Source organism: Malania oleifera, chromosome 2 (assembly GCF_029873635.1).
Source record: "Malania oleifera isolate guangnan ecotype guangnan chromosome 2, ASM2987363v1, whole genome shotgun sequence".
Lineage (NCBI taxonomy): Eukaryota > Viridiplantae > Streptophyta > Magnoliopsida > Santalales > Ximeniaceae > Malania > Malania oleifera.
Window position 1 is genome coordinate 13756569 of NC_080418.1, and position 72089 is coordinate 13828657.

General features: G+C 36.2%; 2 protein-coding genes across 3 annotated transcripts; one reads left to right on the forward strand and one right to left on the reverse strand.

Moving 5' to 3' along the window:
- Window positions 1-15232: 15232 nt before the first annotated feature.
- LOC131148500 (serine/threonine-protein kinase PCRK1) lies at window positions 15233-32260 on the forward strand. The gene is made up of 4 exons (XM_058098212.1): window positions 15233-15976; window positions 16893-17153; window positions 30907-31029; window positions 31414-32260. The coding sequence occupies exons 1-4, from the start codon at window positions 15572-15574 to the stop codon at window positions 31975-31977; spliced, it is 1353 nt and encodes a 450-aa protein (XP_057954195.1). The 5' UTR covers window positions 15233-15571; the 3' UTR covers window positions 31978-32260.
- Window positions 32261-32405: 145 nt separating this feature from the next.
- LOC131148501 (receptor-like cytoplasmic kinase 176) lies at window positions 32406-36797 on the reverse strand. 2 transcript variants are annotated; one of them, XM_058098215.1, is made up of 7 exons: window positions 36477-36797; window positions 36031-36149; window positions 34997-35310; window positions 34614-34749; window positions 34381-34523; window positions 34156-34279; window positions 32406-33339 (listed from the first exon to the last, which is right to left on the reverse strand). In XM_058098215.1, the coding sequence occupies exons 2-7, from the start codon at window positions 36080-36082 to the stop codon at window positions 32894-32896; spliced, it is 1215 nt and encodes a 404-aa protein (XP_057954198.1). In that variant the 5' UTR covers window positions 36083-36149; window positions 36477-36797; the 3' UTR covers window positions 32406-32893. The 2 variants fall into 2 exon arrangements, with proteins under 2 accessions (XP_057954198.1, XP_057954197.1); XM_058098214.1 differs by having other exon boundaries at window positions 36031-36169; window positions 36477-36790.
- Between the last annotated feature and the right edge of the window lie 35292 nt (window positions 36798-72089).

Genomic DNA, 72089 nt, shown 5'->3' on the forward strand with positions numbered 1-72089 from the left:
CACCTTTGTCCTCCATGACCTTTGAATTACATTACCGTCACCTCCCATACTCTATTGCGACAACCTCAGTGTGCTTTACATGATCGTTAATCTTGTTTTCCATGCTCGTAGCAAACATATTGAGCTGGATTATCATTTTTTGCGCGAATGTGTTGCACGTAGTATGCTCATCGCTCAATATGTCTCAACCACTCAACAGGTCGCCGATCTCTTTACAAAGCCAATGTCTAAGTCAGCTCTTCATTATTTTCGTACCAAACTTTGCCTCTAAACCCAACAAGGTTTGTAGAAGGGTATTAGCAACACACTCTCTTCAATCAATTCCATCCATGAAGACATCATTTCTACCCATGAAGACACTTCAGTGAATCATGAAAAAATTAATTCCACCCATGAAGACACTTCAGAAAATCCCTCACTAATTAAAAAAGAATTCAAACCGTTGTTGCACACTTATTGAAAATCTGATTCCAATCTTCAAGGAGCCCCAAGGTGCCAAATTTTTGAAATTCAAAATACCACAATTGTATCATTTATCCCCTTATAAATACTACCCATTGTATAGCCTAAGTGTTCTCGTTGCCACATTTTGAAATAAAATTATTTTTTTCTTCCAAATTCTTTGTGTTTCTAATTTTCTTTACTTATCACGTAGACTCATGATGATGTCTAACTCGTGCTGCATAGTGTCACACTTTTTAGAATAGTTATGCATTTTATATGAAAAATTACATTTTACGTTGTCTTAAGAATAACTATGTTTTTTATTTAGATTTGCATAGATAGTTATTTCATACACACGAATTTAGTTTTTAAAAGTATGTGGTTATGTTTTCCTATCTAGTTTTGGGTTTTTTAGAAACACTTTCGTGGTTATGGTTCTGCTTTCATGCACGAATGCGTAATTGCAAAATTATTAAATTATTAGAAATATGTTTTATTTTATGATTGATTATTAAATGTTCTACAAGTTAGTTCAATTATTATGTTACAAAATAAATTGTTAATTAAATAACACAAATTATTCTTAAAAATGACAAGCTACTTGTCATTTCCGCAAATTATCCAATGAAAACCACCACTTGATTGAGTTGAATGTGAATTACAATTAATTTGTTTGTCCAATTATTTGTTTAATTCACTAAAAATTATTTGATTCAATGTATTTTGTTAGGTTTAGTTATATTTTTGAAAATGCTAAAGGTATGTTTGGATTAAGGATTTTACTTGAGGAAAGGAAAGAAAAGAAAAATAAGGAGAAAACTCATTTTTCCTTATATTTTCCTCCTCTATTAAATACTATCAAAAATAAAAAAAATTATATTTTAATATGATTAAAAATTAAGAAAAATTAAATATAAATGATATATAAAATAAAAATTTTATTCATAAATTTAATATTTTTTTCTCATATTTTTTAATACCAAATATAAAAATGTGAATTTCTTTATGTATAAACTGCGATAATCACAATCTACATACAACTAAATTACTTAAAAAGAAATGCACACATTACTAGAAACTATTTTGTTTTCTTACATGCCCACTGTTGGGTTCACCCCATGGACTGCACACTTTTTTTTTTTTTTTTTTCTCTTTACATTTTCCTGGTTCATCAATTGAGTTTGGGATTTGGAAAGGCCCATTACAGTTGGGCTTTATTCATTGAATTCAAGATTTTAAATATTTTGAAATAAATGAATTAATATTCAGAGTGAAAATTGAACTAAAATGGAACCCATGCTCTAAATGTTGAGGTCAAAATTTTCAATTTTCCTTGTATGCCGTTTGAACTTAAAAAATATTAGGGATAAAAGGAAAAGAAAAATATAAAGAAATTTAATTTCTCATATTTAATTATCAAGGAAATTGAAAAAGAAAATAAAGAAAGTTTATCAAATCAATTAACAAAAGTTTGATTTTATACACCATTAATATTTAATTTTTATTAATTTTTAATCATTTTAAAATAAATTTTTATTTTTAATAGTATTTAATATAGAGAGAAAAATATAATGAAAAATAATTTTTTCTCTCATTTTCTTTCTTTTTCTTCTCTCACCAAAATTCTTGATCCAAACAGATGTCATCATATTATTGTATTGGTATCATGTTGTATTGGTGTTAATATATTTTAACTTTCCATATTAAAATGTTTAGAATTTCAAAACATAAATATACTTTCTAGTATTCTATGTGATAAGTAAATTTAATTCAACATCATAAAAATGTTTAATCGAGTTGAAACTTGTTTTGCATTAAATTGATGGACCATTTTTCCATTTGGAGTTTGTAATATTTTTAGTTAATAGTTTGATTTTGTCTTAGTTTGCTCAACAACTATGATTAATTGAATCAAACTAAACTATTGATAAACAATTTCTTTTTGGTTTGATTTTGTTCTGAAAAATTTCAATTAACATTTTGATCTTCACTTAACCCTTTCAATAATCATGAAAAACTCAACCGGACCCATATGTTAAAATTATGTAAAAACATATATATATATATATATATATATATATATATCTATATTTGAAAGTATACGAATTGGGTTTATATTACCTTTAGGCATCCTAATATTTAATTTTCATGTATGGATCAATATAAATAAATTGTGATATATATTTTTAAAATAAATATATTGTTATTTTTTGGCATAAAATATATACATTTTGTTATGAATGGATGAGGGTGGCTATCATTCATCCATATCATGTCCATCTTTTCGTGTCCCCCATGAACCTGCCTTGTATGTCTGCACTAATTAATGTCCATATCAACCTGTCTCATATGTATGCACTAATTAATATCCTTATGAACCTGTCCCATATGTCTGCACTAATTATATCCTCATGTGAACATGCCCCAAATGTTTGCACTAATAAAGTTAGCATTAGCTAGCTTATGATGGCCATAAAAGTCTCCTCCCACATTGCCATTGGAGTAGGAAAAAAAAAAGAAAAAGAAAAAGAAAAAGAAAAAGAATAGAGAAAGAAAGAAGTGGAACAAAAGAGGAGAGATATAAAAGAAAGGAGGATAAATATTTTGTACAATGCCAGTTCCACATTACTTTATAATTCTTCTTCAAAATAGTGAAGTTATGATCTCATCCGCTCGTGAAATATGTATATCCGAACTACGTAAAATTTTTGTAAGTTATTTAATTTTCTATTTATTTTCCTACATATTTTATAATACGTTATCAGTACGAGACTCTAACCAACTGAGTTATTTCTTTAATTTTTATTTATTTTATTCATTTATTGTAAGTTTTACCCCACAAGAATATAATATTCTCCAGAAGAGAATATGATTTTTTTTTTAAGTTTAAAAAGTACCAATCTCTAGAAGAGATGGTAAGATAGACCTCCTGGAAAGGTTATATATATATATATATATATTTAAATCTTCCAAAAAGGTAGTCATTTTGAAGAGACAATATATTAAAATCTCTCGTCTATATTGCTAGATGTCCCAGCCCCAAGAGTCTATAGTTTAGAGGGGGGTGAATAGACTCTTTTCGCGTAATGTGTATTTCTCTACAAAATAAAAACTCTTGGCAAAAAACAAAAAATTATATCACAATATAAGTAAATGTAAACCATGCACAAGACAAATAAAATAAAGAGAAGGGCAGAGAAAATCAACACCACTATTTTTATGTGGTTCGGCACCAAGCCTACGTCCACGCCTTAGGACCAACCCAAGGATTCCACAATCCACTAAGGAACTCCTTCACCAGCGCAAAAGTCTTACAATTCGGAAACAAATCCCTACCACGCTCACAAAGAGACTTCACTCGGGAACAAATTCTTCCCCACTCACAAAGATTCTCTTCGGTTCACAAACAACCTTCACCAAACGGTTCACAAAAAGCTTTTACAAGAAGATGATGAAAATACAGTATAATGCTCCTCAAATGAGAAAATATTAAATATGAAACAAATCTCACACTATCTCTCAACTAATGAATCAAACACAATTAAAGAGCAAAAGAAAATGAGCACTTGTGAATGAAGAATAACAATGCAAAGTGGTAGGTGCTTAGGTTTTGGTAAAAAAAGATGTTTTTTACTAAGAATAATCAAAAGCCTTCAAGACAATGTTAATATAAGTCTAATAGCTTGTATTTATAACCCAAGAGTCAAAGGAGTCGTTAACTAGCCGTTTGGGGGAAGAAAAGATATTTTATTTGGTAAACTAGCCGTTTTCAGCCCGTTAGCGTCATTTAGCCCGTTGGATTCGTCGACTAGTCCCCTACACTCATCGACTAATCACACACCGCAACTTGTCGATGAATCCCCTGTGTTCGTAGAAGAGTACCCTGAATTAGAAAAAGTCATCAACATGAAAGTTGCAGCATTTTGTCTTAGCTTTCTAGGAATACCAAGATCGTCCTCTTTGAATTTTTCTAGCAAAAGAATGCTCAAAATACCGAAAGGTATTCAAGAATCAAGGCTGCACAATGGTAGCGATGATTGCTTTGTTTTTCCTTCTCAAAAAGCGTTTTAATGACTCAAAATATTGTTGTACAAAAGTATATAAAATATATTAAGTCTAATAAAGATTAAAACTTGTTCAAATGAGTTTCCTTTTGAATATAAGATATCTTGATTAATAAAACACGTTTGAAAACTCATTTTGATATCTTATATGCTTAGTATGACATTTTATAAATATACTTGACTTTATTTGAACCTTTAAGACTTAAAACTTGTTTTAACACAATCGGGACTAAGTATAAAAATGTTCTTAAAACTAGGATGTTAAAAACTTGTCCCTTTGAAAATATATTTGAGTTTTAGGATTCATTTGAAAAACTATTGTTTTAGCTTAGTGCAATCCTATGAATATTGAGTTTGTGACTTTAGTGCAATCCTATATACTCACGTGTCCTAACATGTATGCATTTTCTCAACTCTTACTCAAAAATCATGCAAGAAACACACTCGCAAGAGTTACAAAACATACTACCTCACACAACCCTTATTACAAATAATTTTACAATTAAGCTTCCTTTGGTTGTGCTTGGGTCCTTCCGAGTACGTGTCCATTTGATCTTTCCTTCTTGACGTCTACTTGGTCCGATCTTTGCCTTCAATCCAATAATTCATGTACGAGTACTTATACTAAACATGGTTTGCAAAGATAGGAAAACACTAGGAACAACATATATGTTAATATCATCAAAACACATTAAGCAATGATGGTATAGCCACTAAGGCTAACATTCTCCTCATTTTTTATGATGTCTAACCTATTACTAATTTACTTAATTTTTGCATTTGTATTTATACTAATCATGACTTGATATGCAAAGATAAACTTACCTAAAACCACTAATAGGTTGTTATTATCAAAACAATGCAATTAAGCTCACATAGTCTCTAAGGCTAACATTCTCCCCTTTTTGATGATGACAAACCATTAGTGTTCTCCTATAGGGTGAAATTTAAAGCTCCTCCTTAATTTATGCATATTCTAGAATGATACTAAAATATGCTCTCCTTTACTTTATGCATATAAGGTGTAAAAATATTTAACTTATTTTTCATATCTATTAGATCTTTAAACATGCATACCATAAAACAAAAAGTTTATGTAAGATAAAACAAGTAAGCAATTGAAACTTTCATATTATCTTTGAATTACCACATGCATACCCCACATGCATTTTCCATGCATTTCACTTCTCCTTCACATATAACACTACAGAACATTCTCTTAACAAAGAGGACACCAAAATATCTTCTCCCCCTTTGATCATCATCAAAAAGAGAGAGGCACAATTCATTTTACCTAAAAATGATTTCTCCCCCTTAATCTAAGATTCCATGGTGGTGAGGTGAGTGTGTGCTAAACACATATACCAAAATTTTGGGTGCTAAACTGTTGACTTTGGTGCAATCCTATAAAAATCTAGCCAAGGTTATTTTCCACACCCTTATAAATACTCACATCTCGATTGAGAATTGGTTACACCCTTTCTAAACTCTAATTATTTAGTTTCTATAACAATAATTAAATTCAACGATTTTATTTCAAAATCAAAGATGTCTCCCAAAAAGAGAAAAGTTAGTTCCTCCTAAGAACATTTTCTCCATGTTTAGAGAGACATTAGATCTAGGTTTGTATTGGATTTAGATAACATGTAATAAAAAAATTATATTGAAATTTGTCCAAATTTCCTAAAATTCAAATATAAGGTCTGAAATCCATATTCCCAAACATTGCGTATTACCTCTCAAATCTTTTTTTTGTTAATTGCGGGTAATTAACTTGCATGAGACTGGATAAATAATTGTATGATAATGTAAATTAATAATTATATATTATCATGATGAGGGTGACATATTACATCAATAATTTTAATAGTTAATTACTCAATGGTGAAGAGGTGATTCAAACATTTCAAGACCATTGGGAGAGGCAACAAACTAAACCATTCTCTACAAAATTTCAAACATTGCTAGTTAATAAAATAAACAAGTCTTGCTTAGTTGTTCCATGAAGGTACTAGTTACTATTTTTCCAATTCAAATTATACTTTGATATTTAAGTAAAAATAAATAGATCAATTAACTTGTTGTCTAGATAAATTAATTAGTCAGTAAAAATCCCCAAAAGGGTCTCGAATACCTCCATAATAAGGGATGCGGATTCTACCTTCATTCATTATGCTCGGGGATATCTTGACTATAATATAATGTGCAGTTCAGTTCTGAGCCTTTGGGCAAGAAGAAGAGCTCCTTCTATCACCCAAATAATAATAATATAGTTACTTAATAGTGGTTATGAGATTTCAAGAATTCCAAGGAGTTTCTCTGAGGTTTGTAAAAAAGACACAAACCTTCCTTGTATTTTGCAAAATGACAAGTCTTTTGAGGGAAGATTCTTACCTTTTGTCATACTTTAGTGAAGGTCATCATTTTACTTTCTTTCTCACTTCTTTTATAATTAAATATGAAAAAGTAAATTTCTTAACATTTTTTAATTCCAAATGGAGACTTAATATTATCTACCTAAAATATTTATATTATGAGATCAAGTGTATATATGTTCGTTGAACCCAATCTTCAGCTATGACGAGGTTTGCTCTTCCTACAAAAACTGGCGGATTCGTCCGAGTAAACTGCTGAAAAGTGCAGCCCTGACTAACTGGTGGCTAATCCTGCTCTCTAGAGTCCCTCCGGTTCTCCTTCCTAACCTGTCGCACTATACTTCGTAGCACTGCCGAAGCATCGACATCATCCTCATTGGAAGTATCCACGTGATTATCCCCTCCAGCTACGATGTCATTTTTCCTAGAATCCATCCAGAAGATAGGATAAAAACCGATTTAGAAACTCCTCATTTATCATAATTGAAGCAAGTATGAAATGAAGAAACTACTAATATGTATAAATTCTCAGTTTAAAGATTCATTCTCCTAGTTCTGTCACAAAACCGATGAAATAACAGTCTCCAACATAACACTGACTCCACACACGAACTCGACCACCCTAACGTCCCAACCTAAATTTTTAAGCTTTAGTCTCTCAACCTATAAACGAAATCATCGATGGATTTACCATGATTTTCCTAAAATCGTCATTCTAGGAAAAGTACAGAAAATTGTCAAGGATCTCCGCCTCCAAGCTTCCAGACCAAAACTTGTCCTAACCTACCCATTCCCGTCCTTAACTTATCTCAACTTATCCTCTAGTAATCATCAATTGTTAAAGTCTATAGAACCTAGCAAACCTAGGCTCTAATACCACTTGTAATGCCCCGACCCGCCACGTGGGTCCAGGGTGCTACTTTAGTTACGTCTGTGTAATTGATACCTTATTCCTCATATATGAAACACATATACGTAGCGGAAATAAAATACAAAATCTTCAAATTATATTACCAAAGTTCTAACTATCTTTATACACAAATATCTCCATTTTCACATAATTACATCCCATAAAACTATACAAAAATAAAATCTCTGTCCATACATACCACCTACATAAATTTAAACCACTAGCCCGACTCCTCTAGCCTGCTAGACCCGATCCCTAGGATTTTTTGAAAAGATAGTTTGTAAAGTAGGGATGAGGCACAACTTAGTAAGAGAAAGACTAAGTTAATGTTAGTGTGTGGCCAGCATGCATTTAGTGTACAGAAAATAACCAGTTCACTAAGTAGATAAACACATTTATGAAATCATTCTTATTTTACACTCACACACATAATTAGCCAAGGATAGAGAAAATTATCTGCCCATACAAGTAACTTCCCTCTACTCTAATACTATTACTGCTATTAGGGCACTCACCTTTCTCAACAAGCTCTCGAAATTATCTTATTAATTATTCGTATTCACATAAATTAATAGATATGCATATAAAACAACTCCTTGTGACAAACACGCCATTTACTTCCCCCATGGCACGAGTTGTGCAGCCCGAAGGCTGGACTAATGTCCTGGGGGATTCACCCAAAGAATAGTCATTTGTACTCTCTGCTAACATACCCGTAGGTACATGCAGCTCCAGTTGCTAGTCCGATTGCCCTTACCCAAGGGGGTAGATTCACCTCACGTAGGCAAATCAGATAAGGCCACCCTACACCTTTAGCACAGGTGTGGGCGCACACGGTCACATAACAAATCCCTAACAACGGTACTGTGCTCACAATACACTGGTCCCCAAGGTTCCTAAAGCATATCATGCAATTTAGATAATAGAAATCACCATTTAAAACATCAATTCACATATATTTCTTATTATTCCAAAAACCCGGCCCCCGGCCACAAATACAATCCAATTCACAACCATTTAAACAAAACCTTGGCCCTCAGCCGTCATATCAAATCCCTACATTATTCACAAGCATTTCTAGTATTTTGCAAATAATTTCAATATTTCAAAAACAGTTCAATATTTCAAAATCTCGAATCTAGATATACAATAATCCATACCAATTAAATCATCTATTACACGATTTCCACATTTTAACATAACCATAAAAACAATCAAGTTTTCCACCGTTCATTTTATTTAAAAATACCATACCATATATTCGAACAGTTGGTTTTCAAAACAACATTTAAATTATTATATAAACATAACAATTAAATTGATTCAATTTCCATAAAATTACTGACTTAACTTAATCCCCTTACCTAATTCCTAAAAAACCTGGTAAAAATTCTAACCCATGCCCAGAGTGTTCAAAACTCCAAACCCTGAAATCACATTATTCACAATAAAATCAACTCAACTCCAAAATTATAATTTCTTTAATATTCGTAGGCTCACAAAATTTCAAATAACTATTTAACATTTCCTAAACCTATAAACTTCAAATAAATAATTAGATTCCCAAAAACAATCAATTTACTTAATTCCCTAAATCACATTCTCGCTTTAGAGCGGGACCTAAGACCCCCAAATTGAAAATTCGCTCTGGCCAAAATGATGACGATCGAGACTAGGATCCCATGGTGGTACCCGATCGTTGATTTAGCGAAAAATTCAAGGAGAAATTGAGGGAAGAGAGGGAGTATGTCTTTCCCTAGGAGTGGTACCTACGTTGCCCCCATAACAAATCCGTTCCAGTAAGAATGTCGATGGCGGAGAATGAAGTCCAGTAGTATTTTCTGATTTTCAATCGGGTAAAAATCAGCCTAAAAATTGAAGAGAGTGAGAGAAAGAGACGGAGGAGACAAGAGAGTGAGCGCACCTCTCTGGATTGAATATCCTGAGGCTTCCTAACACATATATATATATATATATATATATATAAAATATTATATTAATATATTATATTATTATATTATATTATTTAATTATAAATAATTTAATAAATAAATAAATAAATTATTTTATTTTATTTATTTATTTACATTCTCAAGCATATTATTTTCTAAGGCGTTACAGTTTAAGTCCGGACCTCCTAGGCTCGACTTTCTGAAGGACCTGAAAAGTTAATATTCTGGATGGGGTGAGACACCTCTCAATAAGACGAAATACATTATTATCAGTGTGTGGCAGATGAGTTCTATTGTGACAATTATTTGTATATCTCTCTTATATTACCCCTAAATATACTCAACAATAGTATAATCAATATGATGCAGTTAGATAAGTCTACTGACGTAAGTTTTACGACATATCACACACAGGATAAAACAATTTATAATAAATCTACTAACGTAAGGTTTACGACATATCACAAACAATATAATGCAGTTCAATTACTTCTACTAACGTAGGTTTTACAACACATCACAGATAATTAAATTTACATTGTTATAGCCACACAGGCCTTCGATATCAGTATAGACTTTATACAGAGTTTCTACATTGAGCATCACTACTTCAATTAATATGCCACACAGGCCTTTAACTTCAATATAGACTTCACACAGAGTTTCTATACTGAGCATCACCACTTCAATTTATACGCCACACATGCCTTTGGTTTCAGTATAAACTTCACATAGAATTTCTATACTAAGCGTCACTACTTCAATTTATATGTCACACATGCCTTCAGCATGAGTATAGACTTCACACACAGTTTCTATACTAAGCATCACTACTTCATATTTCTCAATCAAATACAAAATCTAACTTACCATAAAATAGAATTAAAGTGTCACATTCACATATCCACATCAAACCTGTCATTTCATGATTAATGGAATTAAACTGTCATATCCTTGTATCCATATCAAACCTGTCATTTTAAAATTTCATAGTAATCCCACTATATACATATATCCATAAACAAGTATTATGCCACTTAATCACAATATCATATCAGAACAATTTCAACAGATTTATATAAAATTATTTGTTAATTAATCTCATGCCACACAATTATACGTTAAAATTTTTATTTAAGTAATCCACCAGGAAAAAGCGCGTATTTTTAAAATTTGGTCTGATTGTTTTTCGAAAATTTTATTTAATTTAAACATGCGTTTTTTTCAAAAATGGAGACACACGAACCACCCTCCTGGTTATTCCCAAATATGTAATATACTCAAAAACGACCATTCAATATGTCCAGATCATACAGAAATTCAAATACATTGAAAATTCTATTTAATTTAAACATGCAATTTTTCCTAAAATAGAGGCACACAAACCACCCTCCTGTTCATTCCCAAATATGTATAACACTTAAAAATGATCATTCCATACACCCAAATCATACAAAAATTCAAATACGGCGTATACGTATAATATACTTAAATTTAATCGGTTCAAAATATTTAAAAAACTAACATAATGTATTCCCCTTACCTAATTACTGAAAATATACCCACAGAGAACCTAGCACGATGCCTGCGGTGTTCGCACAAATCTCTATATTCATATATTTTATCTTAATTAATTAAATCCTGGAATAATTACTATCACTTATACGCTCATGTTCATTGGTTAAATTCTAAAAATGCGAGTATGACCTACTTCTCATATTTAAATTTAATTTCCAACATATTTAAAAATACCAATATGATCAAATTTTCACAGTTTAATTTAATTTCAAAATATTCCTAGAAACCTAATTTAATCAAATCCTTACAATTTAACTTAATTCCAAAATATTTTCAAAAATCTAATTTAATCAAGTACAACAATTTAATAAATAAATCATAATTTTCATACCCATCAAATTATTTAGAAAATCATATGCAATATTTTAGTAATTATATATCATGATTTAATCGGGTGAATTCCTAAAATAATTGACATAATTTGTACTCCTTATCTTAATCTTAAAGTGGAGTTCAGGATTCTCAAATCAAAAAACTATTCTGATTAACTTATTAAGGATCGAAATTAGGCCCTCGTGATGGTGTTCATTTTTTAATTCGGCTTGTGGAAGAAAAAAAATATAAAGAGAGAGAGTGAAAGAGCGTGAGGACGACTGGGAGAAATGTGAGGGGGAATTCGAGAAGAAGAAATTGGAATTGGGATTCCACTTGCAATCTGATGATCAGATAGCATTTAATGCAATCCACATTTAATCATATTAAATTATTATTTTAATATTATATATATATATATATATATATATATATCTTTTATCGTCTAATTCAATGTATGAATTATACTATTTATTTTATTATCTTATTTAATTAATCATCTAATTAATTAATAATTTTATTTATTTATTTTTTATTATTTTTAGGCTGGGTTACTACAATTTTGCATCAACATATTTTCATTAAATTTTCATAAATATTTTGATAATCAGTGGTTCCTATGAAATACGATCCTGGACTTATCTTTTTAATTACTTGATCCTTATATACTTGAAAACACAATTCAAAATGAGCTAAGTAGGCATATTCAAATCACGTAAAATTTTTATCTCGTCTTATTTAATTTTCTATTTATTTTCTTATATCTTTAATAACATTTTTAATTAAGTTAATTGATTTGTGTTTGATTAATCAATAAATATTGTCTCGAGATCAATTAATTGGAAATAATTTAATAACAAATTTTCTTTAATGATGATTTATGGCATACCTTACCGCACCAACAATTTTGCAAATTTACCCATTTGGGTGTAAATTTTTGAATACAACAAATGCTCAATGACATGCAATGGTCGGTTGGTCTGCTACTCTTTGAGCATATATCAATAAATAAATAAAAATATATAATTAAATAATAATATTTAATTATATGTATACATTAAATTAATAATTAATATTGATGTTAGCTACCGTCTTGGAAAAGATTCAATCATGAGAACGTATACTTCAAGCAATAAAAAAGATGAAAGTGAGCCGTGGATGATACGATTGTGTAAATTAAAAGCAATGTGGGATTGGGTTAATAATGCATGCTGCTTCAATCATTTTACCTGCTGTTTATTTTATTTTGCTTTAAATTTTTGTCTACAAAAATTAGATAACCCAGATAGTCCATTTTTAATTCAAGCTCTGCGGTACTTTTCGTTTGGTCATTCTAGGGGTGACAAAATAGATCAAAACTCGACGGATGACCCGCTTGTTTATACCTAGTATGAATTTAATATAAGATGACTTATTTATAAATAAGTTAGGTAGGTTTTGGTCGGATCACCTGTTATGATCCATTTAAAAATAAAATGAATGAATATATTTTTTTTAAATGTCATTTTATGTAAAATGTTTAAAATTTTTTTAAAATAAATAAATTATATTTTTTAAATGGATGATCCGTTTATTAAACGGATGAGTTTGAGTTTATATAATAGTCACCCGTTAATAAACGGGTCAACCCGAATCCAAACTCGTTTAACCTTGACCCGTTATGACCCATGTAAACCCGACCCGTTAATCCATTTTGCCACCCCTAATCATCCCTTTTTCAAAATTAGAACTCTACACCTTTAATTACGTGTATTTCATTATAAACTCAGTCAATTTATATATGAAGCTAAGCAAACTCTATTTACCGTTAAATTTAAATATTTTTAATTTAATAAAATTTAATTTATTGACATGGTAAGATTTGTATTAAGAAAGAGATCGACACATTAATAAGAGATTAGACCTTTTAAAAATTATATCTCAGGAGTATCTAAGACTTTGTGTGCAAGTGGGGCCAATGCCCGAGTGCTCGAGTATGAGGTTTAATACTGTTATCTTTAGTGTATAGAGTACTCGAGAAGCTTATTATTTTCTATAATGAATAGATCCGTTATAGGCTAAGATTATTCAATATCTAATTGGACATAAGATTGATTTTCATTGGGTGCAAGCTACATTTTTGTTTATATTAGGCAATGACTGACAATCGGTCACTTGGTATTATAGAAGCAATATTGTTGATGTTTGAAAATAGGTCACTGCTTTGGAAGGTGAATGAACAGAAGGTTGATTAAGATTTTTTTTTTTTTTTGGGTCATTTTTCGACATCTATAAAATAGGAATAGACTTGGGAGGGCCTGATGACTTCAGTTGCATTTCTTCGATGCCTAAGTGAATGAGCCTGGAGGAATAAAAAAGGTAGAGTTCTATTTGAGAGAGTTATGAGTGAGCTTATTAGTTTTTTTTTTTTTTTTTGTTCCTTATAACATCTTTTATTCTCCGGTTTCATGTGGCTTAATTGCTCCTTTTGACATGACCTTTTTACATAGAACATAGGTGGTTACGAACCATGGATGTCTATGTTTAGTTGTTTTGAAAGTTTTGATGGGTAGTTTTCACTTCCCTCATTTATGAGGTAACCGTTTTGATTAAAAAATGTTATTCTTCTATTGGAATTAGGAGTCAATCTCTTTGCACGCTCTTAGAAGGCAACTCGAACACCTTGGTTGAAGTCTGTCACATCACATGTATTGTATGTGCTTAGGACACCTTGATTAAGGTTAGTGCACCGATTGAAGTCGATGCATCACATGCATTGCACGTGCTTGGAGCACTTGGTTGAGGTTGACTACTCATAAATTCCACATGTGCGGAGGTAAGCTGAGCCGAGCTTGATTGAGGTTGGTGATTGTTGCCTCAACAAATATTAAACTCTTAACACAACAAAGCCTGGTACTGATAAGATAGTTAACGGAAAAGATATTATTATCCCATATTTGAAAAAAATTGATTTTAAATTTATATTAAATTTGAATAAAGTATAACATAAATTTATATTAAAATTTATCTAAATTTACCTAAATTTAAATTCAAAAATTAAAATTCATACATCCAAATACAGAATTAAGTTTATCATCCACATTATCCATACTTTAACTTCATCCCTTAATTATGTCAATGTGAACTTAAAATTCTGATAATAATTTTTTAATTTATGAAAATAAAATTTTTATAATAAATCATTTAAATGTGCACAAATTTAATTCTCAAACACGAAAATAGGCAATTTTGCGCTTCTCTCTCTCTCTCTCTCTCTCTCTCTCTCTCTCTCTCTCTCTGCAGGTCATGAAGAATCTCAGCTGGTCAGAGGCATTTATTAGTGGCGACTGACGACCACGTGGCGCCCGCATTCCAAGAACACATCCTTCTGAGGATGGTGACGTGGCCGGACTTTTACCAGTAGCACCCTCACAGCCCGTCACTTTGGACGATTGTAGAAAAAGCAGCCGACCACAGAGAACCAGCACCGTACCTCGTCCGGTGCCTGGGTCCCACCTATCCAAAACCCAATTTACTTTTCTGCCCCCCTACTAAATCAAAAATTCCTCTGCAGCTCTAACTAACCTCAAGGGCTCCATGCCCTGGCCCACATTTCCCGTACCCACCTCCCCCCGCACTCTGCACTCCCCCCTGCACTCTGCACTCCCCTCGCGATTTATCGCTCTCCCTCCCCCCCTCTCTCTCTCTCTCTCTCTCTCTCTCTAAAGCTTGAAGAAAATGAAAAAAGGTCTTCTTTGCAACACGACAATGGACCACGGGAAGAAGAAAATCCGTTCTCCTTGTTTTTCTATTTATTTCTCAATTTTTCATTGCGCAATGGTCGCCTTCTTTGTCAACTTTCGCCAGTCTCTCCTTTGACTCTCTACATTTGAATATTCATGTCTGAATCTCTGCATTTCTCTGCGTCAATTTTGCTTCAAATCTGCCCTTGAGGAAATGAAGTGCTTTCATTTCACCAATGGGGAGAGGAGGGAGGACGAGGACGGCGCCTTCTCGAGGGTTTCAAAGGTGTCCTGGGCTCGCTCTCTCAGCGTCGCTTCCAGTAGTGTGGACACCAGGCGCTCCGAGCTCGACTCCAGCTTCAGTGACTACTACTCCGAATCGGGCGCGTTCCGCCAGTTCCTGACCCAGCGGAGGGCTAATGATCTGCGAGTGTTCTCGTTCTCCGACCTGAAATCGGCGACGAGAGGGTTTAGTCGGGCTTTGATGATCGGAGAGGGAGGGTTTGGGTGCGTGTACAGAGGAGTTGTTAAGAGAGTCTCTGCTGCCGCCGTTGATGACGAGGATCCCGATTCGATGATGGACGTCGCTATCAAACAGCTTAATCGTAACGGATTCCAGGCATGTTCTTCTTCCCCACCTTTTCGCCCCTTACTTTTGAGGTTCATTATTTGACGTTTGTTGGGGGTGGGTTATGAACTGGAAAGCATGTTTCAATCTGTAAAAGATGAGAAGGAAAAGCAAAAGCAGCAATGGTCTTGTAATGGGTAAAGTTGTTAATTGAGGAGACTAGAACCAAGCCTCTGCTGTTTCATAGAACTTAGTCCCAAGTGAAAATGTGGCCTTTTGGAGTCTGATCACTTTCTTTTGGAGATGTGTAGGTATGTTTTTTTGTTATATGCGAATTTGTTTGAGTAAATGAGGTTGTGACTCTGTTCAGAAGTCCTGCACAAACTGAATAGATTAACCATTATCATAAACCCAACATTTCAAAAGATGGAAAACACCCATTGAAATTTTGAAGGAATTTTATTTCAAGAAAACCTTGAACTCATCCATCCCACACAATTCTCATAAACAGCCCCATTCTCATAAGGGAATTATGGTCACGTTGCTTTTGCGAGCATGAATTTTGGATCTTAGATTTGGATTTAGATAAATTTGAAAAAATTTCAATAAAATTTTATATTTCATCTTACCCAAATCCAAGCCCTCTATAATGATAGGGTCAAACAATTTATGAAACATGATTTAGCAATTTCATTTTCTGGGTTGTGCAGTCCCACTATTGGTATCTGAACTAACCCTAAAGGAGGGTGTTTGAGATACTGCCGGACAACTAACTACGCAGTATTTTGGGCCATAAAATATGGATTAAAGAGATTTTTTGATAATATTGTTGTTTGTGGGAATTTTTTAAATGTTGAAGGGCATTTTTTGTTTTATTCTCCTGCTTTTTAATTACTGCTACCCAACTAAGATTTATGCCCCCGAGCTTGTCTGATGGGGTTTCACTACTTTGCATTCTAGTATTCAGGGGCATAAGGAGTGGATTAATGAAGTAAACTTCTTAGGTGTAGTCAAACACCAAAATCTTGTCAAATTAGTAGGATATTGTGCTGATGATGATGAAAGAGGGATTCAACGGCTTTTGGTCTATGAGCTTATGTGCAATAAAAGCTTGGAGGACCATCTATTGTCTAGAGTACCATCACCTCTCCCGTGGATGTTGAGATTAAAAATTGCTCAAGATGCAGCGCGTGGTTTGGCATACCTACACGAGGAAATGGATTTTCAGGTACCTTAGTGTCTCTTTTCCTGCATGGATACACTTTGCAGAAGAAATTTTTTCTCTATCATTTCCTTTTTTCAAAAACTGTTACATCATCTTACAATAATTTTTTTCTAAGTTCTTTTTTAGAGTTTAGGTTTTTTCTTTTCTTTTTTATTTTTTCTTTTTGGTGCGCAAGGTGCCTGAGTGGGGTGAGGGGATTACAAGACTAGGTGTTGGGCAGTCTAAATGCATGCAACTAATTGTTTTCTGGGACTGGAATGGGCTCTCTATGATGTAAACTCAATGTGGAGGCATCTTTGGCTTAGTCTTTTCCCCCACAATTCCACTTTACACAAGAGTTTTTCCCCCTCCATTGTTTTCTTTTTCTGAAAAATTTTACATCATTGTATAATTTTTGTTTTAGTTTTGTTTGGTTGGGGGGATGAAGTGGATTTCAATGGATGTACTGGATTAAACATTTGGCGCTGGTAAAGGCTTATAACTAGTCATTTTCTCATTTCTGGGACTGGAATGGCCTTCAACTGCTGTTATCTTAATGTGGAAATATCTTTGGAATTCTTTTACAACTTTCAAAAGTGATGATAAAAATTTCTTAGGTTTCAGCATTTTAATTTTCTCATTTTTTTCTGTCTTATTTTATTTTCCAAATGATACCAACTTTTTTTTAGCATTAATGGTATGATGTGATTTGAAATATTATTTACTAAATTCCCCTATGCAAAAGACCTATTGGCTATGAGGTCTAGGTTATTATTTTCCTCAACAAACACATTTCAATTGCTAGCCTTAAAACTCTAGTATTTGGTTTACTTGTTTTGCTCAGAGAACTTTATGGCAAATTTACAGGTAAAAATTTTACAGGACAATTATAATACCAGCTATGATTATGGATCAAAAGTTACGTGACTAAGAAACAACATGTCTAAGTAATAAATAAATGCAGCTAAAACAAGAATGTTTAGATGGATGGACTGTGTACTTTAATAGATAAAATAAGGAAAGCAAGCTGGGGATAGCACTTTTAGAAGATAAGAGGAGGTGGCTAAGGTAGTTTGGGAACTCTATAATTTGACAAAAATACTTTAGTGAGAATGAATGATTTAGTTGATATTAGAGGTTGTTAGAGGGGCAAGAGTAGGCCTAAAAGTAACTTGGATTGAGATAGTGAGAACGTATTTGATGACACCAACTTTCTAGGGATGTTGACATATTGTTTTAAATTGTGAATGCTAGAAAGGATTCAAGTAGCTAACCTCACATAGCAGGAGTTAAAGCTTGATGGTGGTGGTGATCGTTGTTGTTGTTTTGCTAGGTAACAAAAGAGTTGCTAATATGCCACAAGAGTTTATATTTTATGGGTTTTTTTCCCCATTTTTTAGTGCCTAAGAGATGGTCATCTATATGCCATTGTTGAGGGAGTCCATTATTTGAATGCATCTTCTTTATAATTAATAGAATATAAAAAGGAAGCCACCCTAGTGAAGGGCTGATGGTCCTCTCTTTCTCTCTCCCGTACTAGGTAACATGGTATTAGAGCAAGATTGAACAATCAAAAGTTCCAATTTTTTGAAAGGCTCGATTGAGGCATGCCTCAAGGCAAGGCATGCCTAAAACACCTTGAGGCCTCAATTTAAAATACCAATCCTAAAAAGGCTAATGCATTATGCTGAGACTTATGCATTTGTACAATAAACATGCCTTTTGTGCCTTTTTAGTTGAGCTTATGCATTTTGGGTGTGTGAATCTCATTTGGCTAGAAAATTTCAATTCCTTGTTTATATAAAAAGAATATCATAATATGTGTTGATTTCTAGTTTCTACAACTCTTGAACCTCAACCTTTCCAAAATAATTGAGAGTTGTATCGTAGATCTTGAAAATAATTTGAACTTTGTAATGTTATAGCTATCTCTTGTCATGATTTATGTAATAAATTCAAGTTAGCAATATTTGAATGGCCAACAAGTAGTTTGCAAACAATATCTTGATTTTTTTGGTACATTATATTTATGAATTTCTTAATTTTTTTTTTTTTTTATTTTTTTAAAAAATAAACCGTCTCTGGGCGGCTGGGCCACAAGGCTCCTTGGTTCCCTGCTTTGTGAGCGTAGGGGAAGGTTCGTCACAATGTACGCAACCTTACCCTACCTTTTTTTTTCAGTGAGGTTGCTTCCTTAGACTCAAACTTGTGACTCAACGGGTCACAAAGGAGCAACCTTTCTGTTGATCCATGGTCCTCCTTCCTTTAATTTATTCTGGAGCTTTGTGCACCAAGCTGCCCTTTTTATGTAATATGAATGTAATTTATTTAAATATTTTTGTCTAAAAATAAAAATCTCAAAAGGCTCACACCTTGCCTTGAGGGTTAAAATGCCTCATATTATGCTTTTGCCTTTTAAAACATAACAGTGGTTCTTTTCTTGCTCATTTTCTTAAGTTTTCTTTCTTTCTTTTTTCTTATTCTCTTTTATCTAAATCATCTAAGGGAACACATTTTTGGAAATCTCTCTCTTTCTCTCATATAGTTATCTCTCTCTCTCTCTCTCTCCTTCTCTCTCTACATATATATATATATATATATATATATAATGTGTTGTATGTGTGTATAGCTTACATTGCCTCTCCTATTGATGTTGAGACTAAAATTTGCGCAATATGTATCTCATTGTTTGGCATGCCTTTATGAGGAATGGATTTTCAGTTACTTAAGTATCTTTTTCTGCATAGATCTGTTGTTTTTCCCCACTGTTTTCTTTTCTTTCTTTTCTCCCCCCCCCAACCCCCCCCCCCCCCCCCAAAAAAAAGACTTGTGCATCATTGTATAATAATTTTTTAACTATTTTTTAAAAAATTTAGGTTTCTTTTGGGGGATAGTGTTGGTGGCGATTTCAAGTTACAGGATTGGAAACATTTTATGGAATTGAAATGGACTCTTCATGATGTTCTCTCAACATGAAAGGATGGGCTTAGTCTCTTCTCCTATGCAAATCCACTTTGCACCAGAGTTGAGGGTTTTTACCCCTTCCATTGTCTTGTCTTCCCAAAATTTGTACTCCATCGCATAATAGCCTTTTTGGTTTGGAGTGTGTGTGTGTGTGGGTGGGTGGGTGGACACCGGGGGGGGGGGGGGGGGGGGGGGGTTGGGGTGGGAGGGGAGGGTGGACGGGTGGGGCTTGGATTTCAAATTATTGGATTACACATTTGGCAATCGTGGAGGCACATAAGTAGTAGTTTTTTTGGATATGCTGCTGTCTTAACTTGGAAGTACTGTTGACATTCTTATACAACCTTCAAAAATGATGATAAAAATTTCTGAGTTCGAGAAATTTGATTTTTCTTGCATCTGCATCTTATTTATTTGCCAAACACTACTACTTTCTTTTTAGCATTTATGTTATGCTATGATTGAAAATATTATTTACTAAATTCCTGTGCAAAAAACTAATTAGCTTAGATTTCTTCCTTGTTGATGAACGCACTTCAATTTCCTGCCTTACAATTCTAGTATTTGGTTTACTTGCTTTGCTAAAAAATTTTTGTTAAAAAACAAAAAAATCTAGGCAACAAAATTAAGGAAAAGTTTTAGGGAACCATTGTAATGCTAGCTATGATTATGGATCAAAACATTTGGTGACTAAGAAACAAAAAATATCCAAAAAAAAATTTAGCTTAAATATTAACATTGCGATGGATGTTTTGCACAATTATGAGAAATAAAATAATTAATAAGCATATTCATAATCAACTGGGATAGCCCTTTGAAAGATATGGGAAGGACAACTAAGATGGTTTCTGCACTTTGTAATGCAGTCAAGATTACACCCTAATGACAATTCTAGGAGGAGGAGTATATTTAGGTGCATTTCTTTGTACTGCATAGGCTCTAAATGCGACTGGTTCACTTCACAGGCTTTAATGTAAGAGACTAAGGGTGTTCAATTGCACACCTGAATATCCTTCCCTTGTTAGAGCTGGAGCCAGAAGACAGCCAGGAGACACAGCTGGAGGCGCGTTGCAAGCTAGGAGCTGAGTCAGAAACGCGGTGTATTTATCCACCATTAAACCTCTCCGTTATAACTTTCATTCATGATTAATTTTATCTTAATTGTGATTTAAATTCCAAGCCCTATAAATAGAGGGCTGTGGAAGATGTAAAATATAGTGCAGAGAGAGCACAGAGAAGCTTAGAGAGAGCAGAGAGGAAGAAGGGAGGAAGAGAGAGAGAGTGTGTGTGAGAGTTGTAGTTTTTCCAGCGATAGTGAATATTTGGTGTGTGCTCCTTGGACGTAGGTCGTTATTGATCGAATCACGTTAAAATTTTGGTGTCACTTTGATCTGGATGCTCACAAGTTCCTAACAAGTGGTATCAGAGCTCGGTTTGAGTAGAAAAGTCAGATCGGAAGTGATCCCGAAATCAGAGCTCTGTCCAGTTGATCAAAACTGCATTTTGAGGCCACCATCGCATTCAGCTCGCCGAGACGAAGAGAAGGGTGCAAGCCGGAGCTCCAACGGAGTTCAGACGAAGGCTCACGCGCCATCACGTGCCCCGCCGGAGCAGGACGCTTCGCCATGCGCCGGTCATGCGCTGCACGCGTCTTCCTTGCCCGATCCACCTCAATCCGACTCGGAAGGAACCCGACTCGACTCGAAAGGAACCCGACCCGACCTGGAATCTGACTCATATCGGATCAACCCAAGATCCGGTTCCTAACTCGGGTCTGACCCTCCGGCTCAGCCCTACGTCTGATGCCACGCCAGCGAGGGCCACGTCAGCAGAGGTGCCACCGCAGTAAGTGGATCCCATCCCTGCCATGTCATCAGGTGGGCCCCACACCTGTCATGCCAAGAATGCCACGTCAGCGCCATGTCAGCGGTGCTACGTTAGCAGAGTTGACCAAACTTTGACTGAGCTTTTTGGAGTCGTTTTGGGTTCGTTTTTCGAGCAACTTGAACCATTTTTAGGGTTTTCGATCGTTCCGGATCCAACCGCGCTATCCATTTGAGTTAATTTCATCTCTAGATTAGCGGATCGAGATGTCGAATGAAAAGAGCTCAAAAAATCGAAATGTTCAACGGAAACAATTTCGATTTTTGGAAGATGCAGATAGAAGATTATTTGTTTGGGAAGGAATTGCACTTACCCTTGAAGGGTAAGCCAACATCTATGAACGAGGACGAGTGGGAGTTGCTTGATCGAAAAGCCCTCAGAGCCATTAGAATGATGTTGTCGAAATCTGTGACCTTCAATATCAAGCATATAACATCCACCAAGTCTCTGATGGATGTGCTTTCTAATATGTACGAGCAGCCTTCAGCCGCAAATAAGGTATATTTCATGAAAAGACTATTTATGATGAACATGTCTGCAGGTGAAAGTTTCAGCAGACATTTGAATAATTTCAATGAGTTGTCTGATCAACTCGCCTCAGTCAGGATAACGTTTGATAATGAGATTCGGGCCCTACTGATTCTCAGTCAGTTGCCTGAAAGTTGGAATGGTGTCGTTACTGCCATCAGTTGCTCCGCAGGAAAATCGAAGCTTATATACGATGAAGTCGTCAGCATGATTTTGACGGAGGAAATAAGAATGTAGTCGAACCATGACTCCACTTCGAGTTCAGCCTTGAACATGGAGAGTTGAGGCAAAGGAAACAGGCATGGACGATCAAACAACCGCGGCAGATCTAGGCCCAGACGGTCTAAATCCGCCAGAGGTATTCAAGACACAAGTTCCCAGAGCACAAAAGTTATTGAGTGCTGGAACTGTGGAAAGACTGGTCATTACAAGAACTAGTGCAGGAGTCAGAAGAAAGAATTCGAAACGAGGGCAAAGACAGAAGCAAATATTGCTTCCGAGAATGATGAGATGTTGATCTGCTCTTTAGAAAGCAAGCAGGAGTCTTGGGTCTTGGACTCCGGAGCCTCATTTCATGCCACATGCTGCAGAGATTGCTTAGAGGAGTACACACCAAGTAATTTTGGTAAGGTGTACCTTGGCAACGATCAACCTTACGATGTAACCGGCAAGGGAGTTGTGAAGATCAATATAAACGGGTCAGTATGGAAGTTGAAGGATGTTAGGTATATTCCAGACCTGAGAAAAAATTTGATCTCAGTTGGTTATCGCCCTTTCTTGCGTTATTGTATCTGCAATCGAAATATCTCCTTGCAGATCAAAATATCGTAGAAATATATATATATATATATATGTATGTATTGTGGCTAGGCAATTTCTTGCGAGACTGGAAACAGGAGGACAGTCCAGCAGATGCACTCACATGCAGTTGTTGGCGCATGGCGTGTGCCGCCAGCAAGCCCGCCCCCCCACTGGAGATGAAACTCCAACTACTGGTAGATCAGGGGTTGGTGAGTCTAGTGGTGGTGTGTTAAGAAAATCACTGTAGGGATTCAAGAGGGCCAACAACTGGAATTATTTTGGCCAACACGTGAGGGTCCTCTGGTGTTTGGAAGGGGAAGAAAATTTAGGAGCTAGGGTTTTGTTGGGGGGGGGGGGGTGTTCTGATTTCAATGGGATGGGTGGTGTTGCACAATGGTGTCAAGAAAGTGGTGTTTGAACAAATGGGGACACGACTGGAATTTTAGAAAAAAGTTCATAACTGTTTTCTCATTTTCTTTTTTTGTTTTTACTGAAATTTCAGGGCAGAGAAGGATCAGAGAGAGAATAAAGGAAGAGAAATAGAGAGAGAAGATGACAAGAAGGAAGAAAAAGGGAGAAGAAGAGGAAGAAGAAGCAGCAGAGAGGGAAGGGAAGTTATAGAACTGTGGGGAGAATGAAGAAGAAAAGAAAAGGAGAAGAAGAAGAGTGAAAGGGAAATATGGAGGGATTGAAATGGAAGAATGAGATCATGGTTGGCTCTAATACCAAATGATGCAGAGGCAGACATCATTCTTCTGCAGCCATGGGAGAAATTAGAAGAAATTGAAGAGAGAAAGTAAGGAGAAGAGAGGAGAGAGGAGATACAAGGGGGAAACTCATGTTCAATTCAAATTCAACATCAACTAGCCTCTAAACACATGAAATTACACCCATACCCTGAAAAACTACATTTATTACAAACACACCCCAAAAATACACAAATACTTCAAACAAGCCCCAACATACATAATCCTAACACAGGTAAACTGCATGCACGTGCTTAAACAACGAACTAGTTAAGCACATCTTGGTTTCGGTCCCAGTAAACCATTGACCTTATTCTTCGACATAGGCTTCCAAATTGGGTCAAAATGATCCATCTAGATACCCGCTTCCATCCTACATCACGGGGTCACACTTTTATTTAGGGATATATAGATATAGATTGGGTTGGGTCACTTTTAACAGATAATCTACAATCGTGTATTGTATTTTTGTTGGCAGTAGCTTTTTTATCCTAGAAGAGTGAGAAATAAACAGTGGTGGCAGGGTCAAGTGTTGAGTCCGAGTATGGCTCACACTACATGTGAATTTGTTTGGTTAAAGAACATATTGGAAGAACTTGGTTTTCCACATTCTTAGTCTATGGAGTTTATGTGCGATAATCAAGCTGCTATTTGTATTGCCTCCAACCCAATTTGCCATGACTGCACAAAGCATATTGAAGTTGATTGTCACTTTGTTGAGGAAAAAGTTGTGCAAAAAGGCGTTCCTGCCACTCATGTGAAACCTAAATTGCAACTTGCAGTTTTAAAGCTTTGGAGGTTCTTGTTGGGAGTGTGGTTGAACAATATCAGTATACGTAAACAGTAACAAATTCAACTTTATTTGATACCACTTATTTCATACCCAATTCAAGATTGAATTGATATAGAGAAAGGCAATGAAGAACAAGCCATAAAAATACAACGCCAAGAATTTTATGTGAAAAACTCTCCAATTTGGAGAGAAAAACCATGGAGCAGTTAGAAGCAATTCACTAATTCAAATGAGGAGGATACAACAATACAAAAGAACTGTCAAATTCTCTCACCACACTCAAATACAAAATTGGCTAACAAGCCTTCAAAGTACTAGGAATTCTAAATTTTTTTTTTGGGATGATTGAAATGAGATGGGATGAACCTATTTATAATCAAAATACGAGTATTGTAGTAGTACTGTGCAGTACTATAGTAATAACAACTGCCACCCCAAATTTACACCATCTACCACCTTCTTCAATCTTCTCTTCTCTTTTCCTTATTATTCTTTTGTCGTGGGGTCCACAAATTGGTGGTGGACTCTACTTACCTCACAAATCTCCCCCTCACTACCAATTTGGGGGTGTTTCTAATCTTTAAGATTTCCTTTCAAAAATTCTAACTTTTGTGTTTCTCCCCCTCCAACTCAAGCCACTCACTGCTCTTCATTCTTTTTCAGACATTTACAATATTGGCTAAGTTCAAACAATGGTTGAACTTAGTTCCATTTACTACCTTGGTCAACATATCGGTGTAATTCTCCTTTGTGTCTATTTTCCAGAATCGAAACAGTCTATTATTCATTATAACATGAAGAAAGTGATACCTAACATCAATGTGCTTAGTTCTAGCATGAATAGACCCGATTCTTTGCTAAATGGATAACACTTTGATTATCACAGTTCACCATCACCTTTACTTGGTGAATTCCCAATTCTGCAATCAAACCATGAATCCAAATGGCTTCTTTTATAGCATCTCCAGTTGCCATATATTCTGCTTCTATAGTAAATAATGCAATTGTGGGTTGCAAAGTAGACCTCTAGCTGACTGGTCCCTTTCCCAAAGTAAACAAATATCCTGTAGTAGATCTTCTATTATCCAGATCACCTGCATAATCTGAATCTACATATCCCACAAGAAGGTTATCTAAACTACTACGATTTTTGTCAAATTTCAAACCAATATTCATGGCACCTTTAAGATACCTCAAAACCCACTTAGCTGCTTCCCAATGCTTTTTACCTGGATTATGCATATATCTACTAATTACACCAACAACTTGAGAAATATCAGGTCTAGTACATACAATCAAATACATGAAACTTCCCACCAAATTAGCATATGGTATTCGTTCCATATCTCTTCTTTTTTTATCAATGCTTGGAGACAATTTTGCACGGAGTTTAAAATGAAGAGCTCGAGGAGTACTTACTTCTTTTGTATTTTCTTTCATGCCAAATTGTTGTAGTACCTTCTTCAAATATTGCTTTTGGGTTTAGGCACACAACACCCTTTTCCTTGTCACGAGTGATTTCCATTCCAAGAATTTTCTTGGCTTCATCGAGATTTTGCATCTCAAATTTCATCTTCAATTTAGTCTTCAATTCTTTAATCTCATTTGTACTTTTGGCTACAATCAACATGTCATCAACATACAAGAGCAAATATATGAAAGAACCATCATTCAATTTCCGAAGATAAACACAATGATCATATTGGCTTCTTATGTAGCCAGAGTCTTTCATAAATTGATCAAACTTCTCGTACCATTGCCTTGGAGATTGTTTCAAACCATATAAAGACTTGTTCAACTTGCACATCCAGTTTTCTTTGCCTTTTGTCTTGAAGCCATCTGGTTGCATCATATAAATTTCTTCTTCAAGATCTCCATGTAAAAAAGCCGTCTTCACATCAAATTGAACCAAATTCAAATTGAATCAAGCTACCATGGATAGCAAAATTCGAATAGAGGAATGCTTCACTACTGGAGAGAAAACTTCATTATAATCAATTCCCTCCTTTTGAGCATACCCTTTTTCCACCAACTGAGCCTTGAATATGACTTTCTCCTTCTTACTTGGATCCTCCTTGGCAAAGACCCATTTGCAACCAATTGCTTTCTTTCCTTTAGGCAACTTTACAAGCTCCTAGGTATCATTCTTTTGAAGAGATTGCATTTCTTCATTCATGGCTTTATTCCATTCCACATCTTTAGAACATGGAACAACTTCTTTATATGTGGAAGGAATATCATCTTCAACTACAGGCAGGGCATACACAATCATGTCTGTATACCGCACTGGCTTCTTAGTCTCTCTTCTAGGTTGCTTGGTTGCAATAGACTCTTCTTGCTGTTGTGGCTCTTCTATTGGTTCCTCCTCTTCATCGTCTCCTTCGTCATTTTCTCCTGTGACTGGAGGAGTATATTTAGATTGAGGTCTTGTAATGGCCTTTCTGATTTCTACATCTTGCAAATTACTTTTGTTAGTCTTTTCCCTGTAACCTTTCACACCACCGCTAAAGCCAAGAAAAATGGCGTCTTTTGCTTGGGGATCAAGCTTACTATCAGTTACATGGTAATAAGCTGGACAACCCAAAATACGTAAGAAATCATAATTAGTAACAGGTTTTCTAGTCCATACCTCAATGGGTGTTTTTTCTTCAAGTATTGCGGATGGCAGTCTATTGATGATATAGCTGGCGTATGTAACAGCTTCCACCCAAAATGCCTTACCCAAACCAGCGTTGGATAACATGCATCTCACCTTTTCCAGAAAAGTGCGATTCATTCTTTCTGCTATGTCGTTCTGTTGTGGAGTTCCCGTCATGGTGAAATGCCTTTGGATTCCTTCATCTTTGCAAAACTTTTGAAACTGATCAGACTTGTTTTCTCCACCATTGTCTGATCGTAGGCACTTGATCTTTCTTCCTGTCTGGTTTTCAATCATCTTTTTTCAAGCTAAGAACACGTTCATGACTTCATCTTTATGCTTCATGGTATATACCCAAAGTCTTCTAGAGAAGTCTTTTACAAAAGTGACAAACCAATGTTTGACACCTAATGATGGAGTCTTAGTGGGACCCCACACATCAGTATGTTTGTTTTCAAAGTACACAATGTTCACAAAATTCTAATTTACAAGTTTTGGCACCTTTCAACAAGCCTTGTTTTGTTAGCCCTTGCATAGCTTTTTCACTGACATGTCCAAGTCGCACGTGCCAAAGCCTTGTAGTATCAGAAGTGTCTCCTTCTGATTTTTCCATGGAAGTGTTGGCTCCACCTACAACTATGTGTCCTTGCAAAAAATATAGGTTATTTTTCCTTGTGCCCTTTAGAACAACAAGAGCACCTTTAATCACCTTCATAACTCCATTTTCAATGGTGATTTTGAATCCTTTGGAATCTAAATAACCTACTGAAATCAAATCCTTTTTCAAATCAAGTACATACCAGACATTTGTCAGCTTTAGAGTTGTTCCATTATGCAGCTCCAATTGGACAAATACTACTTTCTTTTGGCATGGACGGTCGTCTTCCATGAGTACTTTTCCACCATATACTATTTCAAGACTAGTGAAATAGCTTTTATTGTACGTCATATGGTGGGTGCATTCCAAATCTAGGATCCATTCATCAGGCTGACATTCTGTTGTGGAGATAAGTGCTACGTCTATATCCTTATCAGATTCATTAGCTACATTAGCACTTGTGCTGGCACTCGCATTCTGCTTCTCCTTGTGCTTCAATTTAGGGTAGTCCTTCCAATGGCCTTTGTTGTGACAAAATCCGCATTCATCTTTAGCAAGGGATCTTCTTCCATTCGAAGAAACTACTCTCAATTTGGAGCTAGAGTTGTTCCTTTTGGATGTTTTGCGGTTTCTGTACCTCCCCCGTAGCTTCCGATGCATTACTTTCAACTTCTTTATCCTTTTTACAGACTTTATGATTCATCAATGCATCTGAGACATCCTTAAAAGAAAGTGCATCTTTACCATACATTATGGTGGTTACAAAATGCTCATAAGGATTAGGCAAGGAGTTTAGCAAAATAATAGCTTTATTTTCATCTTTAATTTCTTCATCTAAATTTAACAAATCAGCCAACAGTTTGTTCATAACATTCAAATGATCGATCATGGACGTACCTTCCTTGTATTTGAATTGAAAGAGCTTATTTTTCAAATGCAACTCATTTTGGATGGTCTTCATCATGTATTTGTCTTCCAGCTTCTTCCATAGCGTCTTGGCTGTGTTCTCTCATGACAGCATACTTGACATTTTTGCGAGGAACAGTCGGATTGTCCTGCAAGCTGTTCAATTCAGTTGCTTCCAGTCTACCTCCTTCATGTCATCAGGTTTATCTTCAAACGTTATGTCTAGTCCTTGTTGATTAAGGACATCCATAACTTCACATTGCCACATTCCAAAGCTATTACTTCCATCAAATTTTTCGACTTCAAACTATGTTTGAAACTGCAACGGTTGTAGCTTTGGAACCGCTTGTACTTCTGTCTTCACTTGCCATCCTTCTTTAAATCAAATATATGGCTCTGATACCAATTGTTGGGAGCGTGGTTGAATAGTATCTGTATACATGAATAGTAACATATACGTAAACAGTAACAAATTCAACTTTATCTGATACCACTTATTTCATACCCAATTCAAGATCGAATTGATATAGAGAGGCAATGAAGAACAAGCCATACAAATACAACGCCGAAAATTTTATGTAGAAAACTCTCCAATTTGGAGAGAAAAGCCACGGAGCAGGTAGAAGCAATTCACTAATTCAAATGAGGAGAATACAACAATACAAAAGAACTCTCAAATTCTCTCTCTACACTCAAATACAAAATTGGCTAATAAGCCTTCAAAATACAAGGAATTCTAAGTTTTTCTTTGGGATGATTGAAATGAGATGGGATGAACCTATTTATAATCAAAAAACGAGTATTGTAGTAGTACTGTAGTAATAACAACTGCCACCCCAAATTTACTCCATCAACCATCTTCTTCAATCTTCTCTTTTCTTTTCCTTATTATTCTTTTGTCGTGGGGCCCACAAATTGGTGGACTCTACTTACCTTATTGTTCTCATGTTAAATTCATTTGTAACCAGCTAGGGGCTTATGATATCGATGCTCCAGCTTGAGGGGAAGTTTGCTAGTTATTTTGGTTGTTACTGGTTATTTTTGGTCATTTAGCATGTGTTATTGCTTTTGGTAGTAGGCATGAGGAAGTGAGGGTATTGTGGCCATTGTTACGTAGTTGAAATAATTATGAATATAGGGTGAGACCTATCATTGCATTTTAGGTCTTTCAATTCATCAAATCTTCAGCCGAAATAATCTCCAAAGTGCACCAAATCATATATATGGTTTAGCTTGGGGAGTGTTAACTGAGTTAAAAGGGCATATACATCATCTGCATATATCTTCAATAGAATATAAGAAGCCAGTATTCCTGAGAAGCTTCTCGCTCTGCCCTCTCTCTCCCCCCTTCTCTCTCCTTGTAATAGCAATGAAGGAAGAAAATGAATTCTTGCTTTCATCATGTTGCATGAAAACATGTAAACACCAGGAAAAAAATCTCCAGCTGCACCATTTCCCGTGCTAATCTTTTGTCTTTTGCTGTTTTCAATTTCAGTAACTGTGAAAGGATAATATAATTGTATTCTGGTGAGATCTGTAATTTAGAGCTCCAATGAATAAGTTCAATAAACACACATTTCTTGGCCAAGTATAAATGTGGTGACTACAAAAAGCTGCATTTGAGGAATAATAGAAAATTACTGATATAAGGATTGATCATGATGAGATTTTCTTATTTTCTGTTGACATGGCACGCCAAGGGTTTCTATTTCGGAAGGCAGTTGAGCACTATGAGAGGTGTTTCTACACTGTCTGAGCTTTTGAATTGAGGCTCAAGAAAGTGACTCACCTTTCTTTCTATTCCGTGGTTCATGGATTTGATGTTTCTTGAACTGCTGTTGGAATTTTGTGGTTATTGGGATTGTTTATTCAATTGCATGTTGAGCCAAATGATTTTGATTTGATTTATCATGTTGCAGCTTATATTCCGAGATTTTAAAACATCAAACGTTTTGCTAGATGAGAACTTTAATGCAAAGCTCTCAGACTTTGGACTGGCTAAGCAAGGACCAAGCGAAGGGCTCAGTCACGTTTCAACATCTGTAAGTTTGGTTATCTGTGTATGAAATCTGCTTAAATTTTGGGGGATATGACTCCCAAGGCATTGGGATGTAAATTCAATTGATTCTGCACTTGAAATATGCTGGGCGAAAATCCAAAGGATAATGCAAATAAAACCATGAGAAAGTCTCTGGTTTTATTTGTTGAAGCTGATTGAATGATCTTGAGCTGACTTTAGAGGTGTATGCTCATGGTTGGACTGATTGCAAAGCATTGGATAACTTCCTGAATAGTGAAAAATAGTACCTTTTCTGTTGAATGATGGGTTATGATCCTTTGCTTGTATTTTGCAGATACTGATCCCTGGGTCCTCAATTTGTAATATCTTAATCACTTGCGCTGTTTTATATTGTTTTTGAATTTAGGTTGTTGGTACAGTAGGTTATGCAGCACCGGAGTACGTTCAGACAGGCAGACTAACTGCAAAGAGTGATGTTTGGAGCTTTGGTGTGGTTCTGTATGAACTTATAACTGGGAGGCGAGCATTGGAGAGAAACCTACCTCGGAGTGAGCAGAAGCTCTTGGAATGGGTGAGACCTTATGCATCGGACTCAAAGAAATTCCACCTCATTGTAGACCCACGACTAGAAGGGCAGTATTGCATAAAAGCAGCTCAGAAGCTTGCATCATTGGCCAACAAGTGTCTGATGAAGCAATCGAAATATCGCCCCAAAATGAGTGAGGTTGTTGACACACTGGGCAGCATCATCAGTGAAATGATGTCCCAGGATGAGGACAGTGCTGTCCAACCTGTGAAAGAAGCCGAGGGTGTGAAAGAAGAAAACATGGAAGAAATTGAGCCAAGCAGACAAGGAAACAATTATCTGAGGCGGGTTTTTGACTTAAGAGAAATGGTCCGCTTGAGGAACAAATCTATTGGGAAATTAGATTGGAGAAATTGGACACCTGGGTTGGTAAGAACTTGGTAAGGCATTTTTGCTTGTTGGAACATAGAGAGAAATGTGTTTGCCCCCCCTCATTTCTGGCAATGGCAGATGAAATGCATTTTATTTTTTTTCCTTTTTAAGCTGGAAATGAAAAGGGGGGAAATGAAGGTAGGAATACACGCCAATTGCATTGGGTGGGAATTTATTTTGTTTCTCCCTTCACTTTTGTTTGAATTAAAGCTGTAAATATGCAGTGCATGGAAAGCCACATTCATGATACTTCCCACATTTTTCTTTAAATGTACACAACAGTTAAACAGCCTACTCCAAGCTAACATCTCCAAAACCCAATATGGGCTCATCTTGTTCAAAAGTCCTGGGGGCTTCAATTTGGGTTCATCTTGTTGTTCCAACTGGGACATGGTCCCCACTCACAAGATGCCTGATTCAAACCATTAGGCCAGAAAGTATAGTCATACATATTACATATATATATATATATATATATCAATAACTAAATTCCATCGTCATTCTTGCTGCAAAGACCGCAGTTGACATATTACAACAAACTACAACGTGTAAGATTGGACAAACTCAGCTTTGAGAGACAAAAAAAATATAAATACAGAACAGGTACACCCATTCCAAAAAGGAAGCGAAGCTATAACTCTAGCTGTGCAAAACACTTGCATGCCCCATTCTTCAAGCTGAACAACTTGGGGCTGGTTACTGACATTTCAAGCTCACCTGGAAGTTGTATGCATAGATGCCAATTATGAACACATTAGCTATAGCTGAAACATGAACTGTACAGTCATTTTGAAGAAATAAAGTAGAATCCAGTGACCCTCGTGTTGCTGAGATGGATCAATCACCACCAAACCTCCTTCAGTATGTATTTTGCTTTCCAATGCTACGAACAAAAAAAGTAGATCCTTCTAAGTTTTCTGGTTCCCTTCTAATGGTAAAGGGTGGAAGCAGATGGCCGGGGATAAGCGCCGGCAGCAGCAGCAGTTTTTCCACTGCGAGCATCATCGGCACTTCGTCTACGAGGCCTTGGACGATTGCCCAAATTGGGGTCAGCGCTTCCAGGTCCCTTGGATTCCTGGAGCTGTTCCAATTCCATCACAACCTCATCCATGTTTGGCCTGAATTTGGCTTCTGTAGATAGGCATCGGGATGCAAGATTAGCTGCCTTTTGTGATCCATCCATGGAGTACTGACCTACAAGGCGGTTATCCATGATTCGGTAGACCTTACGCTTGTTGGCCAGATACGGCTTTGCCCATTCCACCAGGTTGTGTTCTCCAGACGGCCGATTCTTGTCCACTGCCCTGCGCCCAGATAACATTTCTAGAAGAACAACCCCAAAACTATACACATCACTTTTCGTAGTTAGGCGACCTACAATAACAGAATTGTAAATATCAGAAAATTATTGAGACCAAAGAATTCACGAGCTAAAAAAATCCATCCGAAGTCTTGCCATTTGCAGGAAAAAAGTCAGAAAGGCATCCATTCTGACCCCAGTGCAACAAAACATGCCGAACACACAGATGGAAACTGAAGAAGAAAATATAAAGAATGCGGATGTGAGAGTGAGTGAGAGAGAGAGAGAGCGAGGGGGGGGGGGGGGGGAGAGCTCACCACCCCATCACCCGCAAAATAAATAAATAAATGAATAATGGGTGGTGCTTCAACATATACAACTATATAGGGGCTTTCAACCAAGTTCAAAGGGGAAACAAATTAAAAAATAAGTGAATAAATAAACTTTTTGCTGTAGGAGCATGTAAGCACAAAATAAGAGACTTTAAAGAATTGAAAGAAGGGGGGCTGGATATAACCCTTGTCAGCTGTGTGACCTACCCCATAGAGAGGAAAGAACTGCATTAGGTCAACAGCCATTTACTATCCCAATTATTGGGATGAGGCATGATAGCTGCAAAGGAAATATTCCAGTATATAAAGTAAAACAGCCACTTATGACCTTTGAAATTTTATAATAAAAACAAATTTTCAACGGGAAAAGCAGAGACTAATCTATTTGCTTTTGGTTCAGGTAGCCAGGTAGGCATGTTGTCCCGAAGTATATGTTTATTCACAGCTAGTATACATCACTGTATTGAGGAATGTTGTTGAGGCAGAAAACAAGACATGAATGAAAAATTATACATACAAATTCAAATGTGAAACAAAGTAATTTGCATTGAATAGTACCAGTGGCTAGATATTCAGGAGCTGCATAACCATAGGTCCCCATGACTCTGGTGGAGACATGGCTTTTATCACCTGTTGGCCCATCCTTGGCCAAACCAAAATCAGAAAGCTTTGCATTGTAGTTCTGCAGAGAATACCAGAATAGTTTGTTAAAAGGGCCAACGGAAGTGTGAAAAAACCATGTTACAAAAGAGCACGAAGATCCACACCAGAGGGATCACATACCGAATCCAGCAGGATATTAGAAGTTTTGAAGTCCCTGTATATTACTTGTGTTTCAGCACTATGAAGAAATGCAAGCCCCTTTGCAGCCCCAAGGGCAACCTTCAAGCGGAGGTTCCACAAAAGGGGTTGGAAATAAGAGCCTCCTGTTGAACAAGAATTTAAAATTTTCAATCACAAAACAGAATCATTTTTGGTTCGGTAAACAGCATCAAGGATAGACAGGAAGAACTAACTTCGGAACAAGTGATTCTCCAAGCTGCCCCGAGGCATGAACTCATACACTAGCAGCCGCTGCTCATCCTCCAAGCAATATCCAATCAGTTTCACAAGATGAGGATGGTAAAGCTGCCCTAGATAATTCACTTCTGCCTGTGGAGTCACAGATACCAAAAAAAAAATGAATCCAACTCTTACAATTTTGAGATACCGGATAACAACAGACATCTTGATCATGATGGGTTCTCCTAGCTAGAAGGCCAAACCAATTTAATTTTAGGGAATGAATTATTGACAGGATTTGGCGAATTGTTCACTAAAAACATAAACATCAAATATACAATAAGCCAACCCTCCAAATATGAAGAGAATTCGAAGAAAAGTAAAGAAATGAACTCACCAGCCACTCCTTGTGCCCTTGGAAACCTTCTTGGTTAAGCCTTTTCACAGCAATAACCATACCAGTTCCAGGCCTGGCAGCGGCAAATGAATGTTCATCAATCCAACCCTTAAAAACTGAACCAAAACCACCTTCCCCTAATACACTGTCAGGGCGGAAATTCCTTGTGGCCATTTTGACGTCGGCAAAAGTAAAGTTCTTCAAATTGGAGGACTGCAAGATCTCACCCTCACTCCGAGGAGTTGGAGGTACCGAGGGTGACGAAACCTTGCTTAGATCAATTCCATCTGTGCTGACACATTTCGAATTTGCCCCTGCACAAGCCAATTGTGTGTTGTTTTGGTAAATTAAAGAAAATTTCCATGCTTCCCAGACCCAACTCCATTCCTAATAATCAATCTACTGGGAAAATTATATACAAAAACCCAAAATATCATTCTTAAAGGGAAGAAAACTATCTGAATGCCGACATACTATACAAATTTGAATCTTTTAGACTAGCAGAAGAACCCACTTCAGATTAGGCATCGGAGGAAAACTTCAAAATAGGGAAGAAAAGGAAGAGTTCACATGCGGGCAGCAACCAAAATATTGCCTAGCTATAAACTGAGGGCTATGTTTTCAGTAATGCAAACCTATCCTTCAAAGGCAAGAAGAAGTTTGCTCTTTTAGAAAATTAGAAAAAATCATTTCCCAGAAAAGCAATCTCAGGAATTCGGAATCGAGACCGCAATTTTCCACAAGTCTAGCTAGACCCACTTCAACAAATATATATATTTTTTTTAAAAAAACGAAAGAAAGAAATTGAACAGGGTATTAAAACTTAAAAGGACTAAAACTTTCAAGATATCCATGGAATGAATATATATATATATATAGTAAATTTAAGGAAAAAACACACGCAGACTAAAGAAAGAAAAGAAATAAACCACAATTTAATCAGCGATATCAGATTAAAAATTAACAGACAAAACAGCTAAAATTAATATATACAAGTACATGTGTGAGAATAAGCAGCTCGGAGAGAACAGAACCTGTGTGACACGGGCTCTCAGCTTTGATTCGAGCACTCAAACAAAGCCCCATAGAAATTACTCCCAAGAATGCGCAGTTCTCCTTTGGTTCTTCTCTTCCTTCGCTGAAACTCTTCGCCCTGGAACACATCATCAACAACTTCAAGAAAGAAAAGAATATGGAGCATCAGCTGTGCTGAACTGTAAAGTAAGAATCAGGCTTGATCCGTGACAGATACAGCGGATCGTGGGTGTGATCAAAAGACCTTTTTTTATACACAAAAGTTAGATTATACTCATGACCAATTGACCATGAAACCTTCACAACTGACCTTCGACTGCAAATCCACTTATTTCATTTTTTTTTTTTTTTAAATCTCAAAGATGCATCCAAGCATAAACCATCCACTAAAAAAAACCCAGACCCATAACACAGAACCCAAAAAATTTTAAAAATCGTAACCCACCTCCACCTCTACCTCTGTGAACCGAAACGAACGCCAAACTACAGATATCCACCGGAGAAGTAAAAGATGAAAGGACAGAAAGGATTGGAGGAAGAAGCAAAGGGGAGAAACAGAGCAAGAGCAAGGTAGAGCGAGAGAGAGATTTGAGCTGCGGGGGAGGCTCAGCGTTCGCCGCAAGGGAAGGAGAGAGAGAGAGAGATGAAGGAGATCGAGGGAAGGGGGGAGGATGGTGGCATTAATGGCGGGCTGGCTACTGGTCCCGCTTCAACCTTAGCCTCTTATATTTTGGTCACCCCCTCTCACTCTCTCTCTCTGTAGCAGAGTCGTAGAGAGAGAAAGAGAGACGATAAGCCTGGCGCGAGGTGGCGAAGATCTCAGCCGTTGGATCAGCACAGGACAGAGCGGTTGATGGGGTCCACCAGCTTGGCTTTCCAACTTGCTCCCACCTTCCCCCCCTGTGTGAATTGAAAGAAGGAGAGGCTATGGATTTAATGTATTATAATTATTTTTTGTGAATTAAAATTTGGTTTTGGTAAGTGGGGAGGTGGATGGACGTGGGCCCATTCCTCCTTGACTGACATTTAAGCATGTGGTTGCTCCACGTGGCAAGCCTTCCCAGCGCATACGCCACAGCCGCAGCCCCAGCCCCAGCCCCAGCCCCCACCCCAAGGGATTCAAACCTATTTCTGGTTATTCCCTTTTTCAACAAAATCTGCCCCTCTATTTTCTGTCCCAATTGGACACTACAAACTACAAAGCCACTGCTCAATATTTTTTTTTAAAACTTTATAATTTTTCTTTTTGTTAAGCTTAGGAAATTTGTGTGAGACTTTACGATCTATTGTAATTTGTTAATTGTGAAAAAAGCCCCGACTAGTTATTTTTGAGAACAAAAATATTCGCTCTCATAAATAGTACATTTAGGAATTTTTTGAAGTTTAAAATTTGTGTCGGCTTCTTTTTGTCACGCACATGTTTTATTTTTATAATTTAATTTGATATTTTTTTTTTAAGAAAATAATTATTTTATATACGTAATACAAAGAAAGGTGTCTGTGTTTTAATGTTTCATCGATGTCATATTTATTAGAGTTTAGATTGTAATAGAAAGTAGATGCAAAAGGGTTTTTGATAAAATTGAAATAGGATTTATACTTTTATTCAGTATTTTTTATCGTATATGCTAAAATAAGAATTTGGGAATAAAAATAGGACCAAATGGTTATAATGCAATCGTATATAATTATATATATTTACTTTGCTCTTGACAGACACTTAGCACATGTACATGGGTAATTAATTAGCAACTCATAGTCAAGATTATTATTATTTTTTTGAATTTGATGACAAAATTTAGACAAGATAGTTGTTGGAAATTAAAACAACTCTTAGAAATAACTACCACCTTAAAATTTAATTTGAGATTTAAATATATTCAGTCATGTCTATTTGAAGAGACATAAATTTTTTAGAATAGTGAATGTTATTTGTAAATTCTCATCCATAAATTTGAGGTCATGGTGGTAGAATTAAGCATAAATTCTCTCTCTCTCTCTCTCTCTCTCTCTCTCTCTCTCTCTTATTTTTATTTTTTTTTATGATCAAATACTTTGTTTTCAGAGAAGTTTTGCCAAAAAAAAACCTTCAAATTTGTTGTCCAAAGATTTCTAATTGATTTTTTTTGTTATCTTTCAAGTGATTTGTGTTTTTTTTTTTTCTTAAAGCAACTTATTCAAGTGGATGCAAATATCACCTTAAAGATAGTGATTGTTCACATCTTACAACCACGAGAATTATTTTCAATTTTTTTCTCCTCATGCTTTGAATACTTATAGCATTTGCTCGTGAAAAAATTATCAAAAAGAAAATTTATATAATGCCAAAGCTTATAAAGTCATATTACGCCTACTCATTTTTGCCTTCAACATATCTTTTAAACTCCTAACAAATATTATCTTGAATAATCTAATATTCGGTCAAAATTTATTGCCAATGAAATGAAAACATATAAACTAAAATTAAAATAAAGTAATATGCATTTAAATGCATGGGTATATCTTAATAATTTTAGAAGTCTAGTTGCTTTCGCCTAGTTTGGAACTCAGAAAATATTAAAGAAAGAAAAGGTAAATATTAAGGAATCCACATTTTCATGTTTGGTTATCGAAAAAATTGAGAGAGAAAATCAAAAATATATCAATTCCATGAATAAAATTTTAATTTTACAAATCATTAATATTTGAATTTTCTTAATTTTTAATCGTATTAAAACAAACTTTTATTTTTAATCATATTTCGTATAGAAGGAAAATATAATAGAAAATGAGTTTTCTCCTTATTCGTTTCCTTTTATTTTCCCAAATTAAATCCTTGATCCAAAGAGATTCTCATGGTACATTTGGAACAAAGATTTTACTTGAAAAAAGGAAAGTGAGAGGAGAAAGAAGAAGGAACTCATTTTTCATTATATTTTCTTTCTATATTAAATATTATAAAAAATAAAATTTTACTTTATTGTAATTAAAAATATAAAAAATTAAATACTAATAATGAATTAAATCAATTTTTTTTCATAAAATTAATTTATTTCTAATCCTCCTCATTTTTCTTAATAATCATAACTGAAAATACAAATTTCTTCATATATATATATATATATATATATATATTTATTTATTTATTTATTTATTTTTTTCCTTTTTTGATATTTTACAAGCCCCAAACATAGTCTTAATCAATAACCTCACTTCACTTCACACCTACAAGCCTCTTTAGTATCATCTAAACATCACATCATGGTTAATTATCTGCCGCCCCAAAATGGGAAAATGAAAAAGGAGAAGAAGAATTTCATGTCTTGCACGAAAGATATTCCTAAAAATTGAAGAGATGTTCAGAACCCAAAATCCTAATCGTAATCGGACTTTATTTTCCCGGATTCTGAAAATCCGGAAACCAAACACCCCGTCCAACCCACCTAACCTTGACGTTTGCGGCTAATAATCCAAACAACTACTTTTTAGCTGCTGACGTGTGCTCCCAGTATGGCTTACGTTACCTGCGCCCGCATCGTGACTCATGCGCCCCCACCGCCCGCCGTCGATCTCTCCTCTCCTTCCCTTCCCAAATCAAATCACCACTGTTCATTTCGAAGACTTTTCCCATCCCCCTTTTAAAATCACGTCCATGCACCTTTCTGAAAACCGTACACCTCATGGTCCACTCGCTTGGACCCATTTTTTTGGAAGCTGCTGAGTTCACTTGAGCCAGCTGTTTGTTTTTTTTTATAAAAAATAAATAAATAAAAAAAGGCTAATAAATTGATAAAAATTGCAATTGCTTGCTTGGAACGGTGTCGTCGCGGCTCCGCTGTGGACGGCTTCCGAAAGTTGCGTCTTCGTAAAGTAGTTTTAATTAGAAAAGGATTTGGCGTATATAATTAATAAATAAGAATTAAGGCAGCGTTTGGAGGTGATCATTAATAAACAAATAATAATCAGTTAACAATTGATAGTTTTATTTTAATTGCAGAAATGGGGGCATTGGTCAAAGGGGGGAATGGCAATTTGTCGGCACGTGAACGAGATTGACGGGTCGGTCGTCCCCCTGTCCATATCCTTACTTTTACTTTCATGGATCCCTTTGAACTTGTCTATTAAATTTAAATATATTTGTTTTTGTTTGCTTATTAAGAATTAATTTTACTTCATTAAGGGCTGAGACGTAATCTAGTTTAAGTGTTTGGTAATCAATTAAAATAGGCTAAATTTGTTCAAAACTTTATGTAATTTTTTACTTCATTTTCTCTAAATCCATTTAAATTTAAATTTAAAGTCCAAGCTCCATGCATCCAAACACTAGCTAAGTGTTTGATAAATGTCTAACTTTTAGAATTTATCCTATATATATATATATATATATATATATATATATATATATATATTCTGATACTTTGGAAACAAAATAACTATAAAAAACTACTGAAAAAGTAAGGCACCAAACACAGGATAACAATAGTTGCAAACTACAATAAGAATCGCGAATGACATACTCAAAAATTTTCTTCTTTTAGACTCAAAACTCTTCTTCAATGGTAGCAAATTTATAAAAATATATATAATAAACTAAAATATACATAATTTATTCGTAATTTTCAAACTAATTAATTAAAATGTACATACATTTGCATTTAACATTAGTAATAGTTATTTTAAGTAACATTCATTTATGAAAGAAAAATAAATTAAACAAAAGATACACTTTCTAGTAGGGGTGAGCATAATTTGGGTTTGACTGAATTAACTGACCGAGTTCGGTTGGTTCGGTTCAGTTAATATAGAGGTTCGATTTGGTTCGGTTACAGATTTGGATAATTGTTAGTCGTCATAGCCCGGAGTGTATAGTCTACAGGGGGGGTGAATAAACTCTTTTCGTGGAATGCGTATTTCTCTACAAAATAAAAACTCTTGGCAAGATACAAGAAATTATATCACAATATAAGTAAATCTAAATCATGTATAAGACAAATAAAATGAAGAGAAGGGTAGAGAAAATCAACAATGATATTTTTATGTGGTTCGACACCAAACCTACGTCCACGCCGTGGGACTAACCCAAGGATTCCAAAATCCACTAAGGAGCTCCTTTACTGGCGAAGAAGCCTTATAACTCGGGAACAAATCCCTACCCACTCACAAAGAACCTTCACCAAACGGTTCACAAAGAACATTTATAAGAAGATGATGAAAATACAATATGATGCTCCTCAAATGAGCAAATATTAAATACAAAGAAAACCTCACACTATCTCTCAAGTAATGAATCAAACACTATTAAAGGGTAAGAGAGAATGAGCACTTGTGAATGAAGAATAACAATGCAAAGTTCTAGGTGATTAGGTTTTGGTATAAGAAGATGTTTTTCACTAAGAATGATCAAAAGTCTTCAAAACCATGTTAATACAAGTCTAATAGCTTGTATTTATAGCCCAAGAGCCAAATGAGCCGTTGGGGGAGGGGGGAGGAAGAAAAGATATTTTATTTGGTACACTAGTTGTTTTCCGCCCGTTGGAGCAGTTCTGCCCGTTGGACTCATCGACTAGTCACACACTGCCACTCGTCGATGAATCCCCTGTGTTCGTCAATAAGTGCTCTAAATCAAAAAAAGTCATCAACATGAAAGTTGTGGCATTTTATCTTAACTTTCTAGGGACACCAAGATCGTCCTTTTGGACTTTTCTAACAAAAGTTATGCCCCAAATTTCAAAAGGTGTTTAGGAAATTTGATAGGTGCATAACATAGGTTTTGAACCAAACCAAAAGGCCTTTTAATCACTTGAAAAGTTCTTGGACATAAGTATATGAAAAATATTAAGTCTAATAAAGTTTAATACTTGTCTAAATGAGTTTCCCTTTGAATATAAGATATCTTGTTAATAAAAACACATTTAAAAAATCATTTTGATATCTTATATATTTGTATGTCCTTTATAGAAAAATATACTTGACTTCTTTGAAGCTTTAGGACACAAGACTTGTTTTGATAAAATCGGGACTAAGTATGATGATGTTCAAAATATCAAGATGTTTGAAAACTTGTCCCTTTAGAAAACATATTTGAGTTTAGGATTCATTTAACAAACTCTTAAGTTTAACTTTGAAAACATGAAGGTTGAGTTTGTGATTTTAGTGCAATCCTATAAACTCATGTGTCCTAGTATGCATATGCAATTTGCTCAACTCTTGCTAAAAAATTATGTATGAAACAAAACTGCAAAAGTTACAAGATATAATACCTCAAACAAACACCCATTACATAAAATCCAACATTAAGCTCCCTTTGGTTGTGCTTGGGTTCTTCCGAGTACGTGTCCATTTTATCTTTCTATGCGAACATCAACTCGGCCCGATCTTTGCCTTTTGACCAATACTTTATGTATTCGACACTTGTACCTGTACTAAGCACGATATGCAAAGATGGAAAACATTAGAAATTACATATAGGTTAATATCATCAAAACACATAAACCATGACAGTGTAGCCACCAAAGCTAACATTCTTCCCCCTTTTGATGATGTCTAACATATTAAGAATTTCCTTAATCTTTGCATTTGTGATTAAACTAACCATAGCTTAATATGCAAAGATAACTCCATCATTGATGCACTTAATGTCTTAATTTTTTCACACATAGTCGGTCCCAAGCCCAGGTTAAGGAAGAGGGTTGCGTTAGGTAGCTGACAGCCAGCGTAAAATTTGTCAGATCACTATGATATGAATCCTTACCAAATATTTGCTGGGGCGTCCCCTATGAGCAACACGTTGCACTTGAACCACCCAGGTGTAGTGAAAGTGGGTGAGGGTGGGCTAGGTCGTCGCCCCAAAGCGATGCGCTGTGTCGGCGCCTGGGTACGGTGTCAAATATGCGAGAGTTCCTGCATCATTCTGGACGTGGGCAGGTAAAGAAATTAGTTTAGGAAACTAGGATTAGATTAGCAACTTGGAATATAGGGACACTTACGGGTAAAAGCATGGAAATTTTGGATACAATGATTAGAAGAAGAATTAATATAATTTGCCTTCAAGAAACTAAATGGGCGGGGGAGAAATTAATGAATCAAACACTATTAAAGTGCAAGAGCGAATGAACACTTGTGAATGAGGAACAACAATGCAAAGTGCTAGGTGCTTAGGTTTTGGTATAAAAAGATATTTTTCACTAAGAATGATCAAAAGCCTTCAAAACCATGTTAATACAAGTCTAATAGCTTTTATTTATAGCCTAAGAGCCAAAGGAGCTATTAACTAGCCTTTGGGAGGAAGAAAAAATATTTTATTTGGTAAACAAGCCGTTTTCCGCCCGTTGGAGCAGTTCTGCCCGTTGGACTCATCGACTAGTCACACACTGCCACTCGTCGACGAATCCCCTATGTTCATCAATGAGTGCCCTGAATCAGAAAAGGTCATCAATACGAAAGTTGTGGCATTTTGTCTTAACTTTATAGGGACACCAAGATCGTCCTTTTTGGACTTTTTTAACAAAAGTTATGCTCCAAATTCTAAAAAGTGTTCAGGAAATTTGATAGGTGCATGACATAGGTTTTGAACCAAACCAAAAAGCCTTTTAATCACTTGAAAAGTTCTTGGACAAAAGTATATGAAAAATATTAAGTCTAATAAAGTTTAATACTTGTCCAAATGAGTTTTCCTTTGAATATAAGATATCTTATTAATAAAAACACATTTAAAAAACCATTTTGATATCTTATATATTTGTATGTCCTTTATTGAAAATATACTTGACTTCTTTGAAGCTTTAGGACACAAGACTCGTTTTGATAAAACCGGGACTAAGTATGAAGATGTTCAAAATACCAAGATGTTTGAAAACTTGTCCCTTTAGAAAACGTATTTGAGTTTAGGATTCATTTAACAAACTCTTAAGTTTAACTTTGAAAACCATGAAGGTTGAGTTTGTGATTTTAGAGCAATCCTATAAACTCATGTGTCCTAGTATGCATATGCAATTTGCTCAACTCTTACTCCGAAATTATGTATGAAACAAAATCGTAAGAGTTACAAGATATAATACCTCAAACAAACACCTATTACATAAATTCAACATTAAGCTCCCTTTGGTTGTGCTTGGGTTCTTCTGAATACGTGTCCATTTGATCTTTCTATTCGAACATTGACTCGGCCCAATCTTTGCCTTTTGACAAATACTTTATGTATTCGACACTTGTACCTGTACTAAGCACGATCTGCAAAGATGGAAAACATTAGAAACCAAATATAGGTTAATATCATCAAAACACATAAACCATGATAGTGTAGCCATGAAGGCTAACATTCTTCCCCTTTTTGATAATGTCTAACCTATTAAGAATTTCCTTAATCTTTGCATTTGTGATTATACTAACCATAACTTAATATGCAAAGATAAGCTTACCTAAAACCACTAATGAATTGTTATAATCAAAACAAGACAATTAAACTTACGTAACCTCTAAGACTAACAATCTCTCCCTTTTTGATGATGAAAAACCATTGATGTTCTATATAGGGTATGATTTAAAGCTCTCCCTCACATTATGCATATTCTTAAATAAGACTAAAATATGCTCCCCTTTACTATATGCATGTCTAAAGTTCACTCTCCCTTACTTTATGCATATAAGACATAATAAAACATTTAACTAGATATTACATATCCATTGGAGCTTCACAATGCAATTCATAAAGTAGAAAGTTCATGCAAGATAAAACAAGTAATAAGTAAGATGAACTTTCATACTACCATATGCATTCTACCCCTCATGCATTTCACTTCTCCTCCACACATAACAACAAACATCTTATTCCTAACATATAGGACACCAAGTTTCAAAAAAGTTTCTCCCCCTTTGATCATCATAAAAAAGAGACGTGCTATTTAAAAAAAAAAAAAAAACTCCCCTTTAAGATTTGTTTCATGAAGGTGAGGTGAGTATGTGCTAGACACATACACCAAAATTTTGGGTGTTAAACCATAATATTAGAAAAGCCTAGATTGGCTTCCTTCCAAACTCATGAATTGATTTAGAATTTAAACCATTTTTTGTAGATCAATCATTCAATGATCATTCAAGAATGGACATTTTCAAAATAAGCACAAAATATTCATACTTGTAATATAAGCATGGTAAATGTGTCCAAACAACTTGGTAAAGAGCATGTGTATAATTTAGAACATTCTAGAAAAATTCAAAGGATTATTGAAAATTTTGCATGTTTTCCAATATAGCATACGGTGTTTAGGATTCAACATGCACCGCTACCTATTCAATTATTCAACATGCATTATAAAAATATTCATAAAGTTCAACCTGCATCGAATGGATTTCAAGTCATGATCATTTAACATGCAAAGACTTATAATTACCAAAGAATCGTCATGCAAATAATCTTTTTATCATGCATCATTTTTAAATATTCATTAATGACAATGTGCATGAACTAGTCTAAGTGACCACTTAAGGTTAAAACACTAAGTTCAACTTGGTCACCATACTGATACTACATAAGACTTTCAAAAGTATTTAGAATTTAAAAATAAGTCTTATGAAGTCATAATTTCAGTCGACTAGCTAGCATGTATGTCTAAAATAGATCAATGAATTCAACATGCAAGACTTTAGTTAACTACCAGCATGCAATGAACAAATCTGCATCGGCCAAGCATATGACGTTCAAATCAGGCATGCAGATCAGTATTGTAATAACCTGAACCTGAAAATTAAAAGAAAATAAATATAAAATAAATAAATAAAGGGAAATAAAAAGAAAAATTGGATTGTGGCTGGTTCAAGAGAAAACCGGCGATGGTTTCTGGAGAGGAGAGAAAAACGGCGACGATTTTTTGGAGAGGAGAGAAAACTAGCGATAGCTTTCGGAATTTATCGCGGGGCGGTAATTGGGTAAACGATAAATCCGGGATGGTTAAAGATAAAACTGGCGATGGTTTTCTAGAGGCCTGGGGAAACAGACGACATTTTTTTGCGTAGAGGTGGCTATAAAGAAAGTCATGCGAGCATTTCTCAAGGAAATCAAAATTTCATTTTCTTTTTCTCTGAAACCTAAGGTTCTTCCCTTTATTTTCTTCGATTCCTGCCCCCATTAGAGCTTATTTTGATGATCCAGAACCACCACAAGGTTCGTGGGATCATTCTCTGCAAAGCTACCAGAGCAGATCGTTGATTTGGGATTTTGGAGTATAATCCCAAAATCAGGGTAAGTGAGATATTTTAAAGTTTTATTATTAAAATGAAGTATATGGAACATATGAAGTATTAAATGAGTATTGTTTTGAGATTTGAGTAAGTTGAGATTTTTGGAATATAGGGTCTCATTTCCTATTCGATTTTAGGCAGAATCTCGAGGAGCAGGTAAGGGGAAAATATTATAGCAGCTTTTCAATTAATTTTCAAACCGGTTAAATTCAAGTATATAAAATTATATATATATATATATATATATATATATATATATAGGTATGTTTATTTGAATGGGTAGACTTTTGGATAAAAAATGATTAGAATTAAATATGTGGTATTTGGGAAAAATCATGTGGTATGGAAATAACTTTCATAATTAAATGGTTGCGAGTACTGCTTGATAATGTTTTACTGTTCGCTTGTGGCTACTGTTTGGATTGTAATTCTACTTGGTTGTGATTATTGTTCAATTGTGAGTATTGTGTGATTGTGAATACTGTGGTAAATGTGAGGATGTGCTTGGATGATTGATTATGCATAGGATGTGTAATGTAGTTGATATAAATTGCGATATAGTGTTGGCAGTGGTATGAGGAGGTCGTTATATCGTACCTGATATAAATTGCCATATAACATTGGTAATGGTATGGGAGGTCGTTCTATGAGAATTTATATTAAGGGGGTAAAACATTGGCAGTGAAATGAGGAGTTTGTTTAACCGATTTACTATGAACGGGGCTGTGTGTGTGGATTTGTAACCTGTGTGGTTGCGGTGCCTATGTGGGCCACAATATATTACTATGTGGTGTTAGTCCTGTGTGGACCATGTACTCTGTGAAGGTGTTAGTCTTGTGTGGACTAGTCTTGTGTGGACCGTGTGTTTTGTCTGGATGAGAGTCTTGTGGGACATTATATTTTGTATGGATATGAACCCTATGTGGGTATGAATGAAGACTGTGTGTATATCCCTATGTGGATGTGAGTCTTGTGTGGACTGTATCACTTGTGTTGTTATAGACCCTTTGTGGGTGTGCATGGAATATGTGTGTATCCTGTATGAATTGGTTGTGGTATGTGTATATACGTGGATCTCTATGAAATGATGACATTGGATACGTATAACTATAATTACATAAGTATTTATGGTAAAGTAGAATTCTCCACCCGAGTGCTTGTTGAGGAAGGCGAGTGCCTTGGTAATTTTCTATTGGTACTAGAGCAGAGGGAAGCTACTTGTATGGGTAGGTAAGCTTCCCTATTCTCGGAGATTTTGCCTAGATACATAACTCGATGGCTTACTGAGTAAGGTGAGTGTGTAAGAACCCGAATCGTGATGAGTGAGTTTAAATAATAAAGAGAAGGGTAAAATTGGGATTTGAGCAAGCTTCATCGATGAAGTCATAGTTCGTTGACAAGGTCCATGTTTTTCTCATCGATGAAATTCAAAAGCTCGTCGAAGAGGAGAAGCCAAGAGATTTCAGGAAACCGGGGATCTCAGGCTCATCAACGAGCTGACTATATGGCCTCGTCGACGAGGATGCCATTCGTCGACGAGGGCGGCCGGGTCAAGGGACTATAAATATTAGTTTCATTGCTTAACCATTAAGAAATCTCAAAATCCTCTCTCTCTCTCTCTCTCTCTAGATTTCTTCGACGTTTGTCGCTGGAATCGTAGATATGATGTTACTACGAGGATCACGGAAGGATTCTCTACAAAACCTATGGATCGGAATCCCGTTTCGGAGATTTTCAGGTTTCGGCTTAAAATCGAGGTGATGCTCGATTTTCTTTTCTGATCTTGTAGTTTGGTAGAGGACGGAGTTGTGAGTATATTCTGTACTGTGTTTTGTAGATTTTGAGAACTCGGTTCATTGTTTAGGAGTTGTAGAGTTCGGGATTGGTCTTTTGGGGGAAAGGTAAGGGAATACAGTTTATATTGGTTAATTTTGAAATCAGACTCGGTAGAACTTTGGTTCACGGTCCTGTGTGTGTTTTGGCTACTCATTTAGGGGAATCTGACAGGTAAAATTATAGGTTTTTCATGTTACAATTTTGAGAAAAGGGGGTATTGGTTTGTATCCCTGGTTTTGTTGAAAATCGTTGGTATATTGTGATTTATACTATGTATTAGGGATGGCCATGCCTTGACTTTGTTTTAAAATGTATGTGATTAGAAAATATGATTTTCGGAATACCAAATGGGTGTGATATGTTTGGTTATATGAGCATGCATGAATGTGTTATGTTGAAATGCAATAGGAACTAGGTTCCGAATTGTTCCAGGTACTGAAAGAGTGTCTGACTCTATATCCGAGGGCGTGTGTTTATTGCCTGCCATGTTGGCAAGAGTGTCCGGCTCTATATCCGAGGGCATGAGCCTATATCGATTGATCACCGAAGGGTGTGGATCCACCAGATAGCGTCAGTATGATGCCATGGGAATCTGGGACTAGCCATGTGCCGGTGGCGTTGTGTGTCACAGGTTGGCAAAGGGCGAACGCCGGATATCATGGACTGGCTATGGGCCGAGGGGTGTGATGACACCCTGTAGATCATGGGTGCACGTATGCGTGTGTGTGCGTGTATGCACTGTACTGGAACTGTATTGTGAGAATACTAGAATTACATTAATTGTGTTTATTTGCTGTCATGAAAACAGTCGAATGCCACACACTAATATAACCTGTGTTCGCCTTATTGAGATGTGTCTCACCCTTACTGTACGTACATTTTTATAGGTCCTTCGAGTAACCAGAACTAGCGTCCTAGAGTTGGGAGCGTAGTGGCCGGTGTACTGCGAGTAGCGCTTGGGTAAGTGCTAGGACTTTTGTTTCGCGGGTAGCTGTTTTGGGGTATATTGGCACCCGAATGTACGTTTTGTATGCATAGAGCTAGGACTCCGTTTTGTTTTGTATAGACTTTGGTATGGTACAATACTTGTATAGAATGACCTTTTTCGTTATGTATATAATTACGTATGGATGCGTATAGGGTGCCTGGTAACCCCACGGGGTTGGACCCTCATTCATTATGCTGTATCGTTGTTATTTGTATGATATAGGGACATGTTAGGTTACTAATTCACCCTTGGGTCCCATTTCCTGGTTTAAGGTGTGACAACTTGGTATCAGAGCTAAGCAGGTTTCTAGGTCTTGTAAACTTGGTTAGGAGTAGCTATATGTACATGCCGGAGTTTAGGATGTTGAAATGGGTAGAGTAGGTCGATGGTTGTTTTGTTGCTAGATAGGGATTCGTTGGCGGTGTTCCGTGTTTTTCCTGGAATGATGATTCTAGTAAAATCAGGGCAAACCATTGATGACTTCTGTGTCGGTGTGATAGGACAGACCTAGGCCTATGAGATAGTAGTTAACATGATTGTGTGTCAATTATTGTGTTAACTGTATTTGATCTAGGTGTCCTAACCGATTCCTATTCTATTTTAGAATGGAGCCCAAAGATAATAACTTGGGGAGTGGCTCCGAGGAGACTGCCAGTGATGAGTCTCCGTTAGTGCCTCGAGGTTTGACAAGGCAGGTTATGTGGGAAATCAGGTGGAGTGTCAGGAGACGCGAACGCTCACCTACTGCTGCGGGGTGTACCATCGAAAGGTTCACACGCATGCACCCGTCAAAGTTTGTAGGGGGACCCGACCCGATTATAGCGGAGGACTGGGTCGAGAAGACCGAGAGGATTCTGGAAGTTCTCCACCGTACAGATGAGCAGAGAGCCCTATATGCTACCTTCTAGCTGTCTGGGGATGCGGGGCGTTGATGGACTACCATGAATCTGCTGGAAAAGCAAAGGGCTGGTGTTTCGGAAATGTCTTGGAGCCATTTCAAGGAGGTGTTCTTCAAGTGATACTTCCCGGCCTCCACTCGTGATGCGAAGGCAGATGAGTTTTCTGCTCTGTCACAGAGAGATATGACTATGCAGGGGTACGCTGCTCGGTATATAGAGTTATCCCGTTTCGCATTGTGTTTGATCTCGAATGAGTATGAGAAGACTTGGAGGTTCGCGAAGGGTTTGAGGAAGGATATTCACAGGTTGGTGGGTATGCTTCAGATCCGCGAATTCTTAGTTTTGGTGGATAAGGCCACGGTGATCGAGACTGACATCCGAGAGGATGAGGTGGATAAAGAACCAAAGAAGAGGACAGTACCTTCTAGTTCTCAGTCGGGATCTCGTCAGGGATCATGGAAGAAAAGGAACAAGGGCTCGGATTACTGTCAGAATACTAAGTGCTAGAGTACTCAAGCGAGTTAGACGTAAGTTCGTTGTACCAGGTGCCTCAGGTGGCACGAGGGCGAGTGCCGGTCATTTGAGGGTAATTGCTACAACTGTCGCAAGTCAGGCCACATGGCTCATGATTGTCGTGTACCGAAGAGAGATATGCCTGCATCTAGTGTGAACCGAGGGAGCAACTAGATACCTCGGGGAACTATTTAGGCGAATACAGCTTCGGCCAGAGTATACTCTCTTACTCCAGCGGATGCTGAACATGCAGGGAACGTAGTGATAAGTACCTTATTATTGCTTTCAAATAAAGCTTTTGTTTTGTTTGATTCTAGTGTGACCCATTCTTTTGTATCTGTGAGTTTTGTTAAATTGTGCAGGGTTGAGACCCAAGTCATGAACGAGGTATTATCTGTTGCTACACCATCTGGGAGTATATCATTCTGTAGCAGGATGTTAGCAAACTGCCCAGTAATAATTTAGGGAAGGCTACTACTGGCGAATTTTTTTGTATACGATATGTCGAGGTTCAAAGTCATTCTGTGGATGGATTGGTTGTTATCCAGTTATGTTGTGATCGACTGTCGTAGGAAGGTAGTAGTTTTCAGACCTCCTAGGAAGCAAGAGTATGAGTTTGTAGGATCGTGTGTGCGTTCGACGCCACAGGTTCCGTCGGCACTGCAGGCGAGGAGGTTACTCTTGGACGAGTGTCAGGGGTACCTAGCTTGTGTGAAGGAACTTCTGCGGGATGAGTTGAGGCTCGAGGATATTTGGGTAGTCAGCGAGTTCCCGGACGTGTTTCCAAATGATTTACCCGATTTACCTCCAGATCGTAAGGTGGAGTTTACGATAGAGTTGCTGCCTAGTAAGGCACCGATCTCTAAAGCTTCGTACCGGATGGCTCCAGTGGAACTTTGGGAGTTAAAGGAGCAGTTGCAGGAATTAATGGATAAGGGCTTCATCCGACTGAGTGTTTCACCCTAGGGAGCTCCAATATTGTTTGTGAAGAAGAAGGACGGGTCGATGCAGATGTGCATTGATTACCGTGAGATTAATTAGGTGACTGTGAAAAATCGCTATCCTTTACCTCGTATCGATGATCTTTTTAACCAGTTGCAGGGGGCGCGGGTCTTTTCTAAAATCAATTTGTGGTCAGGATATCATCAGGGGAGGGTTAGATTTGAGGATGTGGTGAAAACTGCTTTCCGAACCAGATATGGCCACTACGAGTTTTTAGTCATGCCGTTTGGGTTGACCAATGCTCCGACAGTATTTATGGATCTTATAAATGGGGTTTTTCATGAGTACCTGGACCGGTTCATGGTGGTATTCATTGACGATATTCTAGTATACTCGAGGAGTTCAAAAGAGCATGAGAGTCGTCTGAGGTTGGTACTACAGATTCTGCGAGGAAGGAGGTTGTATGCCAAGCTAAAGAAGTGTGAGTTCTCATTGAATCAGGTTGCGTTCTTAGGCCATGCGGTGTCTAAAGGCGGCATCTCAGTTGATCCTAGCAAGATTGAAGCCGTGGTCGATTGAACGAGATCGAAGAGTGTGCAGGAGGTTCGAAGTTTTCTGGGACTGGCGGGTTACTATCGTCGGTTCGTAGAGGGTTTCTCTAAATTTTCTAGGCCTCTAACACGATTGATCAGGAAGGGGGTGAAGTTTGACTGGATTAGTGATTGCGAGCAGTGCTTTCTTGAGTTGAAGCACCAGTTGGTTACTGCTCTAGTATTGACCATTCCTTTGGGGGATGGCGGTTTTATGATCTATAGCGACGCATCCCTGAAAGGTTTGGGATGTATGCTTATGCAACAGGGTAAGGTAGTAGCTTATGTTTCTCAGCAACTTAAGGAGTATGAGAAGAATTACCCTACGTATGATCTGGAATTGGATGTTGTTGTATATGCACTGAAGATCTGGCGACACTACTTGTACGGTGTGCAATGCGAGATCTTTACTGACCACAAAAGTCTCAAGTACTTTTTCACGCAAAAAAAGCTGAATATGAGGCAGAGGCGGTGGCTAGAGTTGATCAAGGACTACGATTGCACAATCAGTTATCATCCGGGGAAAGCTAATGTGGTAGCTGACGCATTGAGTCGGAAGTCAGAGCATGCGGCTGTGTCTGCAGTTATAGCTCAGCATGATATCAGACGGGATCTAGAAAGCCTTGGCGTGGAGTTGGTGTCTGGTGATCATCAAACTTTTATTGCTAGCTTGGTGATCCAGCCGACCTTGTTTGAGCGTATTAAAGCCGCACAGGCTAATGATGCGGAGTTAGCAGAGATTGTGGAGAAAGTACAATAGGGTTTGGTTGCAGATTTTAACATCTTTGACAGAGGTGTGTTGAGGTTTGGGATCAGGCTGTGTGTTCCAAACGACGATAAGATTAGAATGATGATTCTGGAGGAAGTGCATCGTTCTTTGTATACAATACATCTGGGTAGTACGAAGATGTATCGGGATTTGCGCTAGCCCTTCTGGTAGAGTGGTATAAAAAGGGAGATTGCCTGGTTCGTGGTGCAATATTTGACGTGTCGGCAGGTGAAAGCTGAACATCAGAGGCTAGTAGGACCATTGCAGCCTTTGCCTATTCCGGTGTGGAAATAGGAGCACATTTCCATGGACTTTGTTATTGGATTTCCACCAGAGCTTCACAGGCATAATGCTATTTAGGTGATCGTGGACAGATTGACAAAATCTGCTCATTTCATACTGATGAAGGTTAGCTATCCTTTTAGTAGGCTAGCAGATATGTATGTGCATGAGATTGTGAGAATGCACAGAGTACCAGTGTCCATTGTGTCAGATCGAGACCCAAGGTTTACTTCTCAATTCTGGACGAGCTTGCAGGAGGCACTGGGGACGAAGCTTACTTTCAGTACAACGTTCCACGCCCAGACTGATGGACAGTCGGAGAGGACGATACAGATCTTGGAAGATATGTTGCGAGCCTGTGTGTTAGACTTTGGTGGTAGCTGGATACAATTTATGCCACTAGTAGAGTTCGCTTATAATAACAGCTTCCAGGCTAGTATTGGGATGGCATTGTTTGAGGTTTTGTATGGTCAGAGGTGTCGATCTCCTTTGTATTGGGATGAGGTTGGTGAACGTTAGATGTTAGGACTTGAACTTGTGCAACAAGCCTCTAAGAAGGTGGGTTCAATCCAGGAGAGAGTTAAATCATTTTAGAGTTGGAAGAAGTGTTATGTAGATGTTCGCTACCGTAAGTTAGAGTTTGAAGTGGGGGGGGGGGGTAAGGTATTTCTACGTATCACTCCGATGAAAGGGGTGATGAGATTTGGGAGGAAGGGCAAGTTGAGCCCGAGGTACATCAGACCATTCGAGGTTCTTGAGCGAGTGGGTCTGGTAGCCTACAAGATTGCACTACCCCTAGTACTCTTGAGGGTCCATGATGTGTTTCACGTGTCCATGTTGAGGAGATACGTGTTGGATCCATCACATGTTATCAGTTATGATGGTTTGAAAATTGGGGATACTTTAGAATATGAGGAGATACCTGTTCAGGTTATAGACAGTAAAGTTCAAAAGCTTCGTACCAAAAATATATCATTAGTGAGGGTATTGTGGCGGAACCACGAGGTTGAGGAGGCTTCTTGGGAACTGGAAACGAAAATACGCCAGAAGTATCCATAGTTGTTTTGAGTACGTGTACGTCATCTTGCTTTGGGTTGGGATAGGTGGTTTGTCCTTGGGAGTGTGTGTAATGATCCGGGAATTTAAATAAGTAAAAAAATATGATAAATAAAATGGATTAATGGATAATGATCTCTCTAGGACGGCTCCCCCACCCTTCTCTCCTCGATTTCGAGCCGATTCTGACCTGGTTTGACGATCCGGAGCCGCCACGAGGTTCGTAGGATCATTCTCTGCAAGGCTGTAGGAGCAGATCGTTGGTTTGAGAGGTTTGGGAAACGTCCCAAAATCAGGGTCAATGAATTATTTTGAGATTTTTTTTAAGGATTAATGTTATATGGAGCCTAAGAAATAGTAAATAGGTATTTTTCTTAAGATTCAAGTTAATTGGAATTTATTTTAATTAAGTTAGGATTTTTGAAAGTTAGGTAAAGGGGAAATTTATATATTAAATAAGGTTTTTCATGAATTAAAATGGATTGTGTGTTATTTATGTATATATGTTTATATGTGGGTTTAAAATGCTAGCCATGCAATTTATGTTTTCTGAGCCTAAGATTGTTTATATAGTTATGTATATGTGAAAATAAATGAATGAAAGTGAAAAGGTGTTTTTCTAAGGAAGTAAGGAATGAAATGTATTTTTGGTATATAAATGTTAATTATGAGTTGGCTTATTTTGTAAGAAATGTATATGAATTTTACTGCTAAAATTGTGTGGCATGAGATTCTGTGCAAATATATGTTAGATATATGGGATGCAGGTTAAGTAAGTAAAGCTATAAATAAAATATGATATGGACAATGATGCTTGTGTATGTTAAATGCAACCATGTAAATGTAAGACAGTTGAAAGACATCCATGTTAGCACATCTAGCACACTTCTGTGTAGACTAACTGATGACAGTTAAAAAGAGTTGTGTTAGCAGATCTAGCACGTTTCTACGTAGACTAACTGATGATGGCTAAAGATCAGTTGTAGTACGAAGGAATGAAATGAAAATGTTATGCAACGAAATGATAAAGGAATGACAATGCAATGAAATGAAATGTGAAACGTGAACGATACGAATGGGAAAAAGTCACTTCAAGTGAAATAAAATGCAAAGTTAAGTTATGAACAGGAATGAATGTACATGAATGTATAATGATAGAAAATAATGATGTATTACGATATTAGAAGTATATATGTACGTAGAACATGTTATGATTGGGCAAGACGAACTCTTCGCCTGAGGGCTTGCTGAGAAAGGCGAGTGCACTAGTAGCTTCAGATGTGGTAGTAGCTGCATAACATACTAGGGCAGAGGGAACCTATTTGTATGGGTGGGTAGATTTCCCTATCCTTAGGGCCTTTGCCGATAAACTATTGTTGAATGCATGAGTATGAGATTAATCTAACACTTGAGGGCTTACTGAGTAAGGTAAGTGCCCTGGTATGCTTTAGTTGTGACCTTAGGGTTACCTATGTATCAGAGCAGAAGGGTGCTACTTGTATGGGCGGGTAATCACCTCTATCCTTAAGTAATCTCGTGGGTTAAAACTTTGCATGTGCTTGTTTAGGTTCAGAAAACGATTTCAAAGTTATGTTAATGATTTGCAAAAGTTATTAAAATGATATCTATATACCTCATGTTAGCCACACATTGTTTTAATATGTATATTTCTTCCCTTACTGAGATGTGTCTCACCAAAATATGAATGTTTCTTTTTCAGGACATCCTCGAGATCGGGCTTAAGGAGCTCGAGGGTATTATTAGCATTTTGAGGACTATAGAAACAGGGTATATGTTGATAATATTTTGGGAATGGAAATGTTTATGTTTTATGTTATTACGTTTTTAGGTTTATAGAGAACGGAATGGTTGTGAACATACTGAATGTTTTGGAGATGTATAAATATATAAAGATTATGATGGTTGTTTTTATTTATTTATGGATTTCTAGTTAGGATATAGTAAAATCTGGTATATTACAGTATTATGGAATGTTGGTATTATGGTCTATGTTGTATGGAGATTTTGTTTATGTTTTCCGCTGCGTATGTATGTTAATGATTTATGATTTAACAGGATAATATCAGGTATAACACACTGGACCCGGGTTGAGGGGTTTGGGGCATTACAGTGTGTGTACTTAAGAACTCCTATGACATGATGTGTATGTAACCACGGTATTCCTCTGCCACAAGTGAGCGTATGTTGTATATATATATATTATGATGGGGCTGCGGTGTAGTTGTTGCCAGGTTCTTTCTAGAGTTGTGTATATGTGTTTGATTGTACGAATGAGTTTGTGAACGATAGATGGCAAATTTTGAGGAAAAATTTTTTGTAAGGAGGGGAGGTTGTAAGAACCCGAATTGTGAGATGTGAGTTTAAATAATAAAGAGAAGGGTCAAATTGGGATTTGAGCAGGCTTTGTCGATGAAGTCAGAGTTCGTCGATGAGGTCCATGTTTTTCTCATCGACGAAATTCAGAGGCTCGTCGACAAGGAGAAGCCGAGAGATTTCAAGAAACCGGGGATCTTAGGCTTGTTGACGAGGTCACCGTCTCATCGACGTGGACGCCATTTTCATTACTTAACCATTAAGAAATCTCAAAATCCTCTTTCTCTTTCTCTCTCTCTCTCTCTCTCTCTCTCTCTAGAATTCATCCTACTCTCTCTTGTTAGATTTCTTCGCCGTTGTCACTGGAATCGTAGATCTGATGTTACTACGAGGATCACGGAAGGATTCTCTACAAAACTTACGGATCGGAATCCCGTTTCAGAGATTTTTGGGTTTCAACTTAAAATCGAGGTAAGGCTTGGTTTTCTTTTCTAATCCGGTAGTTTGGTAGGGGACGAAGTTGTGAGAATATTCTGTACTATGTTTTGTAGATTTTGAGAACTTAATTCGCTATTTAGGAGCCGTAGAGTTCGGGATTGGTTTTTTGGGGGAAAGGTAAGGGAATATAGTTTATATTGGTTATTTTTGAAATTGGACTCGGTAGAACTGTGGTTCACGGTCTTGTGTGTGTTTTGACTACTCATTTGGGGGAATCTGACGGGTAAAATTATGAGTTTTTCATGTTATAGTTTTGGAAAAAGGGGGTATTGGGTTGCATCCCTGGTTTTGTTGAAAACCATTGGTATATTGTGATTTATACTGTGTATTATGGATGGTCGGGCCTTGATTTTGTTTTAAACTGTACGTGATTGGATAACATGATTTTCGGATTACCAAATGGGTGTGGTATGTTTGTTTATGTGAGCATACATGGAATGTGTTATGTTGAAATGCAATAGGAGCTAGGTTCTGAATTGTTCTAGGTATTGAAAGAGTGTCCGGCTCTATATTCGAGGGCGTGTGTTTATCGCCTGCCATGTTGGCAAGAGTGTCTGGCTCTATATTCGAGGGCGTGAGCCTATACTAGTTGATCACCGAAGGGTGTGGATCCACCAAATAGCACCGGTACGATGCCATGGGAGTCTGGGACTAGCCGTGTGCCGATAGCGTCGTGTGTCGCGGGTTGGCTACGGGCCAACACCGGATATTGCGGATCGGCTATGGGCCGAGGGGTGTGACGACACCGTGTAGATCATGGGTGGGCGTATGCGTGTGTGTGCGTGTATGCACTATGCTGTAACTGTAACTGTATTGTGAGAATATTGGAATTGTTAACTGTGTTTATTTGCTGTCATGAAAACGCTCGAATGCCACACACTAATATAACCTGTGTTCGCCTTACTGAGATGTGTCTCATCCCTATTGTACGTATGTTTTTTCAGGTCCTTCAAGCAACCAGAACTAGCGTCCTAGAGTTGGGAGCATAGTGGCCGGTGTACTGTAGGTAGCGCTTGGGTAAGTGCTAGGACTTTTGTTTCGCGGGTAGCAGTTTTGGGGTATGTGGGCACCTGGATGTACGTTTTGTTTGTATGGAGCAAGGATTCCGTTTTGTTTTGTATAGACTCTGGTATGGTACAGTACTTGTATAGAATGACCTTTTTTGTTGTATATATGATTGTGTATAGGGTGCTTGGTAACCCCACGGGGTCGGATCCTCATTCATTATGCTATATCGTTGTTATTTGTATGATACAGGGACATTTTAGGTTACTAATTCACTCTTGGGTCCCATTTCGAAGTTCGGGGCGTGATAGAGTACCTTGGTATTAGTATTAGAGTAGAGGGAAGTTACTTATATGAGCGTGTAATCTTCCCTATTCTAGAAAATTATCAGTAAAACTATTTATGAATGTGTGTATGATATTAGATGTCGATGTTGTGATTAATGATGTGGTTTCTTAGCTTTTATGATATTAAATACAAGATGAATATTTTTGTAGATTAAGGCACTAACAGGAGTTTGATTTTCGTTTCATAGCCTAAAGGCAGAAATCCCTTGATAGACTTCTGTGATTTTTTGAATCGGTCAACAGTTTTAGAAAACCATGGTAAATCCATCGATGGTGATGTTTCTAAGCATGGAGACTGAAACTTGAAATTAGAATTTGAAGGTTAAGATGATTGTGGATAATTGGATGTTGGATGTTTAATTGAGGATTTGGATATTAATTTGGTTTCCTATTTTATGATTATGTCAGATATATTAAGATGTAGAAATTTTAAACTTGCCTCTGTTATATATTCAGGATGGATCCTAGAGGTAAAGGCATAGACAATGAAAGAGGAAACGAGTTGGGAGCTTCCAGTAGAGATGGGATTGAAACCTCCTAACTATTGCGAGGTATAGCTCGTCAGGCTAGGGAAGAGATGAGACGAGATTTCGAGGGATCAAGCTACCCACTAGTGAACCAAGGTTGTATGATTGATCAATTCACCCGCTTGAAATCGTTTGCTTTTGAGGGTGGCACTGACCTGATCAAGGATGAGACTTGGATGCAAGAGATGGAGAAATATTAGCAGTGCTGAATTGCACCGAGGAGCAGAAAGTTCTTTTCGCCACCTTCAAGCTGACAGGAGAAGCTGAACGGTGGTGGCATGTAGTAAAGTTGTTGGAAGAGCAGCGAGCAGTTCCTATAACGATGACTTAAGGTCGTTTTAAGCAGGTCGTCTATGACCGATATTTTCCCGCCACCACCAGGAATGCAAAGGCGAAAGAATTTTTCAACTTGACTCAGGGGCGTCTCACTGTTCAGTAGTATGCTGCTAGGTTCCTGGAACTTTCCCTTTTTGCACATTTCATGGTCCCAGATGAATATCAAAAGGTAAGATGGTTTGAAAGGGGCCTAAATAAGAGGATTCATGAGCATATGTCGTGTTTGCAGATACATGACTTCACAAAACTAGTGGTTAAAGCCACTGTAGTAGAGTCGAGTTTGCAGAGAGGTGCATAGGCGTCAGAATGAAGGTGCAAAGAGGTGTAGAGGCGTCAGAATGAAGGAGGAGACCCTTGTCTCCCAAACCCCAAGAAAATGTCAGACAGGGGTCGTGGAGGGGAGATAGAGATGCTATAAGTCAGAAATTAGAAAGGAATGACTGAGGACGACAGGGAGAATCGTCACGCCCCCACTGTTCCAGATGCAATCAAAGGCATTGGGGAGAACGCAGGGGTAGGGGTTTCGTGTGCTACATATAGCTCGAGAGTGTTGAGAACCGTTGAATAATGCACCTGCTCCAGATCAGAATCAGAGGAACAACCCGGTGCCTTGTGGCGACGACGGCTTGATGCGTGTTTATATGCTTGGTATAGTAGAGGGAGATAATGCTAAAGGCGCAGGTAATATATTTATGTATGCATAAGTAATAATTTTGTTTGACTTTGAGTGATTTGATGCTCCATCTGTTAGAATTAATTGAAATGTATGAATGTGGTTAGTTAATTCTTAAAATTGTGAAAATATGAAATTAATGAATTTCAAGGATGAAATTCTTTTAAGGAGGGGAGAATGTAATAACCCAAACACAAAAATTAAAATAAAATAAATATAAAATAATGAAATAAAGGTAAATAAAAAGAAAAATTGGGAAAAATTGGATTTTGGCCGATTTAGGAGAAAATCGGCGACGATTTTCTGAAGAAGAGAGAAAACCGGCGACAGTTTTAGGAATTTACTGCGGGGCGCTAGCTAGGTAAACAGTAAATCTGGGGCAGTTAAAGATAAAATCGGCGACGATTTTCTGCACAAAGGTGGCTATAAAGAAAGTCCTGCGAGCATTTCTCAAGGAAATCAAAATTTCTTTTTCTTTTTCTCCGAAAACCTATGGTTATGCCCTTTATTTTCTTCGATTCCTACCCCATTAAGGCTTATTTTGACGATCTGGAACCACCACGAGGTTTGTGGGATCATTCTCTGTAAAGCTATTGAAGCAGATTGTTGATTTGGGATTTTGGGGCACCATCCCAAAATCAGGGTAAGTTAAATATTTTAAAGTTTTATTATTAAAATGAAGTATATGGAACATATGAAGTATTAAATGAGTATTGTTTTGAGATATGAGTAAGTTGGGATTTTTGGAATATAAGATCTCGTTTCCTGTTCGATTTTAGGCAGAATCTTGAGGAGCAAGTAAGGGGAAAACATTATAGCAATTTTTTAATTAGTTTTTAAATAGGTTAAATTCGAGTATATAAAATTATATGTATAGGTATGTTTATCTGAATGGGTAGACTTTTGGATAAAAAATTATTAGAATTAAATATATGGTATTTGGGAAAAATCGTGTGGTATGGAAATAACTTTCATAATTAAATGGTTACGAGTACTGCTTAATAATGTTTTACTGTTCGCTTGTGGCTATTGTTTGGATTGTAATTCTACTTGGTTGTGATTATTGTTCAACTGTGAGTATCGTGTAATTGTGAATACTGTGGGAAATGTGAGGATATGCCTAGATGATTGGTTGTGCATAGGATGTGTAATGTGGTTCATGTAAATTGCGATATAACGTTGGCAATGATACGAGGAGGTCGTTATATCGTACCTGATATAAATCACCATAAAACGTTGGCAGTGGTATAAGAAAGTCATTATATGGGCATTTATATTAAGGGGGTAAAACATTGGTAGTGGAATAAGGAGTTTGTTTTACCGATTTACTATGAATAGGGTTGTGTGTGTGGATTTGTAACCTGTGTGGTTGTGGTGCCTGTGTGGGCCACGATATATTATTGTGTGATGTTAGTCCTGTGTGGACCATGTATTCTGTGAAGGTGTTAGTCTTGTGTGGACCAGTCCTGTGTGGACCGTGTGTTATGGATGAGAGTCCTGTGTGGACGTTATATTTTGTATGGATATGAACCCTGTGTGGGAGTGAATGGAGACTGTGTATATCCCTATGTGGATATGGGTCCTGTGTGGACTGTATCACTTGTGTGGTTATGGACCCTTTGTGGGTGTGCATGAAATATGTGTGTATCCTGTGTGGATTGGTTGTGGTATGTGTATATACGTGGATCTCTGTGAAATGATGGCATTGTATGTGTGTAACTATAATTACATAAGTATTTATAGTAAAGTAAAATTCTTTACCCGAGACCTTGCTGAGGAAGGCGAGTCCCTAGTAATTTTGTGTTGGTACCAGAGCATAGGGAAGCTATTTGTATGGGCAGGTAAGCTTCCCTATTCTCGGAGACTTTATCTGGATACATAACCCGAGGGCTTACTGAGTAAGGTGAGTGCCCTGGTATTATCGCTAGAGTAGAGGGAAGTTACTTGTATAAGCGGGTAATCTTCCTTATTCTCGGGAATTATCTTTAAAAGTGACTATGATTGTGTGTATAATATCAGATGACAGTGTGATTATTAGTGATGTGACTTCTTAGCTTTTATGTTATTGATTCTCATATAATTACTTTTGGAATGTATTAAACTCTCTACCACACATTGTTTATAACTTTTTCTTCCTTATTGAGAGGTGTCTCACCTTGTCGAATTATTATTCTTTTCAGGTCCTTCAGGTGATCGAGCTTAGAAAGCTCTGGGGCGGGGTTTAGTTGTAAGTGGATAAAAGAACATGTTTATATACAGTTTTATGGGTTTGTATATATATATATATAGAACTTTGGTATTTTGTTTGAGATTGTTTAATTAGCTTTGCTGCGTTAATGGTATCAGAGACACTTGATTGGTCTCATAACACCCTGGGCCCCACTTGGTGGGTTCGGGGCGTTACAAGTATATCCAATCAATATAAACCATTCATCAAATAATATAACATTTAGAAAGTAATGGATAGTAAGCTTTCAGTTAACACAAAGCATCCAAAATAAGATATTTCTAAAATAAGCACAATACAATGAAGTATTTATTGGATGAGTTTTAGATTTGCTGCTTCCCCTCAATTATACAACCCAAGCACTAAAATTTTATAAGCTTCTGAATATATTAATCATTTAAGCTTCAAGATGAGTTTAGGGCTATATGTGCAAAGTCTATAATTAATTCCCTAAAACACAATTTTGTATGATGGACAAAATATGCTATATTTTAAGATATCATACAAAAGTATATGTATATAGCATTTGAAAAATTATTTAACTAGTTAAGATCCTTTGTCGATTTAGGGGGTTTACTTAATTATGCAATAGCCAATATTATCATATAATAACCAATCATAATGATATATATATGTTAAGCGAAATAGATTGGATGTTTCACTAAAATTCTCATATTGGCTTGATTTTCCTAAGGTTCTTAGTATAATAATAATGTATACTAAAATTTAAAATTTTAAGCACAAAACACTAAAACATTATTACCCCTTATAACCTAACAATAATCTTATGAGTAAAAAAAATTTTCTTTTAAGATATCTCATAAGATAGCATGCAAATATAACCCATAACTCAATAATGAATTTAACACAAGATGTAAATCATGAATCATGACATGAGATAAAGTAGAAGGAGAAAGATATACCTTTTCAATTAACTTGGCTTTATTTGACAATACTCTTAGAAAATAGGAGACATGTTCTCCTAATTTGCCACTAATGGGAAGGTATTCCTCAAACGTATAATATCACAAATAAATGCTTCATTTTAGAATGCCACTTGTTGTTATGATTATTTTTACTAAAATTCAATTCCTTAATGCTATGTTTAGATATTCTACTATGTATTCAAACAAGAGCATATATCATCAAAACGAATTATGTGACTAAGAAATACATCTTTTTTTCCATAAGAGATGGATTTAACTATCATAGCATGCCTTCGAACTTAAATTCAAAACGTTAGTAAATTATATGAGAAAAATAAGGTATTTCCATTTAATAAGCTTGAAGCACATGCTAATTCGTCCCATAAACAATGACCAACATTTTCAAAAAGAAACCAATTGATAATATACATAACTAAAGCATCACATTGGTTTTATAGTTTCAACTCATCAATATTGGCATAATTCTTCAAAAGTTCCCAGTATAGTAACTAAACAATTCAAAATGCATAAGCTAGAATTTTTATACTTTGAGCATAATTAGGAAAGTGTTTCTAACATTCAAATGGATCATATTTATGGTTTAGAGCCTCAGATAACTATTGCCTCAAAATAGGGTGTGAGTGTAGGGGTGAGCAAACGGTCGGTTCGGCCATATTCGGTTAATTAACCGAATTAACCGAAATTTTTGGTTAAAGAAAACTGTTAACCGAACTGACCGAACCGTTTGGCTGAACCGAACCGAACCGACCGAATTTATTTTTCGGGTAATTCGGTTAACCGAATTTAACCGAGAAGTGAGGGAAGGGGGGAAGTCGGGAAGGTGTATCCGAGAAGTGAGGGAAGGGGGGAAGCTTCCCGAGAAGTGAGGGAAGGGGACTCGGGGGTGGTTCTCACTTCTCAGTGAACTGGTATGTGCACGAGAGGAGAAATGAGAATGAGAGGGTGCTTGTCAGCTTGTGTGCTGGTGACGATGGACGGCGACGACGATGGCGATGGCGGTGCAGAGCAGTGAGCTCGGATGAGTGGGAGAGAGGCAGTGACTCAGTGATGGCCTTCCGATTTCAGAGAGCAATGACTGTGTAGTCTGTTGCCGTGTTGGTGACGATGGCCGGCGATGGCGACGGCGATGGACACATACGACGGCATCGCGTGAAGATGGAGTCTGGTGGACCAGTGGTGTCTGCCTGTCTGGTGTGCACTGCTGAGGAGCGAGCTCAGGTGAGCGAGAGAGAGGCAGTGACTCACTGCCAGTGAGGGAGGGTCTTCTGCGTTATGGCTGAGTGTGAGACTGAGCCTGAGAGTTTGAGAGAATACCAGAATAATAATAACCAGATTTTAATTTACTAGTTTATATTTAAATTTAAATAATTATTAATTCGGTTAATCGGTTAACCGAATTAACATTCTCCATTAACCGAACCGAAACCCGATTCACCGAAATGTTGGAAAGCATAACCGAACCGGCCGAACATAATTTTTTAACCGAACCGAACCGAACGGACCAATTTCGGTCGGTTAATTCGGTTAATTCGGTTTTCCCCGAATTATGCTCACCCCTATGTGAGTGCTCCTTGTTTTCCTCAAGAACTAGCCATTAGCAGTGCATTATATCTAGCTGCTTGAGGCCACTCATCAACGAGTCCATGGACTGATCGACGAGTCACAAACATGCATTCGTCAACGAGTCCCTTGTATTCGTTGACGAATCCTCTCTGCAATATCAGGGTGGTCTCGGTAAATACTAGTCAACGAATCCCTTGTGTTCGTCGACGAGCCACCTGTTTTCCATTCTAAAGAACCTCCAAAAACACTATTTCAAGCTAAGGGATGTTTATATTGTAATGATATAATGTGCTTGTCCAAGTGAAGTTTAAGTGTGTCTTGTTTGGAAAACCAAGTCTAAAGACTCATTTGATATTTTAAGTAAAAAAAATGATCCGGTATGCATGTGTGAACTTAGTTTAGATGAACTTATTTGGTCATCATATTCCCTTTTCTATTTTTACTTTTCACCTTTGTAAAAATTTAGCCTACCTAAGACCTATTTCCTAATCCTAGGTTCTAAGGAATCAAAAATTCAAAAATCAGTGTTTCCTTTGGGTACCCATTCTTCCTTGGGTGCCAATGGGTTTTTCTTCACTACCCATTCTAACTTCCTTTGTTTGCCTCTAACTCCTCTGAAAGGGCAAAAATATCTTATGTGACCCTTTATTTTACAACATAAACAAATTTTATTTTCATGGGAGAGTCTTGACTTATTTCCATTATTTTTGCTTGTTTAGGTATGACCATGTGATTTACAAGAGGATTTCAAATTCTTTTTGGAAAGATTATTTCTTTTAACCCCCAATAATTTTTGGAATTTTCTTTTCCTCTTGTGACTTTACCATGAACTTCTTTTTTATTTTTTAAGAGAATATTTTCCTTTGAAATATTTTCAATTTGATTTTTCAAATTTCCTACTTTTTGAAAAATTTCATGGTCTTTTTGAGCATTTTCAATAATGTCTTTATTTTCCCTTTTAAGGGAAGCATTTTCATCTTTCAAGGAGGAACAAAGATAAGGTTCTTTTCCTTTGCATTTTGACAATTTTTCATCCAAGTTTTCTATCTTAACTTGCTCCTTTTGAGAAATTAAAACAAGCTCCCCATTCTTCTTTTTAAAAGAATTATTTTCTTCTATCAATGAGGATACCCAATGTTTTGACAAAGTAAGCTCTTTCTCAAAATTTTTGTTCTTTCTTTTTACTAAAACTAATTTATCATACAACTTAGAACAATTTTCATCAACTTCATCATATGAAGGAAGATATTCATCACTATTATCCGACTATTATCCGAACTAAATTCATCTTCTTGTTCATTAGTCATGAAGCAAGGATGTGCTTCTTCCTCATTTTCATCATTGGTGGCTAAACCATCGATTTCATCCCAAGTTGCACCATTCCTGGCATTATGATCCCCATTTAAAAAAATTCCTTCATTTTGATTTAGGGGGCAATTTATCATGTCATGCCTAGAGTTATTACAATCACATCATTCAATACATGACTCTTCTTTTTCTTTCTATTGCATTCTTTTGCTTAAAAGTTTCTTAAGTTCTCTTGTGAAGAATGCAATATCATTATCCTCATTTATTTCTAGGTGATTTGCACAAGGTGTATCTAAGAGAAGACCATTTTCTATCTTTGGTTTTTCTAGATTTCTTGCTTCTTTAATGGTCATAGATGACTCGGGTAAGGATTGGAGAATCTTTTGAATATAATCTTCTAATGAATAAATTCTACCAAGCTCTTTTAAGTTGTTAATGAGGTGTGTGAACCGAGTGAGCATGGAAGAAATTTCTTCACTATCATTTAATATAAACATCTCAAATTCTCTAACTAGCATGCATATTTTTTTTTTGTTCATTTTAAGATGGGTTTCCATAGATGTTTTTAAGTACATCCCATATTTCTTTTGCTGTTTTACATTCGCAAATAAGACTATGTACAACATCATTTAAACCACAATAAATAATATGCATTGCTCTAAAATTGAGTTCAACTAACCTTTTTTCGCTTGGTGATTGTTCCAATAAAGCATTTGGAATATCCTCATTTTTCTTTGTGATTGAGAAGTTTCCTTTGGAGATGATCTTCCACAAATTCAAGTCATATGTTTGAATGAATATGGTCATTTGATTTTTCCACACGTGGTAGTTGGAACCGTTGAACATCAGTGGTTGATATACGGATCGTCCATGTAAAGAGGTGCTCACCGAATACTCCATTGATCGTTTACGCTCTGGATTTTACTCTGAAAAATATAAGCGCCTTGATCTGATACCACTTGTTAGTCGTCGTAGCTTGGAGTATATAATCTAGAGGGGGAGTGAATAGACTCTTTTCGAGGAATGCGTATTTCTCTACAAATTTAAATCATGCACAAGACAAATAAAATGAAGAGAAGGGTAGAGAAAATCAACACCGATATTTTTACGTGGTTCGGCACAAAGCCTACGTCCATGCCTTGGGACCAACCCAAGGATTCTGTAATCCTCAAAGGAACTCCTTCACCAGCGGAGAAGCCTTACAACTCAGGAACAAATCCCTACCACGCTCACTAAGAGCTTTCACTTGGGAACAAATCCCTATCCGTTCACAAAGAGCCTCTTTGGTTCACAAAGAACCTTCACCAAATGGTTCACAAAGAACCTTTACAAGAAAATGGAAAAACAATATGATGCTCCTCAAATGAGCAAATATTAAATATAAAGAAAACCACACACTATCTCTCAAGTAATGAATCAAACACTATTAAAGGGCAAGAGAGGATGAGCACTTGTGAATGAAGAACAACAATGCAAAGTGCTAGGTGCTTAGGTTTTGGTATAAAAAGATGTTTTTCACTAAGAATGATCAAAAACCTTCAAAACCATGTTAATATAAGTCTAATAGCTTGTATTTATAACCTAAGAGCCAAAGGAGCCGTTAACTAGCCGTTGAGGGGGGGGGGGGGGAAGAAAAGATATTTTATTTGGTAAACTAGTCATTTTCCGCCCGTTGGAGCAGTTCTGCTCTTTGGACTCGTTGGCTAGTCACACACTGCCACTCGTCGACGAATCCCCTGTGTTCATCGATGAGTGCCCTGAATTAGAAGAAGTCATCAACATGAAAGTTGTGGCATTTTGTCTTAACTTTCCAAGAACACCAAGATCGTCCTTTATGGACTTTTCTAACAAAATTTATGCACCAAATTTCGAAAGGTGTTTAGGAAATTTGATAGGTGCATAGCATAGGTCTTGAACCCAACCAAAAAGCCTTTTAATCACTTGAAAAGTTCTTGGACAAAAGTATATGAAAAATAGTAAGTCTAATAAAGTTTAATACTTGTCTAAATGAGTTTTCCTTTGAATATAAGATATCTTTTTAATAAAAACACATTTAAAAAACCATTTTGATATCTTATATATTTATATGTCCTTTATAGAAAATATACTTGACTTCTTTGAAACTTTAGGGCATAAGACTCGTTTTGATAAAATCGGAACTAAGTATGAAGATGTTCAAAATATCAAAATGTTTGAAAACTTGTCCCTTTGGAAAACATATTTGAGTTTAGGATTCATTTAACAAACTCTTAAGTTTAACTTTGAAAACCATGAAAGTTGAGTTTGTGATTTTAGTGTAATCCTATAAACTCATGTGTCCTAGTATGCATATGCAGTTTGCTTAACTCTTGCTCAGAAATTATGTATGAAATAAAACCGCAAAAGTTACAAGATATAATACCTCAAACACACACCCATTACATAAAATCCAACATTTAGCTCCCTTTGGTTGTGTTTGGGTTCTTCCGAATATGTGTCCATTTGATCTTTTCATTCGAACATCAACTCGATTCGATTTTTTCCTTTTGACCAATACTTTATGTATTCGACACTTGTACTTGTACTACGTATGATCTGCAAAGATGGAAAACACTAGAAACTACATATAGGCTAATATCATCAAAACACATAAACCATGAGAGTGTAGCCACCAAGGCTAACAATAATTTCGAGTATTTGATTTTCGATTTGGGTATGAAAAATTTTAGTTCGGTTAACCGAATTACCCGAATTACTAATTAAATATAAATTAGACATATTAAATATAACTGATATATTATATATTATATAATTGTTTGATTTTCTTAATTTATATATTAAAACAATGTCATTCTCCTAATTTAACTCTTACAATTAAAAGAAAGGGTAAACATTAATTTTATAATTAATTTTAAAATTTGCAATCTTATTTTGTTTTTATAATTAATTTTAAATTATTTCGGTCAAATTCAATTAGCCGAATTATCCGAAAAGTTGGTTTGGTCAGGTACGGTTCAGTTATAACACCTAATTCGATCTATTCAGTTAGATATTATTGTTAACAAAATTTTTTGATTAATTCGGTTAATTAACCAAATTTTACCGAACCAACCATTTGCACACCCCTACTTTCTAGCATGTTACTGTAATTAATTTATCTTATTTTATTTTATCTTAATTAAAACTCTTAATTGGATCTTTTTGTTTGTAGTCATTAAGAATGGGGGCTTGCCCCTCAATCCATGGAAAAAGCTCCTTCTAATTTTCAAATTTTCAATTGGTGACACTTGTCCCCACTGATATCAGTGTGGTTTAACTATTGACAATGGCTATATACAACAACAGTGTCTAGTAATATGAACTGCCTACTACTACTTGTCTATAAATAAATATGAAAAACTTTAAGAAATGAAATTATCAAAGCTATATACATAGTTATATTATAAAAACATACTAATATTAATATTTTAATTAGAAAACTTTTTGCTATTTCAAAATTTGATAAATGCTATTAACATTTTAAAAAATATCACTACCATGACCTCATTTTTCTCACACGGTGAAATGTTAAATTCCTCCCCCCCACCCCTTCCCCTTATCTGGGTTTTTTTACTTATAAAAAATAAAAATTAACAAGTAAAATTCTCATTTAAAACATTAAGAAATAAATATGTCATGCTAATAGTTTTTTTTTGAAATGCCAACAATGCTTTCTTAAAATTTTACAAATAAAGTAATATATCAATATATATATATATATTGCAATAAATCTTCTCAATTGCATTAAAAAATTTAAAATTAAGTAGACTTATATATTAAATTCGAAAGTTTGTTTGATAGAAGTAAATCCAAAGGAACATTGTATTTGAAATTATAGAAGATGTGTGTGTATTAAAATGTGGACTACCTAAAATTATATTTTATATTACAAAATTGCTTGTTTTTATCGCAACCGATTGAATTAAACCAAAGGTAAAACCTAATTTCTCTCACAACAATCTTGTTCGATTAACACGTCGACAAGAAATAGGTTGAACAATCTATATTGATGCCCAAGTACGCATATATAAAATCGATAATATAGAGGAAGACAAAAAGAAAGGAGATGATATTGTTATGTTTATGCTCTTGTGGGTTAAATAACGACTATCTCCTCATATAGAGATAAAAATATCCCTTCATTAAAGGAGACATATCTTTAAAAAAAACACTATTATTAATAGACATCTTTCATGGAATAAGACAATTCTTAAATAATATTACTTTTAGAGAGTAAGAATAGAATCCTAAAATTAAAATAGGAATAATTATCCTAACAAAGATCACGAGTCAAATCCAAAAAAGTCGAATTATATCATGAAAGGATGTAATGATTAGCCCAAATCCCTTAACTTTTTTACGAAGATGTTTATAATTGATTAATGACTTAAATGGGATTTGTATTATAATAAGATAAAAACCTTCAATTTAAAGTTTGCTTTTCTAACTTGAAAGCTAGTTATCCTTGGAAAGTAGAGATTTATCCCTTTCCTCTTGATTACGTGAGCCTTGGCAAGCATTTCTTAATGGAGACCTTTTGGACCCATGTTTGTATTTCCAAAGAAAGAGATTCCCACTCCGATATACCTCGATGAACTTTTCTACTTTCTACAGAAAGGAGAGAGAACATCCATGTACGAATTGTCGAAGTTCAAAAGTTTTATGATGAAAAATACCATACTCGAATTTTGACATGGATACAAAGGGGTACAAAATAAGATATGAGCTACCTTTTACTATGTAATCTACATCCAAATTTGGAGAGAGTGAGAGAGAGAGAGAGTCCACAGACCATGTAATACCCCAAAAAATAATATGCATATAAGTAGATATGTATATGATTACGCATCAAAGTTACGTAATTAGGTGTTTAAAATCATGCATCAAAGGTTATAATTATAACTAAATGCCTAATTATGTTCAGTATTTTAATATTGAACTCATTTGAGATAATTATCCCATGTTTGCCATAAAGTTACGGATATTCATGTTTTATTATTGCAGGATAATTTTTGGAAATTAAAACCAAACCATGCACGCAAAGAGAGGTCGTGTACGTGAGCCGTGCGCATGTGTGAAGGAACTGAGCCATGCGTGTGTGAGCTTGAGCCCGTGAAGAAGCCATGCAAGTCCGTGAGCATCAAATGAGTTTACACGCTAAAGGCTCTCTTTTACACTTAAAAGAAAAATCAAAAAGAAAAAAAAAAAGTGTGTGTATATATATCTGGAGAGCACTGGAGCCTTGGTGGGTTTGATGTGAACAAGGTCATGAGAATTAGGGAGCCGGAGCCGAAGCCGCATGCAAATGAAGAGAAGCCCATGTAGCTAGGCTTGACGTGAGGGCCATGGCCGTGCTGGAACCAAAATGAAAAAAAAAAAAAAAAGTCGAGTCATGATGTGACCTAGCCATGCAAAAGAAGAAAGGGAGGCCCGTGTGTGTGTGCGTTGGGGGGGGAGGGGCGCAGTAGGCGCTGGAGGGCATTGAAATGTAAAAGTGAAAGAAAAGGGAGCTAGGGTAAAAGAAAAGATAGCTATGGGTTTGCGTGTGGGACGACTGGCCTTGGTATCAACACTGCACAGTGTCTCCTGCTGTGTGGAGACCCGTGCTCCTCTCTCTCTCTCTCTCTCTCTCTCTCTCTCTCTCTCTCTTCTTTACTGTTTAGTTTTATTTTAATGTCATTTAAATACTTATTTGAAAGTTTATTTTTGTTTAATCAAGTATTGCAATTTAGTTATTTTTTTAAGCTTTCATTTGAGATTTCTTTTTAGTTAAACCTTGTTGAGTTTAATCACTCTTCTTCTCTCTCTCTTTGTGTTGGTTTAATATTTGTTGGAGCATTATTAAATGTAGGTTGTCTTTTTTATTTACTGCCACTATTGAGTTTAAATTTCATTTAAGTTATTTATATTAGTTGCTTTATTTCTCTCTCTCTTTTGTTTTAAATCTTAAATGTTGCTTTAATTCTCTCTCTCTCTCTCTCTCTCTCTCTCTCTCTCTCTCTCTCTCTCTCTTGTTTTGAATCTTAAATGTTTGTTTGAATTAATATTTATTATTAAAGTCAGTTTGTTTCCTTATTTGAAATCTTTGTTGGAATGAAATTTTATTTGAGTTGTTTTTATTATTAAAGTCAGTTTGTTCTTTTTATTTAAGGTCATTAAATCTAGTTTAAGTTATATTATGTGTT

What these genes read in the sequence shown, in the direction of transcription:
- LOC131148500 (XM_058098212.1), top strand. Translation starts at nt 15,572, where the DNA reads ATGAAGTGCTTTCATTTCACCAATGGGGAGAGGAGGGAGGACGAGGAC. An exon ending in TTAATCGTAACGGATTCCAG is followed by an intron (nt 15,977 to 16,892) that starts GCATGTTCTTCT and finishes TCTAGTATTCAG; the next exon opens with GGGCATAAGGAGTGGATTAA. An exon ending in ACGAGGAAATGGATTTTCAG is followed by an intron (nt 17,154 to 30,906) that starts GTACCTTAGTGT and finishes ATCATGTTGCAG; the next exon opens with CTTATATTCCGAGATTTTAA.
- LOC131148501 (XM_058098214.1), bottom strand. Translation starts at nt 36,163, where the DNA reads ATGATGTGTTCCAGGGCGAAGAGTTTCAGCGAAGGAAGAGAAGAACCA. An exon ending in GGAGAATCACTTGTTCCGAA is followed by an intron (nt 34,524 to 34,613) that starts GTTAGTTCTTCC and finishes CTTGTTCAACAG; the next exon opens with GAGGCTCTTATTTCCAACCC. An exon ending in CTAATATCCTGCTGGATTCG is followed by an intron (nt 34,280 to 34,380) that starts GTATGTGATCCC and finishes TATTCTCTGCAG; the next exon opens with AACTACAATGCAAAGCTTTC.